We start from the raw sequence: 72089 nt of genomic DNA, 5'->3' as shown, positions 1-72089 counted from the left end.
AGAACCTGACAAGTGTTCATTTAACAGTGTTCGCACAATACAGTTCATGCACAGAGATTTGTGACTGAGTGTGACCAGATATTGGGATTGGGACCAGATGGAAACCTGGGTGCGAGAAAGACCTTGATGACAGAATGAGAGATCGTCCGGCACCGGGTTCCGGAAACATGTTGGACTTTTGTGAGGCCTGTGACAATAATATACAGTGCAATTCAAACAGAATTATACGCAGCCAAACTCTGAGGTCTCGAGGAATCTGCTTTCCAAACCACACATTACTGCGTCCTGCCAGCACGCTATGGTACAGTGGTAAACTTTGTTGTTAACAAATCTGCAATTAAGAGCAGAACCGCTGCGGAGTGGCGTCTTGGCTGTATGTGTACCAATGTTAGTAGAAGTGCCTCAGTGAGTGTGCTAGTGTTAATTTCGTCAGACGAGACGAGACGAAATATGTTCGTCAACAACCTTTTTTTTTTCACGACTAAGACGAGACGATGACAAGACTGCACCACTGTCCAAAAACGCTGACTAAGACTAAATTAACGAAAAAAGACGAGACGAAAAAAGACGAGACGAAAATGTTTTGTATAAAATAAAAACTAAGATAAAATCTTTCTTCATTTTCGTCTACAATTGTCTCTGCTTTTTTTTCGTCAGCTCTTACGCCTTTAAAATATTCACAACAAGTTCGCGGCTTCGCGCTGTTTAGCGTGTGCGTAGAAACAATTCGTCCACACGCCGCTCAAAAAAAAAATAAATACTGAGCGCAAGTCCACCCTAGGTCTAGGCAGGCTTAGTGGTTAGCACGTTCGCCTCACACCTCCAGGGTCGGGGTTCGATTCCCGCCTCCGCCTTGTGTGTGTGGAGTTTGCATGTTCTCCCCGTGCCTCTGGGGTTTCCTCCGGGTACTCCGGTTTCCTCCCCCGGTCCAAAGACATGCATGGTAGGTTGATTGGCATCTCTGGAAAATTGTCCGTAGTGTGTGATTGTGTGAGTGAATGAGAGTGTGTGTGTGTGCCCTGCGATGAGTTGGCACTCCGTCCAGGGTGTATCCTGCCTTGATGCCCGATGACGCCTGAGATAGGCACAGGCTCCCCGTGACCTGAGGTAGTTCGGATAAGCGGTAGAAAATGAGTGAGCATGAGAGTGAGTGTTGCTAACATTAGGAACATTAGGACAGTGGTGGCTAAAGTGGTTAATGCTATGGGTTGTTTATCAGGGTTCAAGCCCCAGCATTGCCAAGCTGCCACTGTTGGGCTCTTAAACAAAGCCCTTAACTCTCACTGCTCCAGGGGCGCTGTATCATGTCTGACCCTGTGCAAGTCGGGATATGAGAAGAAAGAATTTCAATGTGCTGTAATGTTTGTGTGACAAAATAAAAGTTTCTCTTCTTCTATTCATTTGCATCTCGTATGTGTGTTTTGATGCCTCCTCGGTGTTCATGATGCTGTTTGTTTAGGTATGTTCTCCATCACGAAGAAGACATTCCAGCAAGACTGGAGTCTCCTTCCAATAGCACTAAAGAAACTCATCTTAACAGAAAACTTCACAATCATCGTGTGTAACTTCACCTTATGGACAATTATGTGGTAAGAATCAAGAATCATCGTCACTGGGAGCAAAAAAGGGTCAGTTTCAGTCATTTCAGCATTCACTATTGAGGTCACTACAAAGTCATTTATCATGCATGTGTATTTGTGCTTCCTTTGTAGTGATTCAAAGCAAATAAAGCATTTCCTTGCAGGAGATACGGTTTTATCGGTAAGTAAACACGATAAGCAAACGTCGCTCTTTGTATTTGGCTAAAACGACTTTTGAAAGCGCTGTAGACATTTCACTGCAGCGACACAAAGGATCTTTACAGAAAATAAAACCAGAGAGTGAACTAATGAGTCACTTTTTGTACCCAGATAATGTGGATGTGCTTCCACTGCCTCAAAGAAACACCCTCACACACACACACACACACACACACACACACACAGAAAGAAACATCTACGACTTGACACCTGGCTAAGTTGAAAAGAGGAGAGGAAAATGCCTTTTAATCTGCCTCAGATATGGTTTCATTGCTGTGAGCGCTTACCTCATCGCTCCCCCTGCACTCGCTCAGACACGCACACACATGTACACACGCATACACACATATATACACACACCTGTGCACATTCCTCTGGCTCTCATATCAAAACACCCTCAAATCACCTTGACTCGCGCGCACACTCGTATATACACGGCAAGAAAGACCTAGCGGCTCATTCTTGAGGTGAGAGGGAGCAATAGAGCCCCGTAGCCATGACACCTTAGAGAGGCCGAGCCCGAAAAAATATGCTCATCTGTGCAAAGAGGTTCCTACAATCTACTAGGTTGTTAAAACCATTACACGGGGAGATGATAACACAGAAGAATGACTAACACAGTTTACACAGCGAACATGCTAGTTCAGTTAATTAGCTAGCTAGCTAAATATTTTTATCCCTGCTTCAGTGAGATACATTTATAATTCACTGTTTGTCAATGAATTAGCATGTAGTAATGAATAAACATGACAAGTTATGACAAATGGCACCTGAAATGGTTTCTTTTTCGCTTTAAAATGCTGATTAATTCCTTCGCAAACATAGTGGCAAGGGGCAGCTAACATTATATAATACAATGAATATCGTCGCTGTCGGGCAGAATCCTCGTATCTCCAAAACCGTTATGTTTCAGGAAATTAAAAAAACGCAGTACCTTATCTGCAGTGCACAGGGTTTAGTCCGCGTTGCAGTGGATTGTCTTGCGCTAAATTCCTGTCCTCAGACGAGCACCAGAACTAGCGGGGGTCAAGATTTTTTTTTTCTTTGAGCCCAGTGTTTTGAAGACATTTACCTCAGAAGACGTGTTGATTCGTTGCGACTCTTATTAAGGAGAAATATGCCGTGAAGCTCTCCCGCGGAGTGAGGAAGAGGTGGACAGATGAAGTGTCCAATGGAGTTATGAGATTTGCGCTCAAGCTATTTTCAAGACTTTAGATTGGTTAATAACTTGTAAAAATAACAGACCCACGTGGGGACTGACCAATAGCATCGATATGTGAAAAAATATGAAATTGACCAAATTTGGACATACGAGGTTTCCGCCCGACAGCGACGATATATATTATAATAGCATATGCTGAGTGAGTTAGCTAGCTAAGTGCATTCATTCCTGAATACAGGAAACAAACAAGCTTGTCATCATGTAGCACTTTTTTTTTTTAAATTAAGGTTATTTTCATATGAAGTAAATGCTACCACCACCATGCTTCACGGAACTGATCATGTTCTCAGAGTGAATAGCAGTGATGGGTTTCTAAAATAAAAATCAGACCAGGAACTGTAATTACATTATTAAATGATGGTTTAAGTTTAGACGGTAAGTTCTGTTTTTCAAAAATGTTGGCACCCTTGATCAGTAGAGGAGGTGGATGGTGTGTGTAGAGCGTGATAATCTCCGACAGCTACCGGCTAAAATCATGTTTAATCAAAGCCGGTTTATATTGTGTGTGGTTTAATTTGTATCCCATCGTATCTAATCTTACCTGTATGTTATACCTGACTGCGTGAAAACAAGCACTGTCCATGTCAGATTATCTTTACCATTTATTTTTTATCAGCAAACCCAGACCAAAAATCACACAATGGTGGAAACAACTTTAACTTCAGTTTCATTTAGGAGCTAATAGCCTCCATCAGCCCCCTCTGTGTGGGCGGAGTCAGGTGCTTTGATTGACATCTGTGTGACACAAATCACACAGAGACAAAGAAAGAAAATCAACAAACCCCACCAAGACAGAAAGAAACGGCTCTTATCTGTCCGGAGCCGATGACAGCGGAGTGCCACATCAAACAAAACGAAGGATGACACTCTTTCACAGATGAATGTAAGATGCTGCTTGTTTGTGTCAAGGTTGAACGAGAGAGGCTATGTCTCGCTGACATGGGACAAAAGAGAGAGAGAGAGAGAGAGAGAGAGAGAGAGAGAGAGAGAGAGGATTTCTGTGAAAGTGTTTCCTCTGGCACCTTTGACTTTGGCGGATCTCCCGAGTGTTACTTTCTCTCTGATCTCCTGAGTGGTGTCTCTCTCTCTCTCTCTCTCTCTCTCTCTCTCTCTCTCTCTCTCTCTCTTTCACTCTCATACACACACACACACACAGAAAGCTGTTAACCCTGTGGGCAATTGTGCGTCTCTAAGAGCTAATTGCTCTGCTTGCAGCCCTTTGCTAGGTGTGTTTACCTGGCCTGAAAGACAAACTGAAAGGAGTTTAACTTCTTTGGTATGAATGTAGCCTCATGTGACTTTTATACATATAGAAGAACCTTTTTTTTTCTTGATACTTCTTCCAGATATTATGTAACATAATAATATACGGTTAGATGTTCTTTTATTTTTTGCTATAGATGACACGGATAATCTTTGATTACTCAGATGATAAAAAGCCGATTTCCTAACGGCTTTAACGTCTTTAACGAGGACAAAACGTGCACACATCTGAGAGTCACTAAAACCAAAATTTGTCAAAATACCACGCCGACGACTGAAGGGGAAGAACAAAGCAAACGGAACAATATTGTTGTCCCATCTGTGGCGGGGGCGTCAGAAATACTCAGGAGGATGTGCAGTAAACATCGTCTTCTGGTTCGCGTCAAACTGACGAAGTGTGAAGCCAACGCTATGCCCAAATAAGGAAATCTTAAGAAAGACAACAGGGAGTAATAACAACAGGAATATAATAATACATCTGTTGTCGATAATAGAGACTCTGCCTTGCTTCCGGAAATTTCTATCATTCTACATTATCCATCTTGTGAATGAGTCTCCAGTGTCTTTGCTTTTTTACAATCAGAGGTGAGTTTTCTAGCATGGGAAAGTCTGGAATGGAAAGATTTCTGTTTTTTTTTTGTTGTTGTTAGCATGACATGTATTTTTTAGATTTAAATGTACTGTACCACAGACCTGTGGATGTGTTTTTACAGGAAAATAATTCATTTCCAGTGGTAACAGTAACTCAGCTAAAAACGTCAGAGGTTTGTCCGAGGTTAAAGCTTTGTGCCGATGTCCCGAAGGTTGTGAGTTCAAATCCCAGGAATGTCTGAAGTGTCGAGTCGAGGGTTTAGCAAGACCAAGACTTGGTGCTTAGACCGGATGCTACCTCAGAGTGCTCAGATGCTACCTCACAGATCTTTTTTTTTTTTTGCCTGTCGTGTTATTTTTATGTAGTAGATTTCTACCAAAATGGAACCAAACTGGAACCAAGCATCTGCTGCATTTACATATACTCCGTTCTCCTTCTTTTTGGTCTTTCACTCACATGAAAACCTCCCCTCGATAAGAACCTGCCTGTTTTTTTCATCTGTTTAACAACCGACGAAAAAAGTCTGCGGTGCTCTGGCTTTTATCCTGAGGAAGAAAGATAAAGAAGCCGGAATAAGATGGAGACTTTTTTTTAACCCTGTGAACATAAATATAACAGACAGGATGTGACATCAATTGAAAACATGTGCAATCAGTGGTGGTGATAAAGCGTGGGGTGGTGATGGTACTCATGGTATCTTAAGTATGTAACTTAGTGAGCCAGCATTAATGTATTCAATGTTAGAGATTTAAGCACTTATGTACGTCGCTCTGGATAAGGGCGTCTGCCAAATGCTGTAAATGTAAATGTAAATGTAAATGTGATGATGTTGTTAAAATCAGATCTTCTCACTGGTTATGAGTAATCAATTATATTTGTTTTTGACAAAGATTGTATCCACGGACATCCGATTTCACCTTCTGTAAATGAGATCTCTTCTCCTAAAGGAAGGTTATCTGAGGAAAAAATTCAATCAAATTCAATTTTCATTCATTCATTCATTTTCTACCGCTTATCCGAACTACCTTGGGTCACGGGGAGCCTGTGCCTATCTCAGGCGTCATTGGGCATCAAGGCAGGATACACCCTGGACGGAGTGCCAACCCATCGCAGTGCACACACACACACTCTCATACACTACGGACAATTTTCCAGAGATGCCAATCAACCTACCATGCATGTCTTTGGACCGGGGGAGAAAACCAGAGTACCCGGAGGAAACCCCTGAGGCACGGGGAGAACACGCACACAAACTCCACATACACAAGGCGGAGGCGGGAATCGAACCCCCAACCCTGGAGGTGTGAGGCGAACGTGCTAACCACTACGCCACCGTGCCCCCCAAAGTCAAGTTTATATCTGTCCAAATTTTGAGAACGGACCTCGTTACAAATCACTATTTAATTTGTATCTCTGGATAAAAATTGGCAGCATACTTGAAGATCTATTCAGTTCAACCAATATGACAATCCCAAGACTGACTGAAGAAGAATAACTTCAAGAAGTTTAGTATTTCATCAGTGTTTCTGTTTTTACTTAGCGAACTAGGGAAAATATATTCGTAGAAAAGTTCCAAAGAAAAAAAAACTGTCATATTATTCACACAAATGTTTCTATCTTCAAAGTGGGAGAATGAGTCCTGACTCATTTTAGATCAGACTTCGAGAGATAAAATATTTATAATGATGGAAAATGTCCCATAAGTCCCATGTGGGATGTGGTAGCTCAGTGGTTAAGGTGCTGGACTACTGATTGGAAGGTCATTGGTTCGAATCAAAGTTGCCATTGCAGGGCCCCTGAGCAAGGCCCTTAACCCTCAATTGCTCAGGTGTATAAACTGAAATAAAAATGTACGTCACTCTGGATAAGAGTGTCTGCTAAATAATGTAAATGTACTGGTAAAAGGCGCAAGTTAAGCAAAATAATACTCTAATAATTAGTCCAGTTTAAATGCAGCTCTATATGTTATAGAAAAGTTAAGTTTCTGCCTCACGGGGTAAACCCCCATATCCTGTGTCCTCTCTACACAACTACATGACAGCTTTGTTAAAAAAACAACGTTATGTTTTATGTTTTGATTTTCTTCTGAGAACAAATTATTCCTAGGAACGAACATGTGTCCTTAATTTCAGCAAGGCTTTCGTCCATATGTTTTTGAACCCAGAGGTCGACGTCTGCCGCTGTGGACACACACGGGGACACAGATGCTGGGACTCGCTTTGATGATGTGTAAAAGGAGGCATCGTTTAAGGTGACACACATCTGACTTATCGGGACTGGCGGTAATGATGCAGTTAACAAGGATATACGAACAAAACACACACACACACACGCTTCAAAAGAAGCAGGAAGGAAGCTTTTGACTTTAGCTGGCTCTTTTATGTCTTTGTGGTTTTATTATTTGTTGTCATTAAAGTTTTTTATTGTCGCTGTTTGCCCCGTTGTGTCTCTTGTTTCTGAGCCATGGCTTTTGGGGCTGGGTTTTCTTCTTTTTTATTGCGATATGATCCCTTTCTTTTCAACGAGCAGCTGTTCAGATTTGAACTCTCCCGAGACTCTCTGATGTCTTTTTCTGTCTCTCTAAGGCCAGTAAACACTCTTCTGTCCTTCGCTGAAAAGGGAATAAATACGCTCTGTTTGTTTTTCGGGTAGGAATCTCCTCGAGGGGATGGCTCGCTTTTGAAAAGTCGACTCCACCCGACAAAAATGAAGTTAAAGTTTGCATAAGCTCAAGATGAATAGACGCCGACGAGGAGCATTCTGTCATCGTCCGCATTCACATCCGCATGAGTCGGTGAATTCAAATAAATGCCTCTTTCAACAACATCTTGTTCAGACTCCAAATGCTGTCAGTCTGGGCGTGGGTTGTGCATTGTGCAGCCTAAGATATCCCAATATCAAGCCAAAATTCTAGCATTTAATCATACAAAATGATTCCACAGATCGGCATGAGCCATGTCCATCCAGTACCGAGGAAACTACAAACGACTTCGAAAAAAGTCGTTTTAGTTTCATTCGATTTTTGACTGTGTGTCACAGGCATATATAAATAATTTAGCGCACTGCATTAACTTTTTTTTGGTGCATGCCCAGTATACTTTAATCAAATTTCTTTTTTTTTTTTTTTTTTTACTGATGAGTCATAATGTCAGAGTAGTTCCAAGAGGCTGAGTTAAGCATTAGCATACATTACAATGCTCTCTATCCAGTGTGTAAAAGTGTGTCTGTAGGGGGGGTTGTGTGTGTGTGTATGTGCCATCATGCTCACACTTCCAATAACCGCGGTGAACACAAAAGAGGACTTCTAGCAGTGTGTCATTCCAGAGCGAATACCAGGCCATAGCAACCTGCAGGAGAAAGAAACGGGGGAGTTGGAGTTAGCTTAGCTGCGCCGCAGTGATCGACCCCCGTGTGACCCTCCAGCGCTTCACAATCGCTCTCACCCAGCTGGAGATGAGGCCTGTGAGTGCATATGTGTGTGAGAGACAGAGTGTGTAAGGGGGTTATGGGTAGGCTAGTGAATGAAACCCAATCAGCTCAAGTTCCTGCTCAGCGTGAGTCCCGGACACAGAGAGAAAGAGAGCTGCACAGAGAGGGACTGAGCGCTAGCGCTGCCATGACGAGACGAGAGGCCCTCTCGCACACTTGCTGTTAAACACACAGTTTCTCTCGGTCACATACATTTCAAATCTGAGTGCTTGGAATAAAAAATAAAACACTTTTACCTCATAAAATGTACCAAATGTAGAAAATGAAAGGTTTGGCCTGTAACGATTGCTAGGTCAGCTTAGCACTGGAGCTAACTTTGCTAGTAATGGAAGAATAACTGCCTGTTTAACCTTGCACAAGCTAAACGTCTCCTACAGTAGCTATGTATTATCATCTCATCCTTCGGCTAACTTCACAGAATCATCTTTGTTACGGCTGTATGTAAGCTAGCCTTCGCACGAGCAACCAAGTGACTCTGATTTCAAATTTATTTGTTTGGGGCACAAAAATGAATCCAGTGATGAAAAAAACACACAGTAAATCACATGTAAATCGTACATTTTGTCTAAAAAAGTTAAAAAATGTTTAAAAAGCTCTTCAGGCCATGCCGACAAACGTTATCCGCTGCTATCATTTTACTGTTATATGTCGACTACAGACATCTGTTGCTTCTTTCTAACAAGAAAGTGAAAAAAAAAACAACAAAAAAAAACAAGACGATAGAAAGTGTGATAAGTATTATCATTCCAGTCATACATTTAGATATTACATTTGTAGTGTGTGCTCAGCTACAGATTTAAACTTTAAAGATTTTCCTTTCCATACTTTGGCAATATTGTTCTTCATATAGTTATTTAAGTAAAGCTAGTTTGAATTGAACTGCTTTGAGAGAAAGAGAAAGAGTTAGAGAGAGAGAATATTAAAGTGGCTGTGTGTGTATTGGGCTGTAATGCCCCGCTGATCTATTAGCATATCAGAATCGTCACGCAGCGTGGGGCTGCCACGCACACACACGCTGCTAGGTGGCACTTCTGAGAGACGCTACGCGCCCTTTGAAGGCGCGAGCAAGAGTGTGTTCTGAAACCCTTAGAACATCCGAAAAAAGCCAAAAAGTTCAAACTCAAAAAATATAGAGAGTGAGAAAAAAAGCATAAAAGTTTCGCTTTTTCTTTACATTATATTATATTATTTTTCCATGTGTTTTTTTTTTTTTTCCAAGCGTTTCATCTTTTGCTCTCTTGTCTTTTAAAACTAGCGATTTGAAAGGTGAGGTTTAATAATTCTCTGTGATGCTGTTTACAGGCTGTATCGACGGATCCTGCGGGATTCCCGTTTGTAAATCGTCAGAAGGCGTAAAAAGTGATGCTAATTATTTTTTTTTTTCTAAAAAAATGAAGCGATTACACAAGTGACCATTACTCTGCATGAACAAAGGGTGAAATTAGAGCTAATTCATTCTGATCGGAAGCTACCAGCGACAACAAGGCCGGTGTATTACCGTTCTGTGTTACCTAAAGAGGCTAACAAAAAAAAAAAACACTTAGCCTATCAGATTCTTTTAAATGAATAAATATTCAATCTAACATGAAATCTTTTCACCGCTTTTCACCGTTCATGTAGACCGAAGCCTTTCCAACATGGCAAACTGAGTAAACAGTGACGTGTCAAGTTCAACATAGCATACACAAAAGCTAGCATGCTAACACACCTTATGCTTAGGCATGTGTTGAAAACGGTTGTGATTGCGACCACGTGGTGTAAGTAATTGTTTGATTTCTTGATTCACAGCTTTATTCAGTCCCACGAGAATTTTGCATAATTTTTTGTGGTGATGATTGTGGCTTAAAATGCTTTTGCTTGAATGTGTAACTATTTTGTTTTCAAAGTTTGCCATTTATTTTTGCGGAAAACTACTCAAATTGTCAAAATCGCAACCACATGATTTCTCCTTTAAACTTCTAGCAGTGAAGACACCTAACTGTATACGATGACATTCTATGAGATCTTTCTATATGTGTTGTGATGACATCACAATCTGAGGTCATGTTGAAACTGAAACTTGAGTTACATGTAGTTTGAGTTTGCGCGCGTTCTTAAAAAAACGAGCCACAGTCTATCGCTCTCTTCTGAACGTCGGTTGAAATAAGTCACTCTCCACTAAAGGTTCGTTAACAATATGGCTAAAATAGTTAGCTAATGAACGTGAGTGAGAGATAAACAGCTTGCTAGAAAAATAACATCACGCCATCTTGCACTAAACCAGCATCTTCATCAGGCGTACAGCCTTTATTTTCATTTGCTGAAAAAAAAAACAGGTCAGGTTTCTCTCCTCTCTCTTCTTTCACCCCCTCTTTTTTCCCTTACTTTTTTTTTCAGGGTTAGCCTTGAAGTTGGTCTCCCATCAGTCACGAAGCGCAGCTCTATTGACGGACTCCGGGGTGGGTATTGACGGCTCCATAATTTGGGCAGGGGAGCACAAAAAAGCCGTGCCCCCTGCTGTGCCCAGCACGGCACCACGGGCAGCGGGAGCCCTCGCATTTTATTAGCCTGGGAGTGCAGCAAATAAAGCACATTCAGCCAGCCACTGATCTCTGTCACCGAAACAATACCGCCGTATCTCACAGCGCTCCCTCGCTCACTCTTTCACACACACAAGGAGAGAGAGAGAGAGAGAGAGAGAGAGAGAAAGAGAGAGAAAGAGAGAGAGAGTGAGAGATTGTCTAACTCTATTCTCAGCTCTACTTTCATGCGGTTCTTTTTTCTTCTCGTGTTCATCTGTCTTCTGTACTTCAAATATTAATCAATCTCCATCTCACAGTCTTTCTCTCATTCTGCCTGTACCTTTCACTCATTTGCTCCAACCTCCAACGCTCACTCTTCTCATCGAGCGGCTCTCTTTCCACTGGCTTTGGCTTTAATGTATTGCAGCTCACTAAAAACTAGCCATCTAAATATTTGTATAGTAAATAGCATAACAACTGGTTTAGCCCTGAAGCTACAAGCTAGTGTAGCTAGCAAGTAAACACATCGTATGCTAGTTTAGCAAAGCTAGTATCATCCTGCCTAAAGAAGCCAATAGGAAACCAAGGAATGTTTCTGCAACAGTCCTATCACCTGGTCCCTACTAAAACACACACACACACGCAAACACACACAAACACACACACACACACACACACATGCATACATACACACACACAGACGCGTGGAAGATATAAATTCACATAATTTAATCAGGTTTTACAGTGACACACACACACACACACACACACACACACACACACACACACACACACATGCCTACACACATTAGGGTAAAGTTACAGAAGTCACAGAAGTGAAGTGTCTCAATAACTCTGGCTTCTCTCTGTCCATTAAAAGTAAAGGTCCAGACACACAGACAGAGGGCAAGGGGCTCGATTGTTACACCACATGGTGTCCTTCTAAAATATTATTGGTAAAATGATCCTGCCTATAACATACTCTGTGTGCATGTGTGTGTGTGTGTGTGTGTGTGTGTGTGTGCACTCATGCTCACTGAAGCCCTACTCTACACACTGAGACAACTGTGTAAACAGTGACATGAAACGCCCCTGACCTGACCCGGGGGATTTCGAACATGCACATGCTTGTTCATGTCTGATGAGCGGACATGACCAACCTTTGGTTTCCTGTTGTTCTGTGTATGTTGTGTAGCTCAAGTGTGCTTTCTCACACGTACAATCAGACTGCTTTTTGGACCAGGCTTTGATCTTCAACAGATTATGTCCCTAATTAGCAAGCCAGAGGTTAAGTTTGTAAGGAAAAACTCTCTGAGATAATATGAAATAGAAAACTTGATTTGGGATGGGGGCACGGTGGCTTAGTGGTTAGCACGTTTGCCTCACACGTCCAGGGTTGGGGGTTCGATTCCTGCCTCCGCCTTGTGTGTGTGTGGAGTTTGCATGTTCTCCCCGTGCCTCGGGGGTTTCCTCCGGGTACTCCGGTTTCCTCCCCCGGTCCAAAGACATGCATGGCACTGTAGGTTGATTGGCATCTCTGGAAAATTGTCCGTAGTGTGTGAGTGTGTGAGTGAATAAGAGTGTGTGTGTGCCCTGCGATGGGATGGCACTCCCTCCAGGGTGTATCCTGCCTTGATGCCCGATGACGCCCGAGAAGTTCGGATAAGCGGTAGAAAATAAATAAATGAATGAATGATTTGGGACATTTGGGTGACACTAGACAGGAAATAATGTAAATGTAAATAATTTCCTTTCTACAACAATTTGTAGTCAAGTACCAAGTAACTAACAGGTCAACGCAAATTCTGGACTTCACCACAGACCCAACACAAATTTCCTCTTTTCGAAGGCCTCAAATGATCGTTGATGATGACCCGAGCACAAAGCTGACCGACGCAACGGTAGCTCAAAGACGGCGTGACAGTCTCCGGGTGGCCCCATCCACAGCAATCCCATGAGTCACGGGGTGTCTATGCAGATCTATCCCTCGCAGAGTGTACGCCAGGCGACGGGACTCCAACCTGAGCTAAGGCATCAGGGGTATAGTCATCTTAATGGCCATAAAGATAATCAGCATCCAATGATGTGGGAGCCTCACTGATTGAAGGAAGGGGTCTCGAGTGTCAACGAAGCTGTAGAGAAAAAAAGTATAACTAAATCTATAATATAGTCACAGACCCTGCCATACGTTCAGTTTGAAATAAAGGACAGCTGCCTTTTCACATTAAATTGGCAGCATAATTCAAAGTCAAAGACGGCAAAGAACCGATTTACTTTTAATTAAGGAGCAGGAGTGCAGAGTAATTACAGTAAGCGCATAATTAGCATAAATGGATAATTTTCTCTATCAGGTATTAAACCTTTATAGGGAGTTGAGAATTTAAGAGCTTTTCCCAGATGATTTTTATAATAAAAATTATGATAATGTTAAACGTAGGCAATTTATAAATCAGTATTAATGTATATAGAACAAAAAGAAGCGTTTATTTGTCACATATCGAAATATAGCAGATTGAAATACTTTTCTTAATACTATATGCAAGAGATTAGTCTTATTGTTAAAGGAACAAGAAGTCCAAACTACTGTAATAAAACTTCTCATGGCCCGAGAAGACAACGCTGTGAGCGCTCGTGTGCTTTAGAGGCATAGAAAAAGATGGCCTTTACATTTGCTTTCCCCTGAAGGTGCTTTAACCCATAAGAGTACACACAGAAATTAAGAGAATTCATTCATTCATTCACTCATTCATTTTCTACCGCTTATCCGAACTACCTCGGGTCACAGGGAGCCTGTGCCTATCTCAGGCGTGCCTACACCCTGGACGGAGTGCCAACCCATCGCAGGGCACACACACACACTCTCATTCACTCACGCAATCACACACTACAGACAATTTTCCAGAGATGCCAATCAACCTACCATGCATGTCTTTGGACCGGGGGAGGAAACCGGAGTACCTGGAGGAGGGAATCGAACCCCGACCCTGGAGGTGTGAGGCGAACGTGCTAACCACTAAGCCACTGTGCCCCCCCAAGAGAATACATTAAATAAAAATCAAAGTGACAGAGAACACAGAAAGGTTAGGGCAAGAAAGATGGAAAGAAAAATGGAGTACAAACAGGTGAGAGCGAGAGAAGAAACGAGGGATGATGAATAAAAAACCTGGCTAATGTTTCATTAATGACTTAAAGAATTAACAATAAGAGACGTGTATGGAAAACGCGGTGGTTAGATACGCAGTTCATGTTGTTCCTAGTACGCATTTAAATCCCGACACATACATTGTTCCTAACAGGCATTTTATGTCTAACAGACATTTTTAATTATGGCGTACACTTTACTTCTATGTCAGTCCTTGTAGGCTTTTAAATCCTAGGAGGTTTGTTTATTTCTAACACAAAATGTATTTATTGCTAGTGGACACCTGATTTTCTTGTAAGCAGTTATCTCCTAGCATACATTTTGTCTCTAACAGGCACTTTATGCCGAGGAAATCATTTAAAGCCTTTATTTCTAACAGCTATGTCAGTCCTAGTAGTTATTCAGACCTCAGCAGTAGCATTATTTCCATTTCAGGGAGTATTTTATTGCTAGTATTCTTGCTTGCATCATGCTTTTTATGCCTGATAGGAATCTATCTCCTACAACACGCTTCACGCTTCAGGCATTTTAAGTCTAGTAGATATTATACACTTAGCACACACTTTGTGTCTAACAACTGTTTACACATTTGAATCCTAGTGCACAATTAACTTTTAGTGACTTTGTCAGCCTTAAAATCCACTCAATGGTAATACCCGGACCATTGAGAGCATTCTGAGCAGCTGCATCACTGTCTGGTTTGGGAACTGCACCATCTCGGATCGCAAGACCCTGCAGCGGATAGTGAGGACAGCTGAGAAGATCATTATAGTCTCTTTTCCCTCTATCATGGACATTTACACCACAGGCTGCATCCGCAAAGCCAACAGCATTGTGGATGACCCCCACACACCCCTCACACACACTCTTCACCCTTCTGCAATCTGGAAAAAGGTACCGAAGCATTCGGGCCCTCACGACCAGACTGTGTATCAGTTTCTTAACACACAAGCCATTAAACTCCTTAATAACTGAACTGAACTGTACTGAGCACAACATGCACACACACATCAATTGTATGGACACACGCAATATTGTTGAACATACAGTATTTACACTGGTCGGCACTGTTTCTGTTTATTGTCTTTTGTGTATTGTCTTATAATGACAAGACTGTTTATTGTCTTTTGTTTGCACTGTCTTCTGTCCTGCACTGTCTTGTCTGTCTTGTTTGTCTTGTCCTGCACTGTTTGCACCAGGTTGCACAGATGCATTTTATGTATCTATCACTACTTACTAAGTCCTTCATAAATCAAATCAAATCAAATGTTATTCGTCACATATACATACATACTGGGTACGACATGCAGTGAAATGCTTTTTGCATCTGTCTGGTATTTAAGCATAAAAGGAATGCAATTAGGGATCAAAAATAAAACCAAAACCAAAAGGAGATAGATAAATACAAATTATAAACTATATAACAACTATATAAAATATGAAAATATGAAAAATATATGTGAAAAAAAATGTATATACATATACATAAACATATACATAAATGCGTATGATTTTCAATTATTGAACTTAAAGTGTCTATGTGTAGTATGGTGTGTATAGAGTGTATAAAGTGGCACTGTGCTGTGCAAGTCCAGAGTTAAAGTGTCATAGTGCAAAAAAGGTGCAAAAAAGGGCTGCAGCTCTGTTGTCTCATTTCACTGTGTACTACAGCTTCTTGACTTGACTTGACGACTTCACTTGGCAACTTGACTTGACGACTTGACTTGACTTGACGACTTGATTTGACTTGACTTGGCGACTTGACGACTTGACTTGACTTGACTTGGCGACTTGACTTGACTTGACGACTTGACTTGACGACTTGACTTGACTTGACGACTTGACTTGACTTGACTTGACTTGACTTGACGATTTGAATTGACTTGACTTGGCGACTTGACTTGACTTGACTTGACGACTTGACTTGACTTGACTTGACTTGACTTGGCGACTTGACTTGACTTGACTTGACTTGACGACTTGACTTGGCGACTTGACTCGACTTGATTTGACTTGGCGACTTGACTTGACTTGACTTGACGACTTGACTTGACTTGACTTGACGACTTGACTTGACTTGACTTGACTTGACTTGACGACTTGACTTGACTTGGTGACTTGACTTGACTTGACTTGACTTGACGACTTGACTTGACTTGACTTGACTTGACTTGACGACTTGACTTGACTTGGTGACTTGACTTGACTTGGCGAGTTGACTTGATTTGACTTCCTAGAAGCCGCTGAAATCCTAGCACACACTTTATCTCTAACCATGTATTTTATTTCCAGTAGCCATTTAAATCCTAGAACACATCCGATTTGCAACACGAATGTTATTCCTTGTGGGCATTTAGATTGTAGCCAACACTTTGGTTCCTGAAGTTGTAAACCTATGCAAACTGTATGTAAACCAAGTAAGCACTAATATGCTAGTAGCCAGATTCATTACATTAGTTATTATATTTCTACTACACATTTCATTTCTCAAGGGCATTTCAATCTGTTTATAGTCAATTTGTAACAATTATGTTCGTAATTATTCTTTATTGAACGAAGGTACTGTATTTTATTCCTAGCAGTGACCCGCACAGTGCCCCTAGTGGACACACCGTAGCACTACAGCCACCACAAATAGACAAGTTAACAGACATAACAATTGTTATTCCATTCTGTGATTTTTATTTTTTATTTTTTATGCGATTTAAAGAATAGGATTATAGGGCAAATAGCTCAGCATTTTAAATCTGATTACTCAACCCAAATCAGAAGTTTTAGGCATAAAAAAAAATCAGAGAGCCTGTGAATCTATAGACATTTATTGCCATCTAGTGGCAAAATCTAATACATTTTTGATTTCAGCATTAGCTGTTTATTCTATTCTAGTTTTGATATAGCTAAAGCAAAATTATTATTATTATTATTATTATTATTATTATTATTATTATTATTATTATTATTATTATTATTATTATTATAGTCTTTCCTCTCAAGTTATTTTATGTCTTAGTTATAACTTAGTTAATAATATTCTAGTTGTATAAAACATCACCACTGTAATTAGTATTTAGTATAATGGATACCAATGATATTTAAGATGTGTACATGCTTTAAACAGATAGTGTGTGGAACTCAGTGGTTAAGGCTTTGGCTTAGTAAAGAGGAAGGTTATGAGTACAAATTCCAGCACCACCTCAAGCTGACTTTAAACCTCAACTGCTTGGATCATGTGATATTAGACTAAGTGATAATCAAACACATCTTTGTCATGCTGATAACAGAGACACAGAGAGAGCTCAACTTTCTCATACACCGCAATGTTTAAAACCTGTAATCCTATCAGTGCTGAACTTTAAACTGGTTGCTGTATGGTATCCAAGAGTGTATCCTAAAGTGTTCACCTGTTTTGTGTTAAGCTTCAGATTGGATTGGATTTTGTTTTTGTTGGGGTTTTTATTTCTGTTTTTGACTCTTGCCCTTGTTTACGTTTTCTGATTATTCTGACTTCTGGACTTCTTTGATTTTTTTTTTTCCTTAATAGGAAAATAGATGGAAAAAACAAATTCTGGAAAAATAGAATCTGAATAAAATGATGAATCTGAGCCATGTATTTGTGCTGCCTTCCACCTTAACTAACTGAATTGTGCTTTTAAGCTTTATCTGATCACGCCACTAAACCTGTCTGACTCCATCAGAAGGTGATGCATGACCTGTTTTAGGCCAAATTCCATTTTAGATCATAATCTGCATCAGCATTTAGTCTTAGGCATAGTGGTAAAATAAAACTGTTTAAAAAATGAGATGTTGTGGCATAACTAGAGAAGAAAATCTGGGGAATTTGAAACATCCTGGAATGTCACACTGCTTCACCTTCCTCATTTGTGGTAGGGAAAAAAAAACCCACCAGGGAGGAGTTTGACTCTGAAAGGAGGAAACGATGATGTTTTTTTTTTAAATATATATTTTTTTCAGAGCTATACAGTCTTATGAGCACACATGCAAACATGAAGGAACTTTTTGGTAGCGTTTTACTAAGCCTTCTCACATTTGTATCATCTACCAATGCAGGTACGTTCTCTTTTAAAGGAAATGAACTCTGAGGCTCTGAAGCTTAAATATTTGGTGTTTACAGTAGTATATGTGTTAAATATAAATTCCAATCATCATTTATTTCAAAGCATGCTGCTATAGGAAAATAATCAATGTTTATTTAGGAACCTTAACTAGTTATTAGTGGTGCTACTAGAACTATTAACTTTGTTCCAATGCATTCTGACTAACTTCAAGCACATAAGGGGGATAAGAAGAAGTTAATAATTGTTTGTCAGAAACAATATTGGAACACAGCCCCGATTTGTTGCCCATCACAGGTTCCCACTCTCTGTGCTCGGTGGCGACGTTCATCATCGGAGAGACGCCTTTCCCTGAGTTCACCGTCCTGATCATGCTGGATGATATAATAGTCTCAAGCTACGATTCAGACCAGCAAAAGACAGTTATGCGAATAGACAGAGCAATAAACGATGAAGAGCAGTATTTTTCGAAATTGATATTCGGAGCACTGCAAAAAGAAATGCAAACACGAGCACATCATCTGAAGCAGCACTTCAACTGCTCCAAAGGTAGAAGGATAGAGATACAGTACAGTACAATCTAGTTAGAAGAAACACAAGTGTAGCCTTTAAAATAGGAAAAATACAACCAGTGTGACTTTTTTCCGCTCTAGGTGTCCATGTGGAACAGAGGCTGGAGTGTTGTGAATTGTTGAGCAATAACGTGCAAGGACAAATGAAGATGATTGATTCTTTCAACGGCTTGAGTGGATTTGAGATGGACTATAATATACACCAGCATTCGCTGCACGCCGACATGACGTGGCCTATAGCCTTTGACACGTCCAAGTATGAGCATCACAAAGCATTGTACCTCCATTTCCTGCAACCTTTATGCACCACAGCATTACATGAATTACTTAAAACTTTGAAGAACTATGTACTGAGGAAAGGTAAATTCACTCTCATGAATTCTGTGTTTGTTCAGTCTTTGTTTTTTTCCCCCAACTTACCATTGTTAATGGAATGGCTTTGGAAGGGTTTATCCATGAAAAGATGTATAGTATTTTTGGATGTTTACCAGAATTTCTTCTTTTCTTCTTCTTCTTCTTATCTACCAAGTGAAGCCCAAAGTGAGACTCATGAAGCAACTCAACTCGGACTCCGGAGGTGCTCGTCTGACCTGCCTGGCCACCGGGTTTTACCCACGACACATCAACGTGACGCTGCTGAAAGATGGCCAGGGCGTACCTGAGGACCTCATCACTACGGGAGATCTTTTGCCTAATGCAGATGGAACCTATCAGATGAGAAAGACTGTAGAGATCAGTGCTGAAGAGCTCCAACAGAAGCACAACTACACCTGCACTGCTACGCACCTCAGCCAAGACAACAAAATGAACGTCTACTGGGGTACGGCTACATCTCTCTGTTCAGTGGCTGTCAGTTCCTCATGTATTAGAAAGTCAAAGGAGGATGTTTTGTTGCAGAAATGCTGCTCACTGTTCTCTCAAGTTTAACTGCCTGAAATAAAAACAGAAAGCATTATGTGCAATTTGCAAGCATAAAAACTAATCAAATTAATATTTTCTTACTAAATAAATTCCATGTTAAATCAAATCCTGTCCTTTTTTTATAGTCTTGTTCTGGCAGCTTGGGTAAAGCCCACAGTAAACAACTATACAACATATTTCTGATAAAGTGATGGAATATCTTACATAATAAGACAACATAATCCGGTCAATTTGCTCTTTTGGTTGAAGCAAGAAACGACAGCTGAAGGTTAAAGGTCTTGATCAAGGACACAATCCTGGCATTATGGTGGTGCTGGGATTTAAACACACGACCGTAACATTTACGTTTATGCCGTTTGGCAGATGTCCTTATCCAGAACGACTTATAGAAATACGGTCTCTGTTGTCAAAACTCTGTTGGGAATATCATATAGTAAGATAAAACATAAACACAGACTTTTAGTGCTAATTTAAGTAGGTCAGTAAACTGCTTCTGACTCAGCTGTTAGGGCGTCTAGGGGACGTTCATTTCACCACCCAAGTGTCAGAACAGAAAATAGTCTTGATGTACATGTACCGGATTATGTGTTATTTTATTTCATGTACATACACACACACACACATATATATATAGATAGATAGATAGATAGATAGATAGATAGATAGATAGATAGATAGATAGATAGATAGATAGATAGATAGATAGATAAGGATTCATTTAAATGAGTAACAGATCCCATCACACAGATATGTTCATATGTTCAACTTGGTGAAAGTTTTAGATTTTGGTTTTGCTCCATTTAAAAGTTTGAAATTCATCCTTGTGTTTTTTAATTTTCAGCCACGGAGGATGAGACGTGTGAAAAGTAGGACAAGAATCATTGGGACACTAAAACAAATTGTATAAGCTGAGTGCAAAAAAAAATTAGTTTTGTATTCAGTTTTTTATGTTTATTTTCACTCACTCTCACTCATCTTCTACCGCTTATCCGAACTATCTCGGGTCACGGGGAGCCTGTGCCTATCTCAGGCGTCATTGGGCATCAAGGCAGGATACACCCTGGACGGAGTGCCAACCCATTGCAGGGCACACACACACACACTCTCATTCTCTCACGCAATCACACACTACGGACTATGTTTATTTATTTATTTTTTTTTACATAAATTGCTTTTAAATATATACTTTTAACTTTGTTTTTTTTTTTATTTTATTTTTTTACTTTTTTAAGCTTATATGTACACTACCTTAGGATTAATTTAATATCATTTGCTTGTTCATATACATTTTAAAAACAGTATTAGGTTTAAGCACAAGTTTAGCCAGCATTTATGTTTATTTGTATGCAAAGTTTGCACTAGAGCATAATAATACAGCTATTTGTTTAAATCCGTCTTCTTCTTCATCTCTTGCACTTGCATCCAGTCATTTACTTCTGACCGCGTGTCTGCTTGTTGCCAAGCAACAATCTCTCTGTTGCTGTTACCTAGGTTACGGGTGTCTGGGTAGCTGCTTCTGTAAAGGTCGCTGAGCTGTAAGATGCTAATTGCTCGGATAAGCTGTTTTGTCAAAGCAATATAAAAGAATACAATTAATAAAGGACTTCTATGAAAACTTTAGTGTTCTTTCTTTTTAATCATTAAAAAAAAAAAAAAACACTAATAATAAGTGTAACTAGGCATCTCTGAGTTTATCATCTTCCCCGAACTTCCTCCCTCACGATTCATATGATTGGTCAGATTTCCTGACGTAATGGATCTTTTTGTAGTCGCCAGATTTATTTGGATACTGCTCGGTTGCCTTGTAGCGATATTTTAAAATCCCTCCCACTCCGCGCGTTCGTTATACCACAGTATCGGGAATAAGTGTTGATATTTTTAAAACCTATATAAAGCATAATTAAGTTATTAATTTACATAATAGAACATTTTTATATTCTAAAAAAAAAAAAAAAAAAAAAAAAAAGGCCACGGAGAGTAAAGTAATATAAGGGATCGGTCCCAATCTGGCAACACGCAGCGTGATGGCAGGGTGATGCACCTGTAAGGCGGGGCGCCAGGTGACTCCCACCTGTTGTGATGCAGGTTTATCCCTCAGGAGAAAGCACAAGTCGCAACAATGCAGCTGAATAACAGCGATACGAACCGTTTATCTGTCTGTTTTTAAGGGGAAGAGTTTCACTTGAACGAGAAGTGGCTGTTAATAACAGTGTACAATGAGTGCAAATGATGAGCGACAGCTTCGAGAAGGAGGGACAGGGAGATAACGGTAAGGGTGATGCTGTGGTTCCTCCTCAGGCCTGGACCAGTCCATTTAAACATCATTACCGTCAGCATTACCCTTAGTTTAAATGCTTTAATTATTATGTTTTAATAAATAAATCCATTACAACTTACCTGCTTTAGTTTATTCTTAATCAACAGTTTATTCTCCAATGAATTATTACATCTTGTATGGTGTTAATGGTGTCAGCCATTTTTGACCAGGCCTCAATGTTTACACCTTAATTAATGTTTCATAATTGTCTTTATATTAAGTGTAGCATTAGCATAAAATGTGTGTGTGTGTGTGTGTGTGATGGAATACCAAGAATACAACATAATACGTTAATAATTATGAAAAAGTGTGAAAGTGATGCTTTTTATAATATTTGAATAATGGTGTTTTTTTTTATTCTCAAATTTTGCTAACTTCATATTCTTTAAGTGTATTATATTATATATAAAAAATATACAATATTGTATATAATATTATATTGTATGCTATTATATTGTATATAAAAAGATACAATATTGTATATAATATTATATTGTATACTATTATATTGCATAAGAAATATACAATATTGTATATAATATTATATACAATATTGTATATTTTTATATACAATATTGTATATAATATAATATTGTATATAAAAATATTAAATATTGTATATAATATTATATTGTATACTATTATATTGTATAAAAAATATACAATATTGTATATAATATTATATTGTATAAAATATTGTACAATATACAATATATAATGTAACTATACAAAATTTAATGTAACTTTATAAAATATTGTATATAATATTATATTGTATGCTATTATATTGTATATAAAATATACAATATTGTATATAATATTATATTGTATACTATTATATTGTATATAAACAATAAACGATATTTTAAAATACAAAACAGACTACACAAATATCGACAGACTAAAAATTTTAACCAATTATAGAAATGCTAGTTATGTTCTGTCTTCAAGAAGTAGATTTATTTCTGTAGCTGTCTTACCAAGATTGGATTAAAACTGCTTTAGAGGTACATTGTATCCCAAAATAAAGTTAGTCTTTTGATTTCCATTATTTCCTCCACCTCCTGTATGATCTGTCATGACAAATCTCATATTTAAGATGTTATAATCATTCAGAAAGTCTTATTTATTCGATCCTATTTTACTAAATCAATGGATTTTTAAAAAATCTGTAAAACATTTTCCTGTAATAATGAATATATAATTAATTAATAACTGCTGTAGTAATAGTAACTCGTTCAACTCAGATTTACGGATGCTAAAAAATTTTTTTAGTGAGAAGATCTTAATTGTTATTCTTTTTTTTCCACTGAATACAGAATGTGTTGAGTCTGGAGCGGAAAGAACGCCAAACTGGAGCAGCTACAAACTGCTTGTTGATCCAGTGTTGGACAGTGGAAAGGAAAAGCTCTATCGCTATGATGGACTGCATTTCAGCACACCTGTGAGTTTTAAACAAGGTTACTAGTAGATGATGGTTTATTTTTTTTAGGTTTTTAGCAAGACAAATACAGCTGTTTCTAGAGCTTCCAGATCATCAGGGATTTAAAAGGGAAAGCAGGAATTTACCTGAGCTTCCCTGAGCCATGACATCCCTCAGGTGCTAAACCACACTTTTACGTTTATGCTTAAAATCATCCATATGGCAGAAGGCCAGGGGAAGAGGTATTTACATTTAGTCATTTGGCAGGTGTTGGGGTCGTAAATAGTTTAGGCAAATCTAATCTAAACACAGCGCTGGTGAACAGGTCGACTGTAACCTGAGTGACTTCAGGCTGAGTTTCCACGAGCCGTCACTCAGCTAAACTTTTAATGCTGATTGTGTACTGTATGAAGGCTAACATGGAGCCACTGATGACTTTCTACTCATGAAATGTTTAAAGAAGTGGCTTTCGTTTTCATTGATTTAAGTTTATGCTAGATTTTTTCCTCTGGGTTTGTAAACATATTCACTTGTTTGTTGTCTCTTATAGCATTTACAGTAGTACTTTAATTCAGCTTGTCATGATTGCTAGTTATATGGTTGTTATTGTCAAATGACCACTGATTAAATGTTGTTAATCTTTTAATGTTCGTATAATTTTTTTCAGAAATTAATTCGATCCTTTTCCGTAAAAGGGGAAACTCCTACCTAAATAGTATTCGTCTAAATAAAACAACGTTAGATTTAAAAATCTAATTTATTTCTTGCTTTTGTTAATACGACTAGTGCAAGGTTACACATGTGATGGATGTGACATGTGAAGTTATTGACTTGCAAAATACCTCACTGCCTAGCAGCAGGTCATGTAACCGCCCGAGCACATAAACCGAAATTTAAAACCCAGCTATTAATTTTTATGTCAAAAATGCTTTTGAGTTCTTAATTCAGAATGGGTCAGAAGGTGTTGACTAATTCCCAGGCAAATCACTGTGTATTTCAGTGCGCTTGTTTGAATATGTCACAGGTTCTGTAGTAACGCCTCGTTAACAGGGATTTGCATGGTAGTCTTTACATGTAATATAAGTGTAATAATCAATTAATCAAAACATTATATAACAGATTTGTGTAATTGTTCATAAAGTGGGGTTTTATGGAGCCCTCAGTGTCAGAACAGCTTTTTAGGTTGAAGTGATATCAGATACAAACAGTAATGAAACTTTAAATGGATAAAAAATATGAAAGTGGTTTCCATAAAAAAAATAAAAACTGTATGGAATAAAGGGGGGCACGGTGGTTTAGTGGTTAGCACGTTCGCCTCACACCTCCAGGTTTGGGGGTTCGATTCCCGCCTCCACCTTGTGTGTGTGGAGTTTGCATGTTCTCCCCGTGCCTCGGGGGTTTCCTCCGGGTACTCCGGTTTCCTCCCCCGGTCCAAAGACATGCATGGTAGGTTGATTGGCATCTCTGGAAAATTGTCCGTAGTGTGTGATTGCGTGAGTGAATGAGAGTGTGTGTGTGCACTGCGATGGGTTGGCACTCCGTCCAGGGTGTATCCTGCCTCGATGCCCGATGACGCCTGAGATAGGCACAGGCTCCCCGTGACCTGAGGTAGTTCGGATAAGCGGTAGAAAATGAATGAATGAATGTATGGAATAATATGGATAAGACACATGAGGACTTCTTGTTATAGGAAAGTACACAAGCTCTGAATGCAAAATCATATATAAAGAATTCCCCTAATCATATTTAGCGTCTTATACCTCTTTTAATTGTTCTGAGTCAAATTGTCCTTTGTGAATAAAAGAAAAATCCAACACTCAGAGAGAGCAACACCAAATGAAATAACACACACAAATCATTTTCCACAGAATCCTGGAATTCACCCACCAGAAGTCAGAGACCCCAGAATTGCTCGTTTTTGGACCAAATTTAAAGAGACAAATCTGCCAGTCCCCAAGTTCAAGGTGATAGCATCAAATTTGTAAATTTTTTCTGTCCCGTCGTTGGTGTATTATTTGTTTATTAATAATCCGCGAGAAGGAAATGACCCATTCACCAGTACATTTTTTTATAGGTCGATGAGAATTATGTCGGCGCACCGAAGGAGGTGACGTTCGGCAGGCTGAATGACAACATCAAGGCCTCGTTCTTAACGGACATGTGCCGAAAGTTTGGAGAGATCCAAGAGGTGGAGGTTTTGTTCAACCCCAGGAATAAGAAACATTTAGGAATAGCCAAAGTCATTTTTGAAACTGTCCGAGGAGCCAATGAGGCGGTGCAAAAACTACACACTACTTCAGTTATGGGAAACCACATTCATGTGGAGTTGGACCCAAGGGGTAAGAAAAGCGTTTTTGTACCCCTTAGTCTCTAGGGTTTGGATTGTTAAAGATAAAAAATTGGCAAAATTGACATTTTTACAATATTCCTGTCAGCCAAAAAAACTGTTTGTTGAATATCTTAATCAGAATAATTTATGTGGACAAAACTGGACAAAAAGGACTTTGTGTATCTACATTTTGCCAAATGTATGCGCCCTTCTGACCATCACATAAGGGGATTAAATCCCCTTTTATCTGTTATATATTAAGCTCCACTTTTATTGGGATGGCTTTCCACTAGTTACAGAAGTGTATCTGTGCCCATTAACAACATGAACAGTGAAATCAAGCACTGATGTTGGGATGGTGAGGAGGTCTGATGTCTGATGCAGTCAGTGTTCCAGTTCATCACGAAGGTATTCAGTGCTCTGTGCAAAGACACTTGAGTTCTTTGACAACAGTCTTGGCAGACCGTGTCTTCATGGAGCTTACTTTGTGCACAGGCGCATTGTCGTGCTGGATTAGGTTTTCTCCTCTCGGTTCCAAATATGGTGATGGTCAGGGGGGCACATACTTTTGTTCATGTTGCATATGAACAAATATTCATTTGTTATATTTGTTTTTTTAGTGGACTGGTTATAATAAATAAATATAGATAAATGTGATTTTGTATTATTGAGCCAAGAGAAGGGCAAAATTGGGACAAATGGGGGAATTGTGTCAGCTTCATTTCTTTCAACCTGAGATTCTGCCATAACCTTTGCTTTCAGGAGAGAAGCGGACACGATATTTCCAGCTGCTTGTCAGTGGGTTGTATACTCCCTTTACTCTTCCTTTAGGGGAAGAGTCCTGGGGACCACAGTCACCAACCTACAGCTCCGACTCTCACAACGTGAGTGTGACACGAATGCTTATCTACTGTAGCAGTGATGAGTTCTGTCAAATAAAATGGCGAGTACATAACAAAACGTACAACAAAGTATTTATTTCTATTATTAAGAAATCACAATTTAGGAAGACATATCTTATGAGGTGTCTTAACACCTAAAACCTCAACCTTCCTGGTTGGTAGCAGTCGCATGATAGAGGAGAAACTGGCAGACACCAAAATGGGTGACTAACTGGGTTCGAATTTTGCAGCTGCGGTTCCTCTGTTTTATTTGGAACGAAGTTCTGCACCAAAAAAAGAGTTGTTACAGTAAACATCTTTAGTCGTGCTGCTCACACTCATTAGCATTAATCACATCACTCTGCTTCTCATTTGCATAATTATAATTGTTCTATTATGTCATTCGTAAAATTTTACCGAAAAGGAAAGTTTTATGAGTTCATGATAACTGTTAACGTATTAATTGTTGGAGCTTTTCAATTTCAGTCTTTTGCTGTATTCTATGCAGGAGTATGACCCTGTGAAGCGCCTGTCTCATGGTTTTCTATCTTCATCTTCTACGCTCCTCGGCTCCACCCCATTCGATTGCTCCACCCCTATGTCCATGGATACTGCCTATTCGAGCATGCATCAGGACACACCATGTAGTTTCTGGCAGGACACTCCACATGGCTCGCCGACATCTCACAGTAACCCAGGAACCCCGCCGCACTGCGAGAGCCTTGCGAACGAAACAACAGATACGCACACTGATACACACGCTTCAAAACACATCCCACAGTCAACTCCATTCATCACCTCTGAATCCCAACACACCTATCACAACCCTCACTTAGTCCAGCTAACCCCACATACGCCAAATACAAGGCAGGGGTCTTTAATAAACGTTACTCAAATTTCTTGGACCTCTAAAGGGCACATGGTATTAGGAGGCCAGTCCTACAAAACAGTTGGCAGGGCTCCTCGAGGTGGGCACAAGGATCGTGTATGGGGCACTAAATATCAAAATGCATATAACCGTAGACCGGAGCATCACTATGTGCACAGACCTGTACTCAACAGATATCGCTATCGTTCGGGGTGCACGAAAAATCTAGTGCCTTTAGTTACATTTCAAGGATCTTCAGCTGCTCAGATGCAGCCTGATAAGTCTCTTATCAACAGTAGTAGTACCATGAATATACCGACAGGACAAAAATCCATGGAAGCACCTACAGGTAGCATGGACAAGGAACCAATTCCGCCAGTATCCGAGAGGGGAAACTTGTGTCAAATACAAACATTGTGCTCACAGCCATTGGGGAAATCTTTAGATGTTCTTCAAAAAACGCCTGGTAACATCTTTAACTCCCCTCTCCATGTTCCTGATGTACAAGAGCATGACAAGGATGCAATACAAACCCCAGAACGGTGTATCTCCCCTGAACCAGAGCGAAGTCCCTCATCAGGGTTGTTTCCTCCAGAACAAGTGCCAAGCAGCCTGGACAGTCGTATAAAAATGCTCCTGGGAACTCAGAGTCCAGATGCAGAAGAGAATGAAAACTCAGAAGATCGGGTTTCCCTAAACATTCCTCAACTGTCCTCCAAATCTGGTCCTCCTTCTCCTCAATCCCCTGATGCCTCACCTACCCTGAATTTCCATGCAGCTTCCAGTCACTGTAGTTCCACGCAGCACACTTCATTTACGTTGGGTTTTGAGGACATGAGTCCCTTTCCACTCCCGGACTCAGCAGAGGAAGTAGAGGAAACTCGACCAAGCAACGAGCATCTGTCAAAGATACCCGTCATCTCGAATGTCTGTTCAACAACACGGCCGGCTCAGGAACCTTCTCACCAAACAGCTATGGTAAAAACTCCTTCATAGTTTTTTCCTATATGTGCTTGTCACTGTTGCCTGTATTAGAAATATTACTAAAAGTGGAACCAGAGCATTAACAGCAACAGCATAGAAAGGCAGCAGATCTTTATTGAAGCTTGCAAAAAAATCCAATATATAATTCAAAAATCTGAACATTCCATTGTGTTATCCTGACACCATATTCTCCAGGAGCCTCCAAGTGTTTCTTAGCAAATCTTGATAGTGTTTTACAAGTGCTTTATTTATTTATTTATTTTTTTGCAGAATATGCTGCCTCTAAGACAAGAACCTTCTGAGCAGCCTATTGGACCCGGGACCTGCTCTTCCCCTGCTGCTCCTGTATTCCCGTTACTTCCTCCACCTGTTCTCCTACCTCCACCAGGCTTTCCTACTCTACCACCACCAGTTCTGCCTACTGTACTGCCCCCCGTACTGGTTCGAATCCCTCCTCCTCCTCCTCCATCAAACCTCTCTGTATCTCCATCACCGTTCTGCTTAACACCAAAGATCCCTGTAGGACAAATGAACAGGCCCTCCAGGTGGACTAACCCTCCAGCACCTCCTCCTTCTGCACCTCTTCCTATCCCGACTAGAATAACTCAGGGGAAATCCCACACTGTTTTCCCACCTCCTTTTTCCATTCTTCCTCCCCCGACACCCTTTACAGTTGTGGATGGAGTCAGACAGGCACCATGTCCGACTTTTAATTCGGCTGTCATCCCTAGCTATAGGGTGCCGTGGCCACCCCCACACCTACCTGTGTTTGACCCTTCAGTGCCGCCTCCGGGTTACGCGCCTGTGACCAAGACACTCCACAAGGCCACAGTCGATGGAGTAATGGCTGCTGTAGCTGCAGAACTCAGGGTCATAGTGAAGAAAGACATTCATCGCAGGATGGTTGAAGGCGTCGCCTTTGCAGCATTTGATCAATGGTGGGATGAGAAGGAACACACCGCTAAGGTAAAATACATTTGTAACCGATAGTCAGACCACAGGGCTGTTGAATTCTTGATTCTGATAGGTTTAAAAGGTGTCGATTCATTATCTACAGTTTGTAGCTATGCGTCCTCTCATAACTACATGCCCTTATAGATTTAACTTGAATTTGTGATGGTTGTCTAAAAGATGACAATATTTTTTCATCTCTCTTTTGAATGTTGATGTAGACAACGATGGTTCCAGTGAAATCTGGAGAAAATAAAGAGAAAGAACCTGTGAAGAACAGAGTTTTGGAGCCATGGCAGACTGCAGAGAGTATGGGGACGGACGGTGTAATAATAGGCACAGGTCTGGGGTTGGGTCGCCGCTCTGCCCTCAAACTGCCTTCATTTAAGGTACCACCAATCATAAAGATTTCTGTTTCAACTAATAATGCACCGCTATACAGGAAAAGGATGCCTTTATATTTCACTTATAATATACTTTATCTAGTGGGGCACGGTGGCTTAGTGGTTAGCACGTTCGGCTCACACCTCCAGGGTTGGGGGTCAGATTCCCGCCTCCACCTTGTGTGTGTGGAGTTTGCATGTTCTCCCCGTGCCTCGGGGGTTTCCTCCGGGTACTCCGGTTTCCTCCCCCGGTCCAAAGACATGCATGGTAGGTTGATTGGCATCTCTGGAAAATTGTCCGTAGTGTGTGATTGTGTGAGTGAATGAGAGTGTGTGTGTGTGTGTGCCCTGCGATGGGTTGGCACTCCGTCCAGGGTGTATCCTGCCTTGATGCCCGATGACGCCTGAGATAGGCACAGGCTCCCCGTGACCCGAGGTAGTTCGGATAAGCGGTAGAAAATGAGTGAGTGAGTGAGTATACTTTATTTAGGATGTCCATGCAATAGGGACACAGAATAAAATACAAAAAGGGCCTGCGATGATCTCAGAAACAATCGAGGACGTGGATTGTCTTCAGTACCAGGAAGTATTGACACGATGCGAATCAACAAGAAGTTGGTTAATCTGCATTATTGCTAAGTTTGTTCTGAAACAAAATAAGCCACGGAGAGATTTTAGGTTGGGAAACAGTGAATGTTTAAAAAAAAAGTCTAGATTTTTCAGTATTCTGCCTCCATCATTATTAACTGTGCTTTTTGTGTTGGTAGGTACACTGTGCTTTACCTTTGTTTTGGGTTGCTTACGTCTGGTATTCTTATTGCTATTATTATTATATTTAGGTGAAGCGGAAGGATCCGTCTGGCGAGGACTCTGTAGAGGCTAAAAAGTCACGTCCGTCCTCTTCACCTGGTCACACGCTCTCAGAGGAAACGGGTCAGTTCAGTGGTCTCAGTCTGCAATCCTTCATCATACACTGTATCATACAATGTAATTGCATGCAACAAATACAGTAATACAAGACAAACAATAACATAAAACAAATTATTAATCCACATTATGTCACATCAGCACGGTTAGAGATTAATAAAATCCTGATTTCTTTCATTTCACAACAAACTCTACTGTGCTTTATCTCGTGTCTTATCTTCTGACGAGTGTGACTTGTTGCCGCGTTCAGAAGCAGGACAGGAGACACACACCCATGATGAGGAAGCAGAAGAGCCCCGGAAGGAACCGGGAGTGTCTGAGATAAAGCGGCGCCATGCCAGACCTCTGGAGCTGGAAAGCGATGAGGAGGAGGAACAGGAAGAAGAGGAGGAGATGAAGAACTCTGAGAATGAGGAGAAGTTGGGTTCTGAGCAAGAAGAGAACAAGACAAGAAATATTTCAAATACTGATCAGGTATAACACACCTTGCTGAGATAATAGTTTTGTTTCATCAGATAACGCCACTCTTACAAGTTATTTTCTTCTCCTGGTACAAGGATGATGATGAGGGTGAAGATGAAGGTGACAGAAAGCAAGGGAGTTGTTCAGCTGTAAAGGGAGAAGGAAGAGAAGTGAAGCTTTCAGCTGTGAGAGAGGATGAAACTCACTCAGACAAAGGTATCAATATAGCAATTACAACTGTAGTCTGTAGTAGTCAATGACGCTAACACAATTCTATCCGAATTTTGTTTTGAATTTGTCATCGTTTTTCAGAGGTAATTAGCATAGCGTCTTCAGAATCCTCCTCCATCGCAGATTATGAATCCACACTCTCCTCAAGATTTGATTCCAGCTCGTCTGACGAGAGTCGTTACTCTTCTGACTGCGAGGAGTCTGAGGAAAACATTGAGGATGATGGAGAAAGTCCATATTCTGAAGCGCCACAGGAGAAGAGAGCAGTGGAAGAGATTTGGATCTCATCAGATGATGATGTTGAAGAATATGTATCTCACACCCCCTCTCGGTCTTCCCCAAACTCCTGGGAGGACGAGCTCGCCCCGCCTCTGACTCCATCCGCTCCGCTGTCTAACGATGGTGACCCAGATGACGCGCTGCTAGGTAAGAAAAAAAAAAGAATTCAAAGTTCTAGGACACTTTAAGGATCAGTGTGATTTTCTGTCATCTGTAAGCACGAACGAAGCTGAATGCTGTAACAATCGAGAGGCAACAAGGCCAACATACAGTAACTGTCATCTTGGGTAACAGCGCTTTTTATTTTAACACAATTAAGTGTCATTATGAAATGCCACCACCAAGTAGGCAGTTATTTAGTGGCATTTCATCACCCACAACAGCCAAGGTCCTGCCTCCAAAACAACATTCATTCATTCATTCATCTTCTACCGCTTATCCGAACTACCTCAGGTCACGGGGAGCCTGTGCCTATCTCAGGCGTCATCGGGCATCAAGGCAGGATACACCCTGGACGGAGTGCCAACCCATCGCAGGGCACACACACACTCTCATTCACTCACGCAATCACACACTACGGACAATTTTCCAGAGATGCCAATCAACCTACCATGGACCGGTAGGTTGATTGGCCCGGGGGAGGCCTTTGGACCGGGGGAGGAAACCCCCGAGGCACGGGGAGAACATGCAAACTCCACACACACAAGGTGGAGGCGGGAATCGAACCCCGACCCTGGAGGTGTGAGGCGAATGTGCTAACAACATATATATATATATAATCAGCGCTGTCGGGCTTCGGTCACGTTGAGCCTTTTGACAAGAGACAAGGCTTCAATAGTTAACCAAAGCTAATGACTGTAGTTATATACATCGTCCTAAACTCAGAGTTTAAAGGTTTAAGGGCTATAAGTGATGCAATACACATAACGCAATGCCGCGAAGCTCTCCCGCGGAGTGAAGAAGAGGTGGAGTTACGAGATTTCTCAGACAGTTGAAGTGTCCAATGGAGTTAAGAGATTTGCGCTCAAGCTATTTTCAAGACTTTAGATTGGTTAATAACTTGTAAAAAATAACAGACCCACGTGGGGACTGACCAATAGCATCGATATGTGAAAAAATATGAAATTGACAAAATTTGGACATACGAGGTTTTCGCCCGACAATTATTTATGTTTTTTTTTTAAATGAACGACCCAATTGTCGTATACTTGACTAATACACAATAAATAGGTTTTTACAAAAAAAAAGATTTGTATAACTAAACACACAAACAGACTTTATGTTTAATGGATGGACATTTAATGACTCATGTTTAATGATCGATCACTAATGATAATAAACTCAGGGTCAGACGTGCAGTGCGTGATTTATTTCTTAAATGTATTTCTATCCTTTATAGACGTCGATCCGCAGGAAGAGCTGCGAGTGGAAGTGTTTCTTCACAGCTACGGCTGCCAGGATCCAGTCACACAGCACTTGTCAAACAAACTCGAGCTGTATGACCCGGCTCTGGTTTCTTCAGCCCACGAGCCTCCGGAACTGCAGTGTACACCATTGGCGACTTATAGAGAGTTTTCCTCTGGTACGATACACACGAAACACGAGGCTTCTGTAAAAAAACATTGTTTATATTGTTAATAACTGAGATAACTGAGAGGAATATTTCACTGCATTTTTTGTCACATTCACAGATGAGGGGTTGGACACGGATACGAATGTATTCCTCGAGGATTCTGTGAACCTCAGACCCCCGACACCAACAGGCTCTCTGTCAAGTGAGCCCGAGCTCGAGCTAAGGTACGGGCAATCGCTCTCTGCTCCTGATGACGTAGAACTGCCCTGTACTCCAGGAGGCGGCTGTGAAACAGAGACAGGAACTCTCGTTTTATCCCCTGCACCTACTCCGCCTCTCCCTCCTCCACCTTCTCCGACCGGCTTCCATCTTTTCCCCTCTCCTACACTGTATTTGTCTCCTCTTCCTCCTGCCCTCTCATCCTCCTATCCTGCCTATGAGGAAACTCCTAAAACACCAGGCAGAAATAACAGAGACGAGCAGTCATATCATACAGCAGCGATTACACGAGACGCAGTGCCTAAGATGGCGACGCACAGCCCGTTCTCTCCTTCCTTTCTCTCAGTATCACCGTACACAGGAAGCGGGGTCCCCAGAACTCCGGGACGAGACACTAATCCGTCCTCGCCTCTTTCCGAGGACATCGACGTCCATTTTCATCAGAGTGAGCACCGGACATATCGGCGTCAAAGCTACTACTCACAACAAATCCATATCCACAGCACCAGCTCCTCTCCTCACTCCTCAAGTGATTCCTCAAGTTCAGAGACACAAGATTTGAGCTTTTCTACACATCAGCTGACTCGTTTTAATGATCTCGGGAAGAGAAGAGAGCGGATGCAGCGCAAAAGGAGAATGATCCTGTCACAGAGAAACAAGGATGATTATCAACACATGCCTGTGCTAGTTTCATCTGCTAAATCATCACCATGTGATGCAGCTCCATGTCTGAGCAAGGAACTAGCAGATCAGGCTAAAAAGCCACTGCAGGGACTCGAGAACCGATTAGAAAACAGGCTTCAACAGGAACCACAGGAGAACCAGAGATCCCTAAAACCGCTGTACCCATGGAGAAGGAGAAAGTCATGGCCTCACACTTCTTTGTTTGCCCCTCGGTCCAAACGGAGAGAAAGGCTGCTGATCGATGCCGTCTGGACCAAAGGAGTGAACATGGAGGAGATCAGCCACCTGAAGGCCACATACGAGAAGATGCTGCTGCTGCAAAACAACACCTTCGACTGGCTCAAAAGCACACACTGGGTTCCTCATCCTCATATCCTTATTTAGATTATCCGTCCGCGTCCACAAACAAACAGGGTTTATGAGTTTCAGAAAACTTATAAATGCAAGGCTAAGAATGATTCACATTTCTGCATTTAAAGATGCAAAGTTCTACATTTAGTCTAAATGAACCAGTGTTGTATAAAGTATTAGAAAGCAATACTTGAGTAAAAGTACAAGTATCGTACTAGAAAAAGACTTTGGTAGAAGTGAAAGTCACCTGTTAGAATATTACTCAAGTAAAAGTCTTAAAGTATCTGATATTTACTGTACTTAAGTATCAAAAGTCATTTTCTGATATTTAATGTACTTAAGTATTTGAAGTAAAAGTAAAAAGTAAAATTTCAGTGATTTTCGGTAGGCATAAGAGACACTTCATCCGGTAGGAAGAATCTTTCATTCCAATGTACAGAAACATTTCTTGCAAATACGGCCACGGGTGTATAACGTTATCTTCTTCACCCTGTTCACCACTATCGTCGGGGTGGTCGTCTACGACAGAGGAGGCTAAACCGCGGCTCCCGAGCCGCATGCGGCTCTTTGCCCGGTTTCATGCGGTTCTTACGTTCATATCGAAGTTTGTGTGTCTTTTTATTGTGCGTGTTCGCTTCGCTTGAGTTAAATACGGTATTTTCGTCAAACGCGCATGTGAGTGGGATGAAAATACTTCAAAGTTTCCCAGTAGGAGCAAAATCATTTGAGTAAACAATTTGTGTCAAGTTCGCTCTCAAAATGGCAGGAAAAAAGGTGATGATCATGTGTGCCCATGTGTATGATGTGGCTCTTTGTGGTAACACAGTAAAAAATGTGGCTCTGTTGTGGCTCGGGTTCAGTTGTGCTTCCGCCTCCTTTTGGCAACATTACGCTGAAATAGAGCGTGCGGAGCTGCGTAATGCAATCTAGGAGCTGTGATTCGCCAAACCTACTTATTGCAGTCGCAATTTTATTATTTCTTTTTTTTTTGTAGTAACGAGTAACGAAGATGCCTAGTGGAAATATAGCGGAGTAAAAGTATACATTTTATCTAGAAAATGTAGTGGAGTAAAAGTGAAAGTTGACATAAATTTAAATAGCGAAGTAAAGTACAGATACGTGACATTTCTACTTAAGTACAGTAACGAAGTATTTGTACTTCGTTACATTAAAACACTGAAATGAACTAAAATGGACCTGCTATATTCATATAAATAAGACCTCTTATTGATCAAATGAGTTTTCCTGCCTGACGATTCAGACTGTGCGCTGCTGTCGCCCTCTGCTGGCAGGCTGTCTGTATTACAGCGCGGCCTGTTACATGAGCATTACATAAAACTGTTTATTTTCGAACAACCCTATTGTACTTTTTTTTGTAGCTGAATCTCAGTGCTATTTCACAAGACCTAGTGTGTGTATATGTGTGTTCCTTGACTTCATTTCACCAAGCAGCGTTCCTCTGGAATGGCCACCAAAACTGCCATGCGGGTCTCGCTATCACACGACTGCATCCTCACGTACAGAGGGATTTTACGTCATCAGCAAGAGGGACAAACTGCGCTACCTCAGACACACACACACCGCCTCGGGAGAGCCGACTGCAGACACTCAGGTGGGAATTGTGAGTGAAAGCAAAGTTGTATTATTACTGAAGTCTATCTAAACAACATAGACGACAAAGCCTTCGCATCTCACATACCACATCAGATGCTTGGTATTTAAATCTTATTTTTTTTAAGGCTGCACAACACAATATACAATGCAGTTTGCTATTTCTAATAATGTTTAATGATAACCAGCAAAATCTACTCATTTTATTTGAACTACAGTAACGTATACAAATTCGATGCAAATGAACTTACATAACCTTACGAAACCATACATACATGGCTTTTGATTCATTTTTTATGAATTCTGTGTCCATGCAATATAAGAATGTGTCAGCTCAGCTTCCCTCGTCATCCCGTTCCGGTTCGGATTTCCGAGCTGAACAACGGCGCCTGCTTTCCTCCTTCAGCTGCGACAGCGACCTGCTCAAGTTCAACCAACTGAAGGTGGGACTCACATGACAAAAGTCTGAATCCTTTACCACACATCTTATTGTAAATTAAACAATTTTACACTCTACTCTGGCCTGGTGGTTTATTCACCAGTCATATATACATTTACAGCATTTAGCAGACACTTTTATCCAGAGTGACTTACATTGTCTTACTTCAGTTTATACACCTGAGCAATTGAGGGTTAAGGGCCTTGCTCAGGGGCCCTGCAGTGGCAACTTGGCGGACCTGGGATTTGAACCAATGACCTTCCGATCAGTAGTTGAACACCTTAACCACTGAGCTACCACATCCCATGATAATAGATATTGTCAACATTTTGAAATACATTTACAGCATTTAGCAGACACCCTTATCCAGGGTGACATACAACTGAGGGTTAAGGGCCTTTCTCAGGGGCTTAGCAGTGGCAGCTTGGTGGAGCTGGGGTTCGAACCCATGACCTTCCCATCAGTAGCCCAACACCGTAATCACTGAGCTACCACATCCACATCATATACATGTCTAGTTATTATTATTATTATTATTATTATTATTATTATTATTATTATTATTATTATTATTATTATTATTATTATTATTATTATTATTAAGCATACATGTATTGTGTTTTTTAATTCAGTTCCGTAAGAAGAGGCTGCGCTTCTGCAGAAGTCGCATCCATGACTGGGGATTGTTTGCAGAGGAGCCGATAGCTGCGGATGAGATGGTGATCGAATACGTCGGCCAGAGCATACGGCAGGTGAGACGAACGAATGCGTCAAAGCTTATTCCTCTCTAAATGCTCAGATATTGGCTCAGACATGGCCTGTTGTGAAAAACATTTTCCCTTTACTAAACATAGCCAGAACATATATATAGATCTTCTTCATATCTAGTTTCAAGGATAGTTTTTTTGTCTGGAGTTTATATATACAGTATGTAGGCTAATATAGCAAATTTACTATAGAAAAGTCCTAGCTAGTTCAGAAGCTACACTGCATGACAACGTCCTAGTACATTCTGGATGTTGGCTGAGGTTTCAGAAAAGAAAGTTTTCATTTTAACTTGACAACTTCTCAGTTGAAGTCTTGTGTAAAAGATAGTGGCTGTTTTTTTCTGGAGCTGCTGACATTTGAACGCTGTCATCAGGTGATAGCCGACATGCGAGAGAAGCGCTATGAGCAGGAAGGCATCGGCAGCAGCTACCTGTTCCGAGTCGACCAGGACACCATCATCGACGCGACCAAGTGCGGCAACCTGGCCAGGTTCATCAACCACAGCTGTAACGTGAGTAGTGATTAGTACTTTGGTTATGATTGAACCCAGAGTCAGAGTTTAGCTATTCAGTTTATCAACAATAACAAATTGAAAGCCATGTTTACATCTTTTCTGAAACTAAAACTCATGCTTTAGTTTTTTATTTAAGAATCAAACACCGTGGACAATTAGAAATAATGTTTGAAAGAATTTCTGCTGAGTGTTGGTTCGTGAAGTCTCTGACAGTTTGCCGTAATTATAATTGTTGGGATTTTCTTAATCATCTGTTTATTTTCTCCTGTTCACCTTCAGCCAAACTGCTACGCTAAAGTCATCACTGTAGAAGCCAAAAAGAAAATAGTCATCTATTCTCGCCAGCCGATCAGCGTCAACGAAGAGATCACGTATGATTATAAATTCCCCATCGAGGACGAGAAGATCCCCTGCCTGTGTGGAGCCGAAAACTGCAGAGGAACCCTCAACTAGATCGTCGACCATAGGCCGATTGTTCCGTGCTACATGACGCCATTGCTTTTTTTTGCATCTGACTTTCTCTAGTATGGGACACAAACCCTCCATGACTCATAAAGACATTGCGATGCTATTTTAATCACCACACCACAAGTGATGTAAGTTACAGACTTACAGATTAATAATGTGGTTACTTCTTTTAACTAGATGATTGTAATAATTAATGACGCAGTGTGAATCACATCTTCAGAGATAGACATCCTAACAAAGAAACGGTTATCTAATCAGAAAAATTAACCAATCGTCTATCCCAATCGTCATAGATTCTGTGTACGCTGTTCATTGTTATTTTTCTTTAACGTACATAAAGCATTTGAATTCACACGTGATCTTCACACATCACTCTGTGTGGTATTACACTTGCAGGACAAATAAAGTATATTTTCTTGCAGGAAGTGAGTTCATGTTCATTGTTTTTTCAGACAGAAATGATACGTTCCATCGTTCAGGTTAGTCGCTTTATTAAGGGCACCACATACATACTTATTCACAAACAGGGGAAATTTAGAGCTTGCCTATTGGCACGTGAGACGGAACCAGACGTCTCGGAGGAAACCTACACAAACTCGAGGACAACTTGTGAAACTCCATACAGAGATTAACCAGCTCTGGTTGAACCCTGGAGTAGTTAGAGATTTTAAAGGCTTAATATTATACTCAAGATGAAGCGTGGAATAGGAAGTGCTGTTTGTTGGTTTGTTGGTGAGAAGAAAAATAAATAAGTGGAGAATGCGGGCATCGATCCCGCTACCTCTCGCATGCTAAGCGAGCGCTCTACCATTTGAGCTAATTCCCCGGATGATAGAGGAAGTAATTTTTATACCTTATATAATAATTATCCGGCTGGCTAGCTGGCAGGTTGCTAGCTGTGTATTAGTCTACAAAATAATTTATATAAATATATATATGTATATATATATATATATATATACACACACACTCACGTAGTGTAGTACCGTGGTACTGGAGCTGCATGTTCGTATGAGTTCACTAATTTACTTAGCATTATTGTAAGATATACTTAATAACTCTTAGTCCATTAACAAAACATTAATCTTAACAACTTTTTAATACTAAAATGTGAAATTAACAAAAAACATTCATTGGAGAATGCGGGCATCGATCCCGCTACCTCTCGCATGCTAAGCGAGCGCTCTACCATTTGAGCTAATTCCCCGAGTAGCCATTTAGGGCTACTGTTTGCACATCTAAGCTATTAATGGCTACATACATGATGTTTAAAATGTCCGATATGAGATTACAACATTATCAAATGCTAATAATCCATGTTTTATTGTTCTGTCACATTATGTCATATAATAGGTATAATTGTCCAAGTTTAACACAAATGTATAAATGTTTTCATACAGAGTAAAATAGCACGTGCACTGCTGCTAAGACATTAATGAAGACGTCAATAGATTATTTTGTTTCTCATAATAACCAGAAGGCTCTTTATTTATTACTGGCAATGGTTAAAAACAGCTGTTTGGTAAAAGAGCAAGAGTTGTCTGGATAAAATACAACACATAAAAATAAAATCAAACCAATCTTCAAAGTTAAAATGCATCATAAACAATCAGAAACTTTTCTTTATGATTTACATTTTTTTTTTTTTTGTGATTCCCTTTAACTTGCAAAGACCTAAAAATTATGCTACCACCACCATGCTGCACCATGGACTCTGTGTTCATTTCATGATGTGCTTTATTGTACCAAATTTACCTTTTGAATTTATGGAAATATTCTTATTATATGATACAGGATTGGATTCATTCGTTCTAAACACAGTCACGTCGCCAATTACAAAAGCGTTTGTTTTTTTCCAATTTATAGACGTATTTCACTGTGAGACCGGAAGAAAACATCTGACATGATTTCTTATTTTCCATTTAAAAAAACTGTCATTTTAAAAAGGGGTGTGTAGACTTTTTATATCCATTGTATATATATATATATAAAAAGTGATACAGTGATACAGGCTCAGTGATACAACAAAACATTTACAGAATATTGCTCTGTTTCATATTCTTAAAAAATCACAGCTTTCATATATATATATATATATATATATATATATATATATATATATATTCATTTATATATATATATAAAGATGATTGGATATGCTGGTAAACAAGTCCTGGGTTAGATTTCCTCAGACGTCCCATTGGGCGTGAGGACAGTGAGGTTCCCTCTGGCATGCTGGTCTGCCTCAATTGCCTCAAAAAGAGACTTGAAGTTTCCGGCACCGAAGCCCTTTAACATTAAAGTGAGACATTACATTATAGCACTTCTCTCTCTCTCTCTCTCTCTCTCTCTCTCTCTCTCTTTCTCTCTCAGCAATTTCTTTCACTATCTTTCATATAACATTTAATTTATAACCATAAACTCAGCAGCCCGAAAGATATTCCCTTATTTGAAAACTCTAAAGAGAGTTTTTGTATACATTCTACAATAGTATGTAATATATATTTTTTTTATCTTTGTCAGTTCAGATTGTACAGACCTGGTGGTTGTTCCTCTGGATGACCTCCAGGAACACAGTGGGCCGATCCTGAACCGGCTTGGTGAAGATCTGGAGGAGGTAACCGTTATCGTCGTAGTCCACCAAAATTTGCAGCTCCTAGATGAACAACAACATAAGGTCGTTTCTGTGCTGCATTGTTAAATGTAGTGACTGGTGTCGAGACCAAACGACTCCTTTAGAGAAACTGACCTCTAAAGTGCTGAGGTCCTCGTTGATTTTGACCTTCGAGTTTTTTAGTTTCTCGTAGAGCTGCTCGTAGTAGGTTTTTGGCACAGACATGAACTCCATGCCACGCTCCTTTAGATTACGGATCTTCACACACACACACAAACACACACACATCATAAACGTGGAAGGACCGTGCTCACTAAACACATCTGAAAATATTCCCTCAGATTTTCCTTTCATTTGTATTTTGACCCAAACTTTACATTTTGAGTCACATGACATGATAGATGCTTTTTACTCACAGCTTTGATAATGTCCGAGGTGTTCATGGCAATGTGCTGAACTCCCGGACCATCGTAATATTCCACATACTCCTACACACACACACACACACACACACAAACACACACACACACAAATACTTATGTAACTAATGACATGATCTTTATAGTTGCTGTAGTGATAACAGGGACATATTTTAGATGGTAATGTTCTAGAAAAAAGAGTGAACTTTGGGTTAGTAACAGTAACTTCAGTCCACTCTGTTGTTGATTATTTTCCTATAACAGCACACCCTAAGTGTCATAATGACCGGAAGTGTGTGCGCGTGTGTGGTGGAGACATGGTCTGCTTGCCTGGATCTGGGACTTGCGTTTACCAATGGCAGGTTCATTGATAGGCATCTTCACCGTCTCCTCGTAGTTAGCGACCACGATGGAACGCAGAGCGCTGAACTCCGTCTGAAGCTGTTTATCATCTACAGACCAGAAACGGTGGAACAGGAGGTTCTTCTGGTACCTGTATATACACATATACACAAACACACACACACACACATACATTTTGAAGAACTATCTGTGAGCTGTATTAATAATTGACACCCGCACCTCTGTCTGTTCTTAGAAAGTGTGTGTGGTTGCGTGTAACTGGTGTAAATGAGGTGTGTTTAACTGCTTCCATATGCAGACTGATACCCCCAGGTTTTTGCTCAGTCAGAGCTTGATGTAGACTTGCCCCTTTCTTGAGCCCCCAGAGGCAGCTACAGAAACACACCCATCTCTCTCTTTCTCATTCTTTCCAGTCATTATCTAACTGCAGCCTGCATCACTCATCACCACTCGTTTACATCGAGTAAGCGGTTACACACAGCATACATATGTGCATTTAAACATAAACATATGACCATTTTGGAACGGACACATAAAGCTTTCAGTACGGAGAAGATTTGAGGCTAGGGAAGGTGCACAAGCTGCACTCTGATTGGTCAGGACAAGAGCGGTAGGTCTCCGCCCTCTCCTAAACCCTGCTTTCATTTATGGTTTTTAGACTTCACTGCATTTTGCTTTATGGCCCAGTGATTAACACATGACCTGACACTGAAGCCAGGGAGGTGTGGCTTTGTGTCTGTCAATCACAGTGTAGGAGGTGTGGCTACATGTCTATCATTCATTCATTCATTCATCTTCTACCGCTTATCCGAACTACCTCGGGTCACGGGGAGCCTGTGCCTATCTCAGGCGTCATTGGGCATCAAGGCAGGATACACCCTGGACGGAGTGCCAACCCATCGCAGGGCACACACACACACACTCTCATTCACTCACGCAATCACACACTAGGGACAATTTTCCAGAGATGCCAATCAACCTACCATGCATGTCTTTGGACTGGGGGAGGAAACCGGAGTACCCGGAGGAAACCCCCGAGGCACGGGGAGAACATGCAAACTCCACACACACAAGGTGGAGGCGGGAATCGAACCCCGACCCTGGAGGTGTGAGGCGAACGTGCTAACCACTAAGCCACCGTGCCCCCCCACATGTCTATCAGTGACTGTAAAAAAAAAAAAAAAAAAAAAGGTGTGGTCTTTGTGTCTAAAATGATTTATAATGTTGGCAGAATTAAATATATATTACACTCTGGAATGAAATATTTAGATTTCTTTTGGTAAAACCTTCCAGAATAGTAGATAAATGATCAAATATATGAGTATTACAAAAGTTAGACACATTTACTTTCTTACCATTCCACCACAGGCAACATCTCGTTATCTGGCTGGTTTCCCACTACATGATCAATAAAATCTAGATGACCGCTTGGCCTGCGAAAGACGAAAGCACAGTTTAAGCCGTAATTAAACGTAAACTGCTAAACATCATGATATGTCGTGTTTTTAGTGCTTTCTCACTCACAGCTGATCCAGGAGCGGATCACGAAAGAGTGGAGTGTGGAATCCTGGGAGAAAAAGTCCTGTATATCTGTTTCTTTCCACCAGTGTGTGAGTCGTGTCTCCATACTGAAAACAGGAAAATTAGACTGAAAAGAGAGATCAGGTTCGACCAGACTGTGTTTATATGGACCAGTTTCTTCTGCACTAATTGATTATTTATCTTTTAATAAATCCCAGGATTACTAGAACATCAGTGCTGGGTAAAACACCTTAAATCAATGTAAATAACTTTAATAGAAATCTGATAGCTGTTGATTTAGAAGATTAGATTAGATTAGATTAGATTAGTAGCTAGAGGATGGTAATGATACAAAGCCATACATACTGTCTGCAGCACGGCCAATTTCACGCAGCCAAACTCATCCTGCAGCACATGAGGTTCCTTGAGGATGATGGCACCTCGCTCTCTGGCTTTCTGTACACACACACACACACACACACACACACACACACAGACACACACACACAGACACACACACACAGACACACACACACGCGCGTTCAAAACTTTGCAGTACGTTTAGCTCACTTCAGTGAATCAAATCATTTGACTCACCTTACCAATGAGTCAACTCCTAAGTGACTCAGTTCCATTTTACCCCTTTGTTTTTGCCAATTAATCATAAATCTATAATCTCTCACATAAATATGAGAAAAATATTCTCAGTCCTACTAGAACTCACTCTATATGATTATGCTTTCACCCAAAACTCAGATGTTTATAAGATTCACTTAAGATTTGCACAATATTGTCACAGTGAAAGAAGAGCGCCGATGAGTTGAATCGTTCGCAAGCGACACATCGCTAGGATGCGTTTAAGGCTGTGTGCTCATCAGATAAATGAAGTGACTTGATAAAGAAGTGAAGAAGTAAAGCGATGATGATCTTTACCTGCACAAGGAAATCACAGTCCTCTACAGTGAAGGCCACGTCTTTGACTCCATCTCCATGTTTCACCAAGTGCTGCCCCATCTCTGATTGGATAAAACCAGACTATGATGGATTTCACTTACACTTTCAGATCGTTTTAACACACTGAACACATTCCCATTACGCTCTGTTTATACTCCATTACATTATATCTTATTATATTTTAATATATATTTATAACAATATTATATTATGTCTTTCATATTTTACTATGGGGGTCACGGTGGCTTAGTGGTTGGCACGTTCGCCTCACACCTCCAGGGTTGGGGGTTCGATTCCCGCCTCCGCCTTGTGTGTGTGGAGTTTGCATGTTCTCCCCGTGCCTCGGGGGTTTCCTCCGGGTACTCCGGTTTCCTCCCCCAGTCCAAAGACATGCATGGTAGTTTGATTGGCATCTCTGGAAAATTGTCTGTAGTGTGTGATTGTGTGAGTGAATGAGCGTGTGTGTGTGTGTGCCCTGCAATGGGTTGGCACTCCATCCAGGGTGTATCCTGCCTCGATGCCCGATGACGCCTGAGATAGGCACAGGCTCCCCGTGACCCGAGGCAGTTCAGATATTTTACTATATTCTATTTTCCTATATTTTATTATCTTCTGTTTCTTCCTATATTTCTTTTTGTTTGCGTAACTAAAAAACATTACATAACATTAAATTAGAAAGGATTCAGCTGCTAGTGTCCAGAAAAACCACTGTGGAATAAGAGAAAGAAAAGATATCGCAAAATAAAGAAAATAAAAAATAATCTTTTTGGTTTTGGGGATTTGATTATTTTCTTAAATAGTGTTTTATTCTTTATGTGACCACTAAACCACTAGCATGCAGAGTTCACTAACCTTTGTTACCAGGATTGAGCGCAGATGAGAAGACGTAAATAATCTGCATCGGAGGGAAAAAAGAAATTAACGTTGAATCAGTTTTCCAGACTTAAAAAAATGTGAATAAGGATATTAGCAGTAAGCACCGTCTTGTCTTTCTCAGACGTTCTCATGCACAATGTTGATTGTCCACAATAACGATATTAATATAGCACATGTTTACAGTAAAAAAAAAAAAAAAAAGTAGGATTTATTTGACAAAAAATCTAGAGAAAAAAAATCATAAGGAAATTATTAGCAAATTTAACAAAACAGGTTTTCACGTAAGCAAAATTCTTGGTGATTTTTTATAAAATTAAACAAAGTAATGGTTATAAAATGTACAATTTTTATATTTTACTGCTTGTTTTTTGACCTATGTGTCCTGCTCATCTTTATAAATTCTTGAGTAATGTTTACTTTAAGCATCTTTTTCACATTCATTTATGAAGTATTAATACTGAAGTCAGTAACAATGCTGGCAACATTTTACATAGAAATATGTTTCTATTACATAGAAATATGTTTTTATACCAAAAAATTACCATCAATTAAAATATCAACTATTCTCTTTTAATCTGCATATTTCCGTCTCTTTTACATCTCGTACCTTGAAGTGTGTTAGTGCTGAAATTTCATTACCTCTCACAGTGCTGACGTGTGTCAGTGTGAATCTAAATAAATGGTAGAGATGGTTTTTCACCACTGGAGATATTTAATGTCTCACCTTTCCCTGCTTGACCACGTGAGAGACGACATCACGGCTGCCTGTCTCCAGGCCGCGGTATGCCAGAGGCTCAAATCCAAGCTTGTTGCAGTAAAAGGAAGCGGCCTGGAAAAAAAAAAAAAAAAATATATATATATATATATATATATATATATATATATATATATATATATATATATATATATAAAAACAGAAAAAATCATACGTGTGGAGTTACAGGTCAGAATGTGTGTGTGTGTGTGTGGTGTCCTGTGATAGACTAGTGTCCCCTGTTTCTTTTCTCATAAATTTTTTTTTTTATTATTATAAATTTTTTGTTTCATCCCTTAAAATCATGAACCCTGAACATGTCATCTAGACAAAAACATTACACTGAAAAACCCCGAGTGGACAAATGAGAGGTGGATGCTAGAAAAACTTCCAGGATGGATCAAATTAGCCAAAGGATGGAGTTTTCTCTAACTTCGACGTCTCCTCCCCTCTGGAGAGCCAATAGCATCCTTCAGCACAGAAACTCCTCTGAGGTTCACTGGGTTTAATGCACAATAAAGTAAAAACAGAAGAAACCACGTCGTTATTAATAAATAAAGCATACCTGCTTAGCGTTTCCCACCCAGAAAGTGAGGTGGTCAAAGCTGATGAACTTGCCCTGCTCGTGCTGACTCAGAGAAAGAATCAAATAAATCAGGGGGAATAAATAAAACATGTAATAAACAGGGGTTCGAATTGAATTATCAATCAATAAACATGAAGGAAAAAAAATGAACTGGAATTATTTAATGACCCAAAGAGAAATAAAACAGACTATACAGCAGACATCGTTAATGCACCTACTTTTTCACCTTTATCCGAGTAGGAAGTCTAAAAAAAAAAAATAAAAAATAAAAAACTCAGCATTTTTAAGTTTGTCTGTATCTTATATAAAGAGAATATTTTAAAAATGCAAAGAAGAGAAGAAAAAACGTCAGCTCACCATTTTGATGTGCTGCAGCTCCTGAGATTCAAGGTGAAATTTGTGTTCTGGTCCCAAATATAAATAGAGGGAGGATCTCATAGCGCTGCCTCAGAGAAGGCGGGTCATAATCCAGAGATCATATAACAGCTCAAATACAACCCTGACCACGACATTTTAATGTAAAAAACGTACATATTAATGTTGGGTGACTCTAAAAGCATCTACATTTTAAAGCAATAAACATTTAGATCTATCCTTGAAATCTAAAACATGTCAATCTTCATTACGTGTTTGTCATCACTGGATTATATGCTGTATTAAACAGGACGTTAAGGAAGCGTCTGTATGTGTATCTTGACCTTTGATGATACTTTCCAGCCTACGTGTTTAAAAATAAGTAAAGAGAGATGGCATTTTGATTAAAAAAGCATGGATATTGTAAAAGCACAGCATCTCTCTTTACGTCAGTAGCAGCTTTTACATGGGTTTTTAATGGTCATCCAGCTGTTTGCCCATATGGAGCACAGAGAAAAGAGGAGGTGCAGCTGTTCTGGTTCCTCATTGGCTGGCTGGATTTTCTCCTCTCTGCTTCGTGATGATGTGGACTATGTAAAATATAAGATACGAGTTATCCTTTATCACGTAACTTATTCTGTCTACTTTCTTTTAAAAATGCACGACTACTTCGTTCGTCGTGTTCGTACTCCGCTCATAATAAGTTCAACTTCACAGATTACGAACATGAAGTTTTTGGATTTGGAGGATCACAGATAGCAGAAAGTGCAAAGTCATTCTGAAGTCTCACTCCTCCCAGTCACACCACTTTTCAGCTCCATATGTGTGTTTTCTGTTGTTTTTCAGAGTGTCTATACAGTCTAATTGTCTATAATGTCTCGCATTCTGCTCCACCTGATCTCTTTTTTTATCCCCCTATTCCTCAATGTTATTCCCAGAAGCGTTTGCACCCTTGTGTATCATGGGACTTCATTATAAACGGTTAAGTGCACTCCTTTCAACACGGTGTTACATTGGTTGAATTCTGCATGTGCACTTAATGAACCCAGCATCGCTCTGGCAGTAATCTCATTTCATCGTAATACTGTACCAGCGCTCGAGTATAAAAGCAAACAGAGATCTTAGTTCTGATGCAGAAAAGATAACGACAGCATAGTCTACAGAGAGTAGAATGTAACACAGAACATTATGTTGTCCTTAGAGGTCAGATTGAAAGGTCTGGAGTTGAAATGTGTGTTTGAGGGTCTGTTTCAGGGAATTAACCTCAAAGTGCATTAGGTAATGGTGTATTTCCCCTGAGAAGAGTTTGTAAGTTTCTCAGAAGTGTGTTGGTTAGGTGGCATCTCTGTGGGGAATAAGTCCCTGTTAGGTTACTCCATCAGTTTTCACGCTATCACAAAGACACTCGGGAAGAAGAAAGGGATCAGTGAACAACTCAAAAGTAAGCGGAGAGAATAAAAGATATAGAACAACTCATCATGGGCGAAAGGACGGCTGAGAATGAACTGACGACTGTACCTGATCAGCTCGAAGTACAAGTGGAGGAAAATAGCAGAGGAGAAGTTGAAGGCGAGGAAAAGGTACAAGCTGGGAAAGAAGGCAACGTCACTGCTATTCTTGCTCTCACACCCGACCAGATGAAGGTAGACAGTGAGGAACGGCCTGCTTCCCAGAACAAACCAGGAAGAGTACAGTCTGTTTTCTCTCTAGTGAGAAATCAGATTCGAGGGCAGCCATGTCAAGAGGCGAGCAAGATGGGAATGCTGCAGCTGGTGCAGCAAGTCACCAGGCAGCTGGACAGGACCAAAGTGGAACAAGACGGCTTAGAGGACAACTCACCTAGGACGGAGGTCGAAACTCAGGAAATCAGGGAAGAGACGTCAGAGGAGTTGGAGAATGAGCAGACAATGGAGGAGAGCAAAAAGGATGAGTGTGTGATTCTTCTCAAGCAGATTCTGAACAGCATAGAAGGTCTGAGGAAGGAGGTGTCCGATGAGTTAAATCTGCTTAGACAGGAGTCTCGGAGCAACATAGATAAATTGTTGCAAGAACTATCTGATGCTAACACAAACACAACTGTTTCTGTCCCTCCACTACCAGGAGGGACCAAAAGACGCATCCTGAGACGCACCTTGACCAGCGTGGCTCCAAAGAACTCCACGGGGCAAGCATTCCGGCCTCGCTGCATGTCCGAGCCTGTGGGGGGCCGAAACGCTGAAAGCACAAACACCAGGAGTGGCACTTTACCGATGTCCAATCTGCTTCCATCCCTTGTTGTTACTCAGCATGGTAAGAAGTCTGTGTACTCTAAACCACATGTGAACAAAGCTGCAACTTAATGTTAAGGACCATAAGATCATGCTGAGAATGCGACAAGATCTCGTCACGGAGTCATCATAGTCATCTTATATGTCCATGATTTCCAGAACATGCTCCATGGTGTGGTGGGATAAAGCCTAACATGTGGATGCAAACAAAAATAGAGGTTTACGCAGGCAAAAGTTTATATGAAGATCAGCTCACAGTGGAAGATATTTAAAAAGCCTAAATTCTGCTAAATCTTGTACGGCTAAAGAGGCGTTTCACATATTGCTTGTAATGATTGTGAGTCTGTGTTTGTGTTCTGTCGAGTGTCCCTTAACGCTAATTGTTTACTGAACATGATGCAATGTGTTCTGCCAGAGCTGTTTTTTCCCTGTAGTGATGTAGCGTAAAGGCTAAATATACCTAACTAGCTAATAACTACCAGCCAATAATATATCATTTTCACTAAAGACACCGATAATGATGGATAAGTATATGTTCGGAAAAGTCATTGACTGCACGGTGGAGAATTTAGGTATTTTTTTACAGTGATTAGAGGTCTTGAGTAGCTGTAACTTTCATTGCAAACATATTTTATAGATAATGAGTGAAACAGTGCTGATAATAGAAGAAGCGTTTTAAAATAAAACGATCACATCGCTTGTTTTCAGTCATTTTATTTGCAGTATCATTCAGATTTTTGAATATTTTGGAAAGTAGGCAGTAGGAAAATAGTAGGTGATAACAGATGATGGTGATGGTGATGGTGATAATGTTACATGGAAATAAGCTGTTTAGCAATACATAAAAAACTGCCATGTACTTTATATATATTATTTGTATTTATTTTCAATCCAAGCACAATGTATTTTACATTTTTGTGATATTTTAGATATTTTAGTGAGGTAAGTTACCTAGCAAGCATTGCTAACTATGAAGAAGAGTTGCATTCACTTTGTTTATTTTTAAGACTATTTAGGACATGTTTTGGGTCACATTCAAGCAGAAATATAGACGTTTCTAAAGGCTTCACAAACTTTCAACCAGCACTGTAAATGTTTCAATACCACTATTAAATTGGAATCAGTTTAAGCTTGGTTAGTTTAATTAATATTAAAAACGTATAAAAATCTATATTTGGCACTGTAACAGGAAAAATGTGGATCGAATGCAATACAGTGATGTCTAGGGTGGGTAAATGACCTTATAAACCTGCTGTGTCATATTTGATATACTTATATTCAACACAATTTTACTATAACATTCTGAATAAAATATGAATTTAAAATTCGTTGCCTCAATAAAGTAATGTTCAAATTAAACCATCAGTATCAACATATGTTATTTTTATCAGAACTTTTTTCAAAATGAGCAAAGATGTCCCTGAATTTTTTTTTTTAAAGCAATTTAAATTATATTTTTGAAGTGAAAGGTTTTATGTGTACATATAGACGTGAAATCATATAGGCTACTGTATGTAAAACGTCAGATTGGCGGTTTTTCTTTAAGAAAGCTAGCGAGCTGGATCGGTGAGCTGTCAAGTGACATTTATGATCAGTTACGCAGCAAAGCTAAACGTTTACTCTGTTGCGCTTGTGGAAAGCGCACACAAAAATGACAATGCTCAGCCAGCCATTTACGTTTTCTCTTTTTAGAAGAAATAAAATCAGCATATCGTCGCTGTCGGGCGGAAACCTCGTATGTCCAAATTTCATATTTTTTCACATATCGATGCTATTGGTCAGTCCCCACGTGGGTCTGTTATTTTTACAAGTTATTAACCAATTTAAAGTCTTGAAAATAGCTTGAGCGCAAATCTCTTAACTCTATTGGACACTTCAACTGTCTGAGAAACCTCGTAACTCCACCTCTTCTGCGCGGCATATTTCTCCTTAATAAGAGTCGCAACGAATCAACACGTCTTCTGAGGTAAATGTCTTCAAAACACTGGGCTCAAAGAAAAAAAAATCTTGACCTCCGCTAGTTTTGGTGCTCATCTGAGGACAGGAATTTAGCGCAAGACAATCCACTGTAATGTGGACTAAACCCTGTGCACTGCAGATAAGGTACGGCGTTTTTTTTCATTTCCTGAAAAATAACGGTTTTGGAGATACGAGGATTCCGCCCGACAGCGACGATATGGTGATGTACTGTACTTTTACGAGGTACTGAAAACTCCGCTTATAGCAAAAACCTGTTGTTGATGGAACTTAATGACTTGTAGTCATGACTTGTAGTCAACTGTGAGCTAAAAGCTAAATTCAGAGAAGCACAGTTAAAACCAAAAACGTGATGGGACGGTTCCTGAAAGAATGACCTCCACGTATGTAAATATCTGGCAACGTTAAATTTAAGTATGGTCAAGTAAAAAGTACATCTCCAAAAATATTGTGCTTTCCTTTTGTGTAGATGTTACAATGACCCTCCTGCGAGACTTTAAATAAAGTACATCTCCAAAAATATTGTGCTTTGTTTGTGTAAATGTTATAATGTCATTCTCAGCAGTGGCCACAAGCAAATGTGAGTATGAGAACCCTGGCCTAATGCCTGCTATTGACTGCAGAGCATGGATAATTCCACTAGGGGCAGAAGACCAGTCTCAGATTGTATACAATAGGTTTTTGAGGAAAGTATTGATAATGCAGGTGTTTCAGAGGTCTCAAAAACTCATGTATCAAATATGATCCATATGGTGTTAAGTTTTGCTTATTTTTATGCATATTTATGTTTATTCTGTAGTTCAGTCTTATTGTTTGACCAAGGGTGACATGTCCCCACCAATATCCAGGGAACACTGAATTGTCCCTAGCAATAATTTGAGTTTTTTTACTATTTTATTTAACATTTATTTAATCCAATAATTAAATGACTAAAAAGATTAAACATTTTTTACAACCACATTCTGTAAAATAGAGCAATTTGTGGTACACAAACTGTTAATAGATCTCGTTCTCTGCAACGAATCCAGCCTCCGTAACTCACTTCTCCAATATGATTGGCTTTCCCTTATTTTTCTCTAAGGTGTAATGTAGGCTGCAGGTATATTCTGTTGTATGAAGTGCCAAATCTCTGCGTCAAGACGTGACGTTAATGATTATATACAGGCTACTGGTACATGTTCAATATAGGGACATGTTCAATCAACCAGATCTAGATGTTCTGCAGATGTTAGAGGAAACTCTACTAACTTGAAAAGTGAGTGACATTGTTGATCAGAATTCAGAACTGAACAGGGACAATCTAAAACTCCAGCTAGCCATGTTTCGCTCCTGAAACACTTTTAGATCTAGCACTGAAGTGGCTAATATCCTTAGAGGAATGTCAGTTAAACTGAGAGGCCTGTTTGATCAAATTGAAAGCGTTGTCAGGTTGTTTTCAGCCGTCCGAGTGCCATCAGATGATGCCGAGAGAGGTTTTTGTTCTCTAGGCCATGCACTAGGTGCCTATACGGGTCCCTAACCTGTCGACAGATCCAGGTCTAAATCCTGTCTGTACAGCTCTTTCTACACAGAGATAACCAACAGTATCATTTTACTATGTCACTCTAATCAATTTAACTATGGTTTTCTCAAAACTCTTACAACTTTACAATTATTTTACATGTTATCTCACCTCCCACGTGTCCAGTGTTGAGTCGGCTCACGGTCGGCTCCTGAGTCATATCACGCTTAGGGCCAATTTTGCGGTTTGAGGTGAAGTTAACAGCCTTTAATTCTCAAGCGCTCGCGAGCCTCCCCGGGAATCACCGGAGTCGACTTTCAAAGGCAGAATCCTGCCAAAACACCAACTTGTTGTGGAATTTTTAAGTTTTGAGAAAAATAAAGTATAAAGTATCACACTGGTAGGCACGGACAAAAGTAAAAAGGTTTCACAACTTTATTGTGTGCGGCTACACAACAGGACCCAAACTCCTCCTGTAGCATTAGCGAGGCAGGGCGCAGATCATTGATTACATCAAGATTTTATGTATATGCATTATTCAAACAAGAAACCATTTAGAGGAAAAAAAAAATCATCAGTCATTGGCTTACACGCACAACGCATGCTCACCTCCCGATCAAGCTAATCTTATCCTTACCAAGGCTTACTATAAGCTGTTTACGAACCTAAGTCACGACAACTCGTCTCCACTCCTGTCCTTGTCATTTTCTACAAAAAACAATCACTGGCAATAACAATTTCTAGTCACAAACAACTACCAGTCACAAGCATAGAAGGATAGAGCCTTACAAACAACCACAGGTCCATCAGAGTGCTCAGAAGAATAAAAACATGGCTCAGATCAATGATGACACAAGCGAGACCGAACAGTATTGCAGTGTGCCATGTCCACCAGGGCAAACTAGACAAAACAAATATTCCAGCAGTATATTTCTGTTGACAAATATTTATATTTCTAATGTCAAACCTAGACATGTATTCGGCTAGTTCAAATAACAAGTAACAGTACAGTACACACTAAGCTGCCCGTTTAATGGTTGTCCATTAAATGCTGGAGGAAATCTGGAGGAAATCTAATGGTTCAGTTTTTTACTTGCCCTGCCAGGATTCTTACTGGCTTCATTGTGTAACCCTAATAAATAAGGTTATGTCACCAAAAGTACCCTTTTAAATATTGTTTAAGTCAGGTAAATGGCAAAAATAAAATGTTTTTTTTTGTTTTTTTTGTACCCACAATGTCAAAATCAAACTTGCAAACTTGTTCTTGCACAGGAATTAATATTATATAATATTAATAAAGAGACAAAAAATGCTTTAATAGCAGTAAAAAAAAATAGAGGACCTGTCTAGGTATTTAGAAAAAAAAACTTTCACAATTTACAGAACAATCTCCCGTCTAATAATCGTTGTGATACGATGGAACAGACTCATCGAATCCCGAAGAAACGCTGACATTTACTGGACATTTGAGGTGTATTTCTGCATGCTTCATTCAGCTTGTGGTTTTTCCTTTAGATTTTCTTTCATGCCTACGTGCTATCAATTGTTCTTTAGGGACAATTAAGGTTATGTTGAATTAAATGAATTCTTGCACAGGCATCCAATCCCAGACCATGCCATGTCCAGGTGAAAGCTCTAAAAGAATAAAAGTATGAGAACAAAAAATTAGTAAAGAAGATTTTATCACTGTTTTTTTTTTTTTTTTTTTTTTGTGTAAACGTTCCTTGTCATGGCATTTTTGGGTTTGCAATGCTTTCTCTTGGTTATGATATTAAAAAAAATGAGATGATTGAAATAGAAAGCATTCAAACACTCTAACAATGCTGGTTTGATGGAATGGAAAGTATAATTATGAGAAAAGTTTCATGTTTGATGTTAAGGCATTGTGCTGATGAGGATGAGGAGCATGATGATGGATGCGTGCTGGTTTAGAGCAGCTGCGCTTGCAGAGCCAGAGGTGAGATCTACTGCAGATGACACAAAGATTTGACGGTTCAAGCGCGGCTGAATGAATCGATAGTTTTCCACCAGTAACTTCTCCGCAGTGTCGCTCTTATCCGTGTAATACAGACGTGTGACGAATGGCAAATACTGAAACAGCAAAAAGAAGGGAAAATCTTTCTCACTTATTTCTGACTGACAAGCAATCAGACAGGATAATAAGGAAATAATTTCAATTTAACACCGAAGCTTCCTCAAGATATTGATAAGGAAACAGTTCAATATTTGTTGAGCCACAAAATGCTGACTGTAAAACAATAATCAGTGACAAAATGGGGAAACAGTATCACTGTATTTCCTGTAAAATCACAGGTGTTTTGTTCCTCTTACACCACAGTAATTTGTGCCGTGAAATTATTCATTCATTCACTCATTTTCTACCGCTTATCCGAACTACCTCGGGTCATGGGGAGCCTGTGCCTATCTCAGGCATCATCGGGCATCAAGGCAGGATACACCCTGGACGGAGTGCCAACCCATTGCAGGGCAAACACACACACACACACACACACACACACTCATTCACTCACGCACTCACACACTACGGACAATTTTCCAGAGATGCCAATCAACCTACCATGCATGTCTTTGGACCGGGGGAGGAAACCGGAGTACCCGGAGGAAACCCCCGAGGCACGGGGAGAACATGCAAACTCCACACACACAAGGTGGAGGCGGGAATCGAACCCCCAACCCTGGAGGTGTGGGGCAAACGTGCTAACCACTAAGCCACCGTGCCTCCCCCTGTGAAATTATTATTAATCATAAAACATGTTGCTTTATTTCTTTCTTTATTTCTGGTACCACATACGTTTTATCCATTTATAGCTACGTATTGACCTCAGTCTGGTACAAAGCCTAAATAAAGACTAAAAGCCTAAATAATTCAATGTCTCTGTACCGAAAGCATTAACTATTTATTTCCTTTTCTTCCTCTGAGACAATCTGACAAGAATCGTAGAACAAATAATTGAAAAAGTACGAAAGATCCAGTTTCACGCCCCTTTAACTGGGAGTGTGTATAATACAATTATTTGTTCTAACCTGCTCTCTGGAGATAAAAATGGGCTTCTCAAATACAATCCAAGTCACGGTCTGGCGGCAGGGCGGAACGGTCTGGCCTCCGTGATACTGATAGTATTTACGGTCCTCAGGAAGGAGGTCCGACAGTGCTGGAGGAGTCACGCTGATGGAATCACCTGGAAGACAAAATGGAAAGTGGGTGGAGTCTACAGAGCGAACGGTTAACACCGATTTGTGCTTGACACACAACGTTTCACCTCACCTGGGTACTTCACATTGGACACAGCCTGAGATAATGCTTTAAATGCTTTATTCTCAGCAGAGGCGATCTAAAAAAACAAACGTTAATAAATAATGCCGCACAACCTTCACTCACACGATAACTTTCTGACAGTCTGTGACTCTAAGTGCTCGTTCGAATATTAAATTATTATTTTGAATATTAAGCCACGCCCACACACTTCTCTGAGGAGTCTGATCAGAAAGATCAGCCCGTGTCATAAAAACATCTGTAATATTTTACACCATACTCTCGAGAACCAGTTTGTCTCAACTAAATTTTTAAGTTTTAAGATTTTTTTCTTTTCAGGATCTGTGAAAGTTGCACCTGTCAGTTCTGTGATAAACATTAAAAGATCATGTTACATCAATGAAGACTCCCAGCATAAGCAGGCCTGACTGATTAGCAGAAGCGGCTTCCACATCAGCGAATCCATGAGCGACACCCACAATTTGCATCTAATAAACACACACACACAAACAACAATTTACTGATTCATGCACTGTTTGCATAGCTGAATTAATGTGCATTCAGGTAGATGAGAATATATCCCCTGTCTATGTGTGTGTGTGTGTGTGTGTCTGTGTGTTTACCTCCATAGGAAACCTCCGGCCATCAAGTTTATGCTCTGATCCGTTGGTGATATTCGTTCCCCAGTGGAATCTCATCTCAACGATTCGGTAATTATGCTTTATACTGCCACCGTTCGCACTCATGCCTGCTTGAAACTCCACAGCAACTAATCAAACACACACACACACAGACACACACAGAGACACACAAAACTTACATTTACGGTATTTGGCAGACGCCCTTATCCAGAGCGACATACAACAGTGCTTTTAAATCTACCAATGAATACATTAACACTGGTTCAGTTTGTCACAGACTGAGGATACCATCAACCTAGAACTCTGTTCGGGTTTGTTTTTTTTACTCACATAAAACAAACAGGGAAAAAGTCCTAGTTGAAGTGTTTCAGGAAGATGAAGGTCTTCACCTGTCGTTTGAAGACAGTCGGTGACTCAACTGTTCGGACATCTAGTGGAAGTTCATTCAACCACCTCAGTGCCAGAACAGAGAAGAGTCTTGCTGTATACCTACCTCTTACCCTGAGAGATGGTGGGACCAGTGGAGCAGTGCTGGTAGATCTGAGGGACCGAGGTGCAGTGTGAGGAGTGGTAAGAGCTTTGAGCTCTTTAAGGCGGATGTGGTCTGTTTTTGGGTTTGTAGGCAAGCATCAGTGTTTTGAATCTGATGCTTGCAGCAACCGGAAGCCAGTGGAGGAACAACAGCAGTGGGGTGGTGTGTGAGAATTTAGGCAGGGTGAAAACAAGTCATACGGCTGCATTTTAGATCATCTGCAGAGGACAAATTGCATTCATAAGTAGACCTGACAGCAGTGAGTCGCAGTAGTCCGGTCTTCAAATGACAAGAGACTGAAAAGGACAGTTGATAGTCTATGGTTAACCGAAGGTTGCAAAATGTGGCGCAAGGGGAGATCATATTATTGCCAAGGGAAAACGCAAGATCATGAACTGGGGATGAATCGCATTGGATGACCAACAGAGATCTAACCGCCATTCACTAAATTCCAGGGGTTTCGTTACCACGATGTAAAGTGGGCGTTTCGCACTCTTTCAAAAAAAATGAGCATACCTACTAAGGACAAAACAGTCGTACAGGTAGATTTATTTTAGAAAACGGATAAACAACCAAAAACTACGGTTAGGGTTAGGGTCAGGGTTAGATTATCAAATAGGCCACGCCTACCCGATGACGCAATATCTGTTACGCTGTTCTGAAATCCCTGGAAATAAATGCATCCTAAATCTAACCATTAGCATTTTCTGTGAAAAGAAAAGAAAGCACTATAATATAGACAGTACAGTATGTTTGCAACACGTAGTGATTATTAACATGTTAGTATTATTTCATAAAAAATGTGAAAATTTAATTCTGAGATAAAAAACTAGTCTAAAGTAATAAAACACAGGATCACATGTTTTTCAGCTGTGTTGTGGTATCGCTGTTAGTGATGGTGGTGCGTACCAGTGTCACGGGCATTCCTTACAGTCCAGGAACTCTGAGGTTTAGTGAAGCCTCGCAGCTCCAGAGGATCGACAGAGTCGTTCCTAATATCAACATGTTTCAGGTTGATGGGAGAATGCAGTGTAGAATCTTTGGTGATGCAAGAAGGAAAGGATGTCACCCACTGATATGGACCTGTCATATAAAAAGAGCCATTTTATATCGTTGGCATTCATTAAAGAATATAAAAAAGTGAAGTCTATATGAAGAAAGCAGCTAACACAAAGACACGACTTAAGATAAATAAAACGAATCATTTAATTTGAAATTTGACAAAAATAATGTGATGCATGAATGAGTTCCGGAAATAAGTTAGCATTAGACTTGGTTAAGTCAAGTCAAGTCAAGTCAAGAAGGTTTTATTGTCATTTCAACCATATATAGCTGTTGCAGTACAATGAGAGTGAAATGAGACAACGTTTCTCCAGGATCATGGTGCTACATAAAACAAAGACATCTGTGTGACCTGGACCAGTGCAGGACGAGACAAACAAGACAAACAAGACAGTGTAGGAAAAAATACAGTGCAAACAAAAAATACAAGACATTACACAAAAGACAAATCAACAGAAACAGCACTGACGAGTGTAAATACTGTGTGTTCAACAATATTACGTGTGCAGAAATACTGGAATGAACACAGTAATATAGCAGCAGTTACATGCGATATTGTAAAGGATTGTGCAAAACAGCAATCGACTGAAATGCGAGACAGAATGTGCAAAGAGCAAAAACAATGTGCAAAAACAGCATGTAAACAGTTTGATGGATGTATATTGGAAGTGTGTGTATTTGGTGTCGGTCTGTGCAGTCCATACAGTTGATGTGCGTGTGTGTTGTGCTCAGTACAGTTCAGTTCAGTTATTAAGGAGTTTGATGGCTTGTGGAAGTTATGTTCTTCTGTGAAGATTAGCTTTATGAGCAGAATACGTAAAAATCTTGTTTATTTTCTGAAATAAATCCTATTGGCTTTTTGTTGAGTGAACCAGGGCAATGAACACTTTTGGGTTAAACCAAGAAAAATACGTCATCCGTGATGCACCGTATGGTGCCGTAAAAGGAGGACGAGCCGATCTCTTGGAAGATTTAGCTCTCGCTTTTGACTATTGATATTATATATTATTAAATATTTTTACTGGCTGGGGGGTTACGGTGGCTTAGTGGTTAGCACGTTTGACTCACACCTCCAGGGTTGGGGGTTCGATTACCGCCTCCGCCTTGTGTGTGTGGAGTTTGCATGTTCTCCCCGTGCCTCGGGGGTTTCCTCCGGGTACTCCGGATTCCTCCCCCGGTCCAAAGACATGCATGGTAGGTTGATTGGCATCTCTGGAAAATTGTCCGTAGTGTGTGATTGTGTGAGTGAATGAGAGTGTGTGTGTCAGTGTGCCCTGCGATGGGTTGGCACTCCGTCCAGGGTGTATCCTGCCTTGATGCCCGATGACACCTGAGATAGGCACAGGCTCCCCGTGACCCGAGGTAGTTCGGATAAGCGGTAGAAAATGAATGAATGAATGAATGAATGAATGAATGAATGAATTTTTACTGGCTACAAAGGGAATCAAATGACCTTCCACTTCTGCAATTCAGCCTTTAACATAAAAACCATGTGGTCTGCCATCAAAAGGCGCCATGCTCATTTAAGTCTTTTAACATATTAACATTTTAAAATTCAAATTAAAATAAAGCTGTAATTCTGATTTGTTGTCTCATGTTGCCCAAAAACAACAGCCTTGCAGTTGCAATGCTTTCGGAGGGGACAGTATGCACACACATATGAAGAAAATCAGCCAAAACTATTTTGAAAATTTGGTCAAATATTTTTGGTTTTGCTTCACAAAAAAATGAGCCAATACTGTAATGATCAGTAAATGTCATGTGACTTTGTAGGGTTCTGAAATTATATTTGGACTGTAATTCTGATGAAAAGTGATTTAAAAAAAAAAAAAAGGCAAAGGGTGTTAGGATTTACCGCAGGTATCATCCGTATAACAGTAATTAAGAGGTGGAACTGAAAACACAAAGCAGACAGAGTTAGCAAAAACAGCAAATTAATTAACAGCAAATTAATACACTGATTAGGATTTCTTTTCAGCAACAAAAAAACTTGAGCTAATAAAAACTATTTGAGTCTTTAAGGTTAATTTTTTTAGTTTTTATTATATGTTCTATGTAAATATGACCATTTTCTACACATGTTGAGCAATAACCAAAAATCATGCACAAACCTTTAAGTGTTGAAGTTCTGAATGGATTTAGCACGAGGACAGATAATAGAGCAGGTATCCAGGACTCCATACTTCACCCAAATTCCTGCTCAAAATAATGCTCTTTTTATGTATGTTGACACGATAAAATAACCGAATAATACTTAACATCATGATAACAATACGCTGCAGAAGATAATCCTCAAGCACATATACACTCACCAAACATCTGTATACCTAAGAGTAGATTAGTATCAGGGGATTGGTTAACTAAAAGGAGACATGTTACAGTATTAAAATGATGGATTTGGCGCATGTTTTCTTGGCACATCTTCAGCCCAAAATGTACCCATCCTCTAATGACTACTTCCTTAATACTACTACTTCTTCTTCGTCTACTTTGGGCCTTTCCCCGTTATTGGTTGCCACACCGAATCATCAGCTCCCACCTAAGTCTATCCTCAGCATCCTTTCCTATCGCACCAATTACCTTCATGTCCTCATTTAACACATCCATATATCTCATCTTTGTCCTTCCTCCTGACCTCTTACCTGGCAGCTCCATCTCCAACATCTTTCTACTAATATAACCATCTCACTCCTCTGTACATGTCCAAACCATCTCATTCTATCCTCTCTAACCCATACAGAATAGCTGGCCTCACTAGTCTTCTACACCTTTCCTTTGAATCTTGCTGACACTCTTCTCCCTGTGTCTAGATATCCTTAATGCTACTGCTATTAATACTAAAACTAATAATAATAACGCACCACGTCACGAAACAGTCTGGGCTTAATGCACCTATGTAAGAGGGGGACAATGTACACAACACAGATGGAGGGGTTTTCTGTAAAAGCGCAGCGACATAAATCATGCTGCCTAATGAAATGTGTTACGATTAAAAACAGCGGAAATCTCCGGGAAATGCCGGGAAAACAAATGCAGCACAGAACCGATCGTATTTATAATGTAAAATGCGCTTGACTCATCAATCTCAGCGGACACGTACCCAATGTACCCAAATGACGCATTCTATGACAAAGACACAAAGACACATCACGAGTTAACGACCTGCCCTCGCTGATGCATGGTTTTGCTGGTAAAACGTAAAAAAATAAACCTAACTGCTCCAATGCACCAAATAAAACATACAACAAAGACTTACTGCGCTACGCACGGTTCAATTAGCGCTTACGGAGCCCGCCTGGTCAACAAGAGTTAACAATCCGTACCCTCAATTTTTTTGGGGATTTTTAGCCCCTCCCTCATTTTAGAAATCTGTAGTCCACAAGCACGACAACAGAACAAGATTCCCGGGGTGCCGTTTCAGAAAGGAGGTTCAACCAACTCTGAGTTTAAACTTGAACCCTGAGTTGGGAAACTCTAAGTTTTCGGTTACAGAACAGCTGAAAAGAGTTAGTTTTATCAACTCTAAGTTGACTGACTCTGAGTTAAGCGCGTGCACTACAACTTAAAAAAAGGCATTATCAATGGAGCGCAGATATAACGAGTCACCATGGCAACAGCGTCAGACAAAAGAAAAGTCTGTTTTCTGTTCAGCAGAACCGGAAGTGCTCATGCAAGTGTATGGAGAATATGAACAAGCAACACTGCTGTATAAAACTATAGTGGATTTAACATCAAATTTTAAAAGGTGTATTTTAAAAATGTGTTCTAATATATATAACATACATTTTTAAACTGTTGTGTGTGTGTATTCATTCATTCATTCATTTTCTACCGCTTATCCGAACTACCTCGGGTCATGGGGAGCCTGTTCCTATCTCAGGCGTCATTGGGCATCAAGGCAGGATACACCCTGGACAGAGTGCCAACCCATCGCAGGGCACACACACACTCTCATTCACTCACGCGATCACACACTAGGGACAATTTTCCAGAGATGCCAATCAACCTACCATGCATGTCTTTGGACCGGGGGAGGAAACCGGAGTACCCGGAGGAAACCCCCGAGGCACGGGGAGAACATGCAAACTCCACACACACACAAGGTGGAGGTGGGAATCGAACCCCGACCCTGGAGGTGTGAGGCAAACGTACTAACCACTAAGCCACCGTGCCCCCCGTGTGTGTGTGTGTGTGTGTGTGTGTGTGTGTGTGTGTGTGTGTGTGTGTGTGTGTGTGTGTGTGTGTGTGTGTGTGTGTGTGTGTGTGTGTGTGTGTGTGTGTGTGTGTGTGTGTGTGTGTGTGTGTGTGTGTGTGTGTGTGTGTGTGTGTGTGTGTGTGTATATAATCTTTAAAAGTTATATTTTTAATGTAAACTTCTCCCTCTAGTTACACACTTTGTTCAATTCAAGGATAATTCATGCAATTGTATATTGTTCATTTCTTGAAAGTAATTAATAAGTAAATAGACCAAATTAGTAAGTAGACCAATACTTTCTAGAGATAGTAATTATTACATTAATCTAATTAGACTGGTTGGAGATGTAATTTGTAGTTAGTAATTAAGAACTATTTTAGAGTAAATTCCCAACTGTTATAATATCAGAGGTGAAACCGGAAGAACAGAATACTATTTTATCAGGAAACAATACAAAAATGGTCAGAAAGCGCTTAAGGCACACTTTCCTGACCGCTCTGCAATCAGTAGCCTTACTAATATGTTCTGCATCCCCGATGTTATACACAAAACTACAATTCACAAAGAAACGTAAGGCAACGCAAAGCATCTGCTCGGATGTAAGAGCACGGCCGTGATGGCTGATGTAAGGATGGATGAGATTATGGATCTTATTGGCTGTAAAGAAAAACGGTATCGCTCAAATAAAAATGCATAGGGATGTGACAAAAATCCACTCTGGGCTCAAAAAAATTAATACAGACTCTTCATCAACAGGATCGTTCATAAAAGGACACGTTATTTCATTCATTTTACATTAAGGCATTTAGCAGATCCCCTTACCCCTTTATACAACTGAGCAATTGTGTCCACAAAAGCTTGACAGACCTGGAATTTTAACCCCTGACCTATTGAGCAGTAGTCCAACACCTTAACCACTGAGCTACCACATCCCACATTCGCTTTGCTGCTCTCTGCGTAACTGAAATGTGGGCAATGAATGAGGTGTTTAAACGGAGGAGACCGAAAGAAACTCTGGGTTCATTCATTCATTCATTCATTCATTCATCTTCTACCGCTTATCCGAACTACCTCTAGTCACGGGGAGCCTGTGCCTATCTCAGGCGTCATCGGGCATCAAGGCAGGATACACCCTGGACGGAGTGCCAACCCATCGCAGGGCACACACTCTCATTCACTCACGCAATCACACACTATGGACAATTTTTCCAGAGATGCCAATCAACCTACCATGCATGTCTTTGGCCCGGGGGAGGAAACTGGAGTACCCGGAGGAAACCCCCGAGGCACGGGGAGAACATGCAAACTCCACACACACAAGGTGGTCGGGAATCGAACCCTGACCCTGGAGGTGTGAGGCGAACGTGCTAACCACTAAGCCACCGTGCCCCCCAAACTCTGGGTTTACCGAAGAAAACCTGCTCCCGACCAGGTTGGGTTCACAGAGTAAGTTACTATGGTACCTGACTCTGAGTATAAGTTACCTCTCTTTCAGAAACGGGCTTAACTTAACCTGCTTTCTCGGGTTTAACTTACCTCCCTTTCTGAAACAGAAAACCCAGAGTTTCCTTCATTTCAGGGTTAACATCAGAGTTTTCACTTAACCTGCTTTCTGAAACAGGCCCCTGGTATGTTGTTAATATTATCTGGTTATTCTATAAGGGTTAATGATCCTCGTGTTGTTTAAAACCTGTAATTGACTTTCTTCTGTGGAATACAAAAGAAGATATTTTAAGAAATGGTTTGGTGTCCATGCAATGAAACGTGCTTTACGTTGTACGTAATATTTAAGTAATATTTTAATCAGATGCTACTTTCATTCGTGCATTTAATAGTAGCATGCAATGATAAACAGTTATGCAATTTTATATAATTATTTAAAGACTTATTTGGTTAATATGTTATTATTAAATAACTATATACAATTGCATTCAGCCAAAGAATCTGTGCATTATTCGTATTGTATTGGTTTTTACCTTCTCCTCCTGGAAAGTTGACACAGTAAGGTCATCCAACTCTCTATCATATATTCGAAAATTAAGGAAATTCTCCATTAAAAAAAGGACGTTTTTGTGTTGTTGTGTTTGTGGACTACAGATTTCTAAAATGAGGGAGGGGCTAACCCCAAACCCAAGTGATAGTGAGATCAAGTGATAGAATTTCTGGGAGAAACCAAGTAAAGAGACTGGGTGAGCCTGGCACAGTTGAGCTAACATCATTGTTATTAAGTCCTATTTGTTGAGTCTCTTTACTTGCAGTCCACCCAAAGCTGTCTGATGTTGTATGCGTATATTCCCAGGAATTCTGTAATATTTTTTCAACTGGATGACTAATAAAATGATCTTTCACAGATGTCTAATAAACCACTAGTCGAAAAATTCCCCCTTTTCTACTTGCAGCACTGATACAGCTGACAATAATACAGCACATTATATTCTAAGAGCCTGATACTGAATCATATTAGTCTTTTTTATTATTATTTATTTTTTCCTAACAATGATGTCTATGCTGAAGTGTGCATTAGTCGAATATAATCGTCAAGTCTTCTTCCGTTCTTCTTCTTCTATCCATCTTAATCCACCAACATGCCTGGATACATGAACGGTCTTTTAATGTATGGTTATATATGGTTGAATTTAACTGTAGGGTTTCCTTTCCTTTTTTTTTTCTTTTCTTTCTTTATTTTGGAGTTTTTGCAACAGTAAACTAATTGTCAGCAACTTCTACTTCTTTTTTCTCCAGCACAGCCAAGCTGCCACTGCTGGGCCCTTGAGCAAGGCCCTCAACCCTCCCTGCTCCAGGGGCACTGTATCATAGCTGCCCCTGCACTTTGACCCCAACCTCCTCAGTTGGGGTGTGTGAAGAAAAGAATTCCACTGTGCTGTAATGTATATGTGGCGATAATGAAGGCTTCTATGCCCCCCCCCCCCGTTTCGATTCAAATATTATGCCTTTAATCTTCTCTTCCATAAAGCTCTGTCATCAGGATTGAATAATTTGCCTATTCCTGATCCAATTCTCACTGAGATGTCATTTAGCATAAATTTAAACAGAACCACGCTACAAACACTGCTTTGAGGGGTTACATTGTCTGTGGACTTGCACATAATGCCAATCTGTTCATTAATGGCTTTATCATTATCAAAGAATACTCCTATTAACAATTACACACCAATCACACTATTAGTTTACTTATAACTCAATTTTACGCATATGGAATATAGTCATTCCTTATGAATTTATAATCAGTGCTGAGCAGTGGTGGCTCAAGTGTTTAAGACTTAAGACTTTGGGCTGTTGATCAGAAGAACAAGGTTCGAGCTTCAGCACTGGAAAGCTTCAGCACTGTTGGGCCCTTGAGCAAGGCCCTTAACCCTCTCTGCTCCAGCGGTGCTGTATCATAGCTGACCCTGTGCTCTGACCCAAACCTCCACAATTTGGGATATGTTAAGGAAGAATTTCACTATAGTTTAACCATTAATGTATATTTTTGTCTTTTAAAATATGTCCAGGAGAGGGTAGTGTTGTATTACACTAAGCCCACTGGTGCTTCACGGTGGATATCACTTTCAGCACCACCTTCAGGGGGTAACAGCTGTGGATGTTGTTCTAATCCCAGAGCAGGTTGAGACCCAATGGAAAGACTGATACAGATTTACTGAATTTACTTAACAAAATTTTTTATCCTTGGTCCAGTCAGGCCGGAGTGGGCCTGAAAGGAATAAACGCAAGCACTTTATCAGTGTAGTCTCATAGAAATGATGGCTTACATCTTTGTCCAATCCAGTTATCAACCCACTTTACACCAACCTCCCAATGTGTTCGATTATATAACACATGGTTCTCCCAGTGTCTGTATAGAGGTTTGAATGTTCTCTTACGGCTTCTTCGGTTCACTCCAACTTCTCAAGCCGGTAGGATGATTTGCACAAAGGTTTATGAATGTGTGTATGGTGGTGTCCTTTAGTGGACCGGCATCCCGTCCACGGTATATTTACGCAAGAGTGCAGTTATACTGAATATTGGCATGGCTCTCTGACCTGACCTGAAAGGAACGATTGTAAATGATGTTAATTTCATATGACAGTTTTATAAACAAGAATTTTATATAGAGTAAATGACACAATTTCTTTAATGTTTTTGCTCCTTGAACAGAAATAGGTCCTGAGGAAGCCGCAATTCACTAAAACCCAAAGTAGTTGAGTAGGTAACTAGCAAGTTCATTCAGGTTAAAGGTTAGACAAAGACAAACAGAGCAATTCAAATAAAAGGTCATATTAGTGCACCAGAACTACCTCAAATCCCTGGATATTCTCTGGATCAACTGGCAGTTTGACTACGATAAAGTAATTACTGACGACAAACGAATATAACACTGTGTACCAGGTCACTGCATTATAATAAAAGCTTCTGCCACTTTGGATTTGTGAAAGACTCACAAACACATCCAATGCCAGAAAAGTGCTTAAAACATAGTTTCATAGACAAAATATTATCGGTACAGAAGTTTTGGTATATAAATCACCAAGAACAATTTTTTTTTTTTTTTTATCTTTTCACAGTAATGCTAATTCTTAGTTACGATTTACCTATTTACTAGTAATGCTAGGTATCAATTACCATGTTCACTATAATGCTAGTTTTGCTTACATTTTCACTACAATGCTACTTCTTAGTTACCTATTTACAGTAATGCTGATTATTGGTCACTCAGTTTGCTGTAATAATAATTTTTAGTTATTTTGTTTACTGTAATGCTAGTTCTTGGATACCTATTCAGCTTAATGCTAGCATTCATTCATTAGTCATTCATTTTTTATTATAATGTAAGTTCTTGGTTATCTTTTCATTATAATACTGCTTCTTGGATACGTATTCACTATAATGTTAGTTATTTTTGTGACAATGCCAGTTTTTGGTTGTTCTGTTCACTACAATGCTAGTTCAATACTGATTACCCTGTGCCCGATAATGCTACTATTTTGGTTCACTTCACATATTCTTAGAAAAAAAAAAACTATTTAAAGTTAAAGTCAGATATCACTGAGCTCCAAAGATCTGAGTGTCTCACTGAATTGTAACGGACACCACCCCTGAGATCTCTATTTATTCATTAACGTATTGATATGCTACACTGGTTCTCTCTCTCTCTCTCTCTCTCTCTCTCTCTCTCTCTCTATCTATCTATCTATCTATCTATCTATCTATCTATCTCTCTCACACACAAACACTTCCCCTCATTTTGCAGCTTTGATGGGGTGCCAGCCATCTCTCACACTGGAGGTCTTTTCATAGAGGCACCTGTCAGGAAGAGGGGTGGGAGGGGTTGTTGTTACAGGCAGAGGATTCACAGATGAGACAGGTGTGTTTGTGTGTGTGTGTGTGTGTGTGTGTGTGTGTGTGTGTTGCAGGATGTCTTAATAGGAAAGAGAACAAGCTGTCCTTGCAGAAGCCTCTGAGGCAGGACGGCTTAGCAGAAGTCCTCTATTCACACTAGCTTGTCACACCTATGCAAGTCTGTGTGTGTGTGTGTGTGTGTGTGTGTGTGTGTGTGTACGCGTAACCTGTTAGTTGTAAAATTTGCCACATGAGAATAGAGGATTGATGAAGATGCATGAAAATGGCTCTGTGTGTGTGTGTGTGTGTGTGTGTGTTTGATGAGCACCGGATCTGGATGCAGAAGGAACTCATCCTCCTCCACAGGGGCCACAAAGGGTCTGTTGATGCTGTGCTGAGAGACCAGCATTATGAGCATTAAAGGGCTAAATAAGTCTCCTGTCCATGTCTCAAACCCACTGCCAGTCCAGCTGCACACACACACACACACACACACACACACACACACACACACACAGAAACAAACTTCCTCCCACTAAAACCATCGCTGGATGTGAGCACATCACAATCCAGAGTGGGATATGTGAATATAAAAGTGGGATCGAGTGAGGAGGGATGGAGGGATGCAGGAAGAGAGAAGAATCCTGCAGAGATTAGCATATGTACTGACTAGCCTTTTTGTGCCACGTTAGTAGATACATTGAAGGTTGAAGGACCGTTAAATACACATAAGTGCCTGTGTGGAAGCTTAACTGCTTCTAGTTTACTGATAGTTGTATTACATCAGTTTATTACATCAGTTTAGCATCAGTTACATCTGATGAGCTAATGGAAACTTAAAATTGGGTAGACTAACTACGTACCTCAGGTAAATTACTGAGACGTAATGTGATTGTTAGCCAAGCTTATTATCTGGCTAATACTGGAGATACTCTATGCTGAGGTAATTACATTTTTTATGCTAAGCAGTATGTTAAAATTACATGAGGTAAGATTAGCCTTTTATCTCGGGATCTTTAATATTTAGGTGAGTTTGAGACTGAAATGATACCTGCCCATGCTCATGACCCCAAGATCTATGATAGACTGTAAAGTGTTTAAAAACATTCTGGCCAGGAAATCAGTTTTCTTAAATCGACTTTTGGTCTTTTCACCAAAGTGTAAGAGTCCTTTGTGTTGTCCTGGACATTTAAAAACTTTTACTCAATGATTGAACCACAGGTTTAGAAAATATAATGAATGAGTGTGTTCCAGTACTTTAGACACACAACATGGGACCCTTTTCAGCTGTGTGTATGTTTGTGTGTGTGTGTGTGTGGGTGTGTGTGTTACCTGTCAGGTACAAATGCCACAATCCTGCCTGAGTTCATTCAGCCTGCAGGAAACTGTGTGTCTAATCCATTAAGCAGCACAATGAGAGAGGAAGACCTGAGCGTTCTCGGGGCAATTGCAGGGGGACCTCTCCCCGTCTTAACTTACACACACACACACACACACACACACACACACATGGGTGCCTTTGGCAACATTCTTTCTTCTCTTAAACCACGCTTGGCTGTACTGATGAATAAAACAAATGAAATGGCACACACACACACACACACACTCTTTGTTTACAACCCTGTTCCAATATTTTTTGCACAATGTACTGTATAATATACAGTATGTACACTGGTCTGTGCACTGGTCTGTGTCCTGTCGTGTATGTGTCCTGTCTGTCTGAACTTTTTTTCATCTCACATTGTTTGCACACAATGCACTTTATGTGGCTAGAACAACTTACTGTAAATCCTTTATAAATGTTATAATACTACAATGGCTCTAAAAATAGAAATAATAAAAGTTGTGTTAAACAGTTTTATGTAAAAAAATAATAAATAATAATAAAGTTGTTGAAGTTAAATGAAAAAACCTAACGTATGGTTATAAGTGTCTCTTAGATAAAGCATTACATTCCTATCTGACTCTTAATGTCCATCACAGACTTTAACTTTATATATAATCATTAAAACACTTAAGAAATCATATAATTTATTGCATTATTTTGCGAATCCGTTTGACATCTCATACTCGAAGTATTATTTTCCGTGAGTCGTCCGTTGTATGAAATTTTATTAAAAATTTTGATTTATTCAACACTGTAACCTGAACATTATGAAATAATGATTTAAATTTCCTGAAGAAAAAAAAATGTTCTCTTCTTTATTTACCGTGATATTGCGCGATAAGATCCAAATTATAGACTGAATGGGAATTTTTTAATTTCACTCTCACTCATTCTCTACCGCTTATCCGAACTACCTCGTGTCACGAGGAGCCTGTGCCTATCTCGGGCGTCATCGGGCATCAAGGCAGGATACACCCTGGACGGAGTGCCAACCCATCGCAGGGCACACACACTCTCATTCACTCACGCAATCACACACTACGGACAATTTTCCAGAGATGCCAATCAACCTACCATGCATGTCTTTGGACCGGGGGAGGAAACCGGAGTACGGGGAGAACATGCAAACTCAAATCGAACCCCCAACCCTGGAGGTGTGAAGTGAATGTGCTAACATTTAGTAAGCCACCATGCCTCCCAATTTTTTAATTTAAATAATAAATTTATTTACGTCACAGCTCAATTAGATAAAACAAAGCCATATGTAAATGCAAACATTTAGTGAAATGATGATTTACTGAGACTGAGATTGAAAAGTGAAAGAAAACACATTCAAAAACATAACAAGCTCAGTCCTCAGAGGCCCTGGGGTAGTTCAAAACCCTTGATCGGATGTGACCAAGCAGTAAAAAACAAAGAACATGCGGCGATTTTGAGAAGCTACGCTTTACCGAGTCAGTCCTGCTGTGTTTGTGCCCCAGAGCAAGACATTTAACCCTAAAACCTAAAAGTCTGCTGCAACATGTTTCCGTGGCTCTTCTTGACAGGAAAGGATGCAGGCTCGTATAGTTGATTAGTTTGACAGCTTGAGATACAGCAAAGGGCAAAAGACCATGACGAGGCTGATAAAGATCTGTTCTGGAGCCAGAAGAGTACAATCAATAGAAGCACTGAATTGAACTAATGCTACTCTACAGTATGTAGTATATTCAAAGGTTGTAGAGGAACCATGGGTGAATTCCTGAGCTTGTGCTGTAAGCCTCAGATTTGTGTCTGATAGAAGTCAAAGCCAAAAAGGTTGTTCTGAGGGAGAAGTCTCTCATCCATGAGGTTTATGGTGTTATGCATTCAGAGATCTACATGATGTTTCTACCTGTCGAGCCGATGCTCACTTAATGCTTTTTTTTTTCTTTTCTCCATTACACTCTTGTGTTTAAAAATCCAAGATTTAAAAATACTCAAACGAGCCCTTTTGGTAGCCAATAAAAAATAGAATTGTTTATTGAAGAAAAAATAATATGGTAATACGAATATTTTAAGTAATGGAGTCTGATAATGTAAAGTGTAAATTTGCACTCAGCTTTATAACTGATGATACACAGGCTGCCAAGAAGCTGTGTTTTTTTTCAACTTATTTTACTTAATACATTTTTCCTTAAATAACATATTAAAACTATTGTGTGCACTCCTTTATCACAGTCTCACACACACACAATAATGTCTTCCTGTTAAGCGGTTAAAATTTAGCACGGGATATTTAGTCGTTCCACATCACGGTATAATCACAATGGATAAAACACACTAAGCCGAAAGGAATGGAGTGAAAGGAAGGTGTTCACGCCTTTTTCTCAGACGTGAAACGACAGCAGGAGTCCAGCAGAAGAGTTAGCGAATCCTTGGATTGGTTATTCGTTCAAGTGTTTTGTCGTTGCTTGGCTTGGATTAATGGATCTGTCGGTATAGATGTGTGTATTGGCTCTCAGCTCTTTCTATTGTCAGGGATGTGTGCAGGATAACAGATCAGCGAGCTTTGTTTTACCCTAATGGCCTATCATAGGGCGAGTCCAACTGAGAACAAGAGATGCCTCGAGGGAAAAGGGCAGCACTAGGGGCAGCTGTGACCCCCTCTGGCTCAGCATATGGGTCTGAACCAAGATTTGGAGTGGAAAAGTTTAATTTACGAGCGACATCTGACTCCGAGGGAGAGATAGCATATCAGGACACTCACGCTACTTGTTAAAATGGACCACGCGTACACACACACACACACAACTGTGAACGTATCAATGGTGCCGTTTCACAATTCTTCTGGTCGCTTCACAGGTGCTCCGTAACGGCCAAATCGAATCTTTAACAAGGTATACGCTGTGAAATTGCTGGAAAGTGGTCTGCTTTCCGATTCTTAAATCTTCTTCAGGACCTAGCGTTAGGGTCGTTTTTTTTGCTTCTCTTGTCCCTCTCTTCCTTTCCATGGTCATGTGGCTTGCAGCGCTGCTTGTCTCTAGATTAGCGGTCTGGAAGCTCATTAGGGTGTAAACAGAGAAGGTGAAGAGCTCACATGGAACATCAAACGAGATCCTAACCACAGGGAAGAGAAAAGAAATGGTGGTAGGTTTTGGGGGTTGGGGTGGTGTTAAAGAACGATGTTCATGAAGACATGGAGCAGATGATGACGATGATGATCACGCTAACTTGATTAAGTCTCTTTTAAACTTGTATAGAAAAAGTTAAATGTTCTT

General features: G+C 40.1%; 4 protein-coding genes and 2 non-coding genes across 7 annotated transcripts; 2 read left to right on the top strand and 4 right to left on the bottom strand.

Annotated features, from left to right (window-relative positions):
- Positions 1–17976: 17976 nt before the first annotated feature.
- On the top strand, positions 17977–20684 carry LOC132853621 (major histocompatibility complex class I-related gene protein-like). The gene is made up of 5 exons (XM_060881507.1): positions 17977–18076; positions 18379–18630; positions 18735–19013; positions 19183–19473; positions 20416–20684. The coding sequence occupies exons 1-5, from the start codon at positions 17995–17997 to the stop codon at positions 20442–20444; spliced, it is 933 nt and encodes a 310-aa protein (XP_060737490.1). The 5' UTR covers positions 17977–17994; the 3' UTR covers positions 20445–20684.
- A 1119-nt stretch (positions 20685–21803) lies between these two features.
- setd1bb (SET domain containing 1B, histone lysine methyltransferase b) lies at positions 21804–38361 on the top strand. Its single transcript, XM_060882520.1, has 19 exons — positions 21804–21903; positions 23211–23335; positions 25183–25278; positions 25389–25653; positions 26406–26527; positions 27033–28370; positions 28647–29342; positions 29549–29716; positions 30550–30643; positions 30888–31111; positions 31195–31315; positions 31412–31756; positions 33009–33191; positions 33301–34455; positions 35882–36057; positions 36371–36490; positions 37119–37238; positions 37628–37765; positions 38048–38361. Exons 1-19 carry the CDS (start codon positions 21804–21806, stop codon positions 38219–38221), a joined length of 5760 nt encoding a protein of 1919 aa, XP_060738503.1. The 3' UTR covers positions 38222–38361.
- Positions 38362–38989: 628 nt separating this feature from the next.
- On the bottom strand, positions 38990–39062 carry trnaa-agc (transfer RNA alanine (anticodon AGC)). Its single transcript has one exon. It is a non-coding gene; the product is annotated as a tRNA-Ala (tRNA).
- A 308-nt stretch (positions 39063–39370) lies between these two features.
- trnaa-agc (transfer RNA alanine (anticodon AGC)) lies at positions 39371–39443 on the bottom strand. The gene has a single exon. It is a non-coding gene; the product is annotated as a tRNA-Ala (tRNA).
- Positions 39444–40389: 946 nt separating this feature from the next.
- Positions 40390–46761, bottom strand: hpdb (4-hydroxyphenylpyruvate dioxygenase b). The gene is made up of 14 exons (XM_060882519.1): positions 46681–46761; positions 46542–46568; positions 46303–46365; positions 45708–45812; positions 44960–45002; positions 44087–44169; positions 43520–43609; positions 43157–43260; positions 42988–43065; positions 41600–41762; positions 41267–41338; positions 40986–41108; positions 40776–40892; positions 40390–40525 (listed from the first exon to the last, which is right to left on the bottom strand). The coding sequence occupies exons 1-14, from the start codon at positions 46759–46761 to the stop codon at positions 40415–40417; spliced, it is 1260 nt and encodes a 419-aa protein (XP_060738502.1). The 3' UTR covers positions 40390–40414.
- Positions 46762–52833: 6072 nt separating this feature from the next.
- Positions 52834–61268, bottom strand: LOC132853987 (carbonic anhydrase 4-like). 2 transcript variants are annotated; one of them, XM_060882085.1, is made up of 9 exons: positions 61188–61268; positions 60043–60127; positions 59787–59825; positions 57779–57952; positions 56320–56465; positions 56092–56184; positions 55709–55775; positions 55468–55622; positions 52834–54513 (listed from the first exon to the last, which is right to left on the bottom strand). In XM_060882085.1, exons 2-9 carry the CDS (start codon positions 60110–60112, stop codon positions 54298–54300), a joined length of 960 nt encoding a protein of 319 aa, XP_060738068.1. In that variant the 5' UTR covers positions 60113–60127; positions 61188–61268; the 3' UTR covers positions 52834–54297. The 2 variants fall into 2 exon arrangements, with proteins under 2 accessions (XP_060738068.1, XP_060738069.1); XM_060882086.1 differs by lacking the exons at positions 59787–59825; positions 61188–61268.
- Positions 61269–72089: the final 10821 nt, after the last annotated feature.

The sequence above is a fragment of the Tachysurus vachellii genome, chromosome 11 (genome assembly GCF_030014155.1).
Source record: "Tachysurus vachellii isolate PV-2020 chromosome 11, HZAU_Pvac_v1, whole genome shotgun sequence".
Lineage (NCBI taxonomy): Eukaryota > Metazoa > Chordata > Actinopteri > Siluriformes > Bagridae > Tachysurus > Tachysurus vachellii.
This window is presented reverse-complemented; position numbering and strand designations above follow the sequence as displayed.

Bases quoted from the DNA above. Each gene is read 5' to 3' on its own strand.
- LOC132853621 (XM_060881507.1), top strand. From the start codon at position 17,995: ATGAGCACACATGCAAACATGAAGGAACTTTTTGGTAGCGTTTTACTA. The intron at 18,631-18,734 runs GTAGAAGGATAG...TTTCCGCTCTAG, and splicing joins GCACTTCAACTGCTCCAAAG to GTGTCCATGTGGAACAGAGG. The intron at 19,014-19,182 runs GTAAATTCACTC...TTATCTACCAAG, and splicing joins GAACTATGTACTGAGGAAAG to TGAAGCCCAAAGTGAGACTC.
- LOC132853987 (XM_060882085.1), bottom strand. From the start codon at position 60,112: ATGGAGTCCTGGATACCTGCTCTATTATCTGTCCTCGTGCTAAATCCA. The intron at 56,185-56,319 runs GTAAACACACAG...TGTGTTTATTAG, and splicing joins GCCGGAGGTTTCCTATGGAG to ATGCAAATTGTGGGTGTCGC. The intron at 55,776-56,091 runs GTAACATGATCT...TTGTTTTTTTAG, and splicing joins TGCTGGGAGTCTTCATTGAT to ATCGCCTCTGCTGAGAATAA.
- setd1bb (XM_060882520.1), top strand. From the start codon at position 21,804: ATGAGCGACAGCTTCGAGAAGGAGGGACAGGGAGATAACGGTAAGGGT. The intron at 21,904-23,210 runs GTCAGCATTACC...CACTGAATACAG, and splicing joins TCCATTTAAACATCATTACC to AATGTGTTGAGTCTGGAGCG. The intron at 31,112-31,194 runs GTATAACACACC...TCCTGGTACAAG, and splicing joins ATATTTCAAATACTGATCAG to GATGATGATGAGGGTGAAGA.
- hpdb (XM_060882519.1), bottom strand. From the start codon at position 46,761: ATGAGATCCTCCCTCTATTTATATTTGGGACCAGAACACAAATTTCAC. The intron at 46,366-46,541 runs GTAGGTGCATTA...TCTCTGAGTCAG, and splicing joins ACTCGGATAAAGGTGAAAAA to CACGAGCAGGGCAAGTTCAT. The intron at 45,003-45,707 runs GTGAGACATTAA...CCTCCGATGCAG, and splicing joins ACGTGGTCAAGCAGGGAAAG to ATTATTTACGTCTTCTCATC.